This window comes from Polyodon spathula, chromosome 6 (assembly GCF_017654505.1).
Source record: "Polyodon spathula isolate WHYD16114869_AA chromosome 6, ASM1765450v1, whole genome shotgun sequence".
In the NCBI taxonomy this organism is placed as follows: Eukaryota; Metazoa; Chordata; class Actinopteri; order Acipenseriformes; family Polyodontidae; genus Polyodon; species Polyodon spathula.
The window spans coordinates 68,676,802-68,739,771 of record NC_054539.1 but is presented as its reverse complement, the minus strand read 5'-3'; the positions used below and the strand labels follow the sequence as shown (position 1 = coordinate 68,739,771).

Sequence of the window (62,970 nt, the reverse complement as noted above, 5' to 3'; positions counted from 1 at the left end):
ACACCATGCCTACTGTCAAGCATTAAGGTGGTAACATCCTTCTATGGGGCTGTTTTTCCTCCAATTGCACAGGAAATTTAGTTCCAATACATGGTAAAATGGATTCAATAGCATACCAAAAGATATTGGCCAATCATCTGAAACCCTCTGCTACAAAACTTGGTTAAAGCGCAGCTAGACATTCAAACGCAACCACGATCCAAAGCACACATCAAAATCTACTTTAGAATGGTTAAAGAAGAATAAAATCAAGGTTCATCAATGGCAAAGTCAAAGTCCCGATCTAAATCCGATTGAGAGTCTTCGGTATGAGTTGAAGAAGGCTGTGCACAAGAGAAGTCTTCCGGAACTGAATGAACTGGAACAATTTTGCGTTGAAGAATGGTCAAAAATCACTAAAGAATCATACCAAAAGTTCATTGAAAAATATCGTAATCATTAAAAGGTTATTATTGCAATAGGCCTTTGTGTAAAAATGCATTTTAAGTTTATATTTAAATGTAATTAATGAATCAACATTACAAATTTCAAAAGGGAGAGTATTTCACAACGCGGGTGCATAATGACTAAAGACCAAGAGAACTACACTTAACCACTGAGACACCAGAAGTCCAGCACCTGCTGATCTCAACTTAATGTAAGCAGGGCCATTTCCAGAAACCATCCTAAATGTCATTAACAATATTTTGAAGATAACTGTATATTTTACTGGAAGCCAATGTAACTGGGCAAGAACTGGTGTAATGTGTTCAGAGTTTTTTTTTTTTTTTTTTTTTTTTCCTGTCAGAATGCATGCTGCTGCATGCTGTACGTGCTGCAAGCGATTGATAAGCTTACAGGGCAGTCCAGCCAGGAGGGCATACAATAGTCCAAAATGGGATGAAACATTAATTAAAATTTCAGCATCAGATTCAGCAAGATACGAACAGACCTGAGCGATGTTCTGAAGATGGTAATAAACAGACTACAGCTGAGGCATGAGGCTGGAACCTAAGGGTGGAATCCAACAAAAGTCCAAGACTTTTCAGTTTGTGAAGAGCTGACAGGGGTACTGCTTGCTCAGCAGCTGGACTTAACAAGGGGAAGTAGAAAATCCAACCTAGTATGCTTTATCAATGAAAAATGCTGAGAACTTTAATTCAGAAAAACAATGGCAACTGAGGTTTATCAATTGGGTGCAGATAATATAAGTAGTATAATGTAATACAGAAAACATTAAATGTTTATTAAAATATCTTCGGCAGATAAATAAGTGAATTAATTTTTAGATTATTATATCTATATATATATATATATTATATATATAATATAAATATATCTATAGTACTATAAATATATATATCTATATATATATTATATTATATCTATATAGATACATATACACACACACACACACACACACACCAGGAAAACCTTATTAAGATGACACACCCAGCTTGTTTTCAAGAGAGACCCAGGGAACAAAGTAGATTTTCACACACGTTTGTTTTTTCTTTCATCAATGATTAGTTAATTATTAATCAAATATTTAAATGTACCCAGTGAAGCTGCATTTCAAATGCCAAGCGATAACTGATTCCAGAATTCAGGACTGATTAAAACTTCGAGTCATATAATGCATTGAGTTGCCTAACAGGAGTGCATGACACTGTATTTGGGAATAACAAGGTTTTTTTGTTGTTTTTTATGTTTAGTATTTGTTGTTAACCAACCATTTTTTCTAGTTCACAGAGATAAGAGAGCTGTATTCTGTTTTACCACAGCAGCAAGCTTGGGTCTACACCGGAAAAACAATCTGTGATATCTATAGCATTAGATCTCAACGGCTTGCACCTGCTTTGCAGGTCTTGATCTGCAGCAGCTGCTGTCCTGCACAGTGGCTGCATAGTGTTGACACAAAACGTCAGGCTAGGTTATCAGATTTACATGAGGGATATGAGCAATGAAGGAGGGGTAAACTGCACCTTGCTTGGTTTCCATCACAAAAGCACATGAGCCTCTGGATAATTTGATGGACCTCATATATTCAAATCAACTATAGTACTGATTTTAGAATCTCAATCGAATTTCTGTAGCCCAAACATAGACTGTGGCGTGTCTTTTACTTCAGTGTCATTTGCTCAATATTTGTTCTAAAAACAATATACTGTATATTTTATATTCAATATATTGCTTAGCCTTCAATAAACATTGGGACAGCACCCTCAGTAGCTGTGTGATATAATATTTTCCAAATGATTGTTGGAAGGCAGCATATGAGACCTTGAAAAATACAAACAAGTTCATCAAATTACAAGAAACAATTTAGGAGCACCAGCCAAAACAAAAACACGTCTGGGCTACATGAATGTCAAGTTTCTGTTTGAACTCCTTTAAAGGTCTCAAGACAGTAAGTTTCAGTTCTTTCTAAAGTTTATATCCCAAGACCATGGAGATAGAAAACAGTCTGAGATCTAAGATTATAGGTACTACCACAGGTAATTAGCACATTATACTTTGGGGTTTTGCCAAGGATAGACAATGTGTATAAATCACAATGATGAACGGAATAACCCAGGTTGGTTATAAAGCTCAATGCAGACAGTGGTAGTAGAAGATTCTCTATAAATAATGGTATCTCAACATCACCCTGCTTCACAATATACTGCTATGTATCATATCAACAATTAATACATGCAGTCATCACATGGTATTTACTGCTATTTGTTATGCAGTCAAGGATTTACTATGTTCTTACTCCAATAGTCTCTAGGTTTAAATGCACCACAGTTCATTATCCTCCATAGTGCTCCCACACATTTGCAATAAAATGTTGCCTTTTCTTGTGTTGTGGGATGAATTTGAATTATCATAGGGGATTTTTTTTTATACCTATATTGTGTACTGTAAATTAACACAGTCAGCACTCACATATCCAACCCTATAACATTTTGACTTCAGTGCAGGTAAACAAGTGTGATGCATAGCTGATTGTTTCATTTTGGCCTGTTCAAACCCTTGTCCGTTTCTTCAGGGAACACAACAAAGATACAATGCCAAAAATACATAGCTGAAAGGACTGTGTTTTAAGTAGGCTTCCATTTAGATGTACTGTATTGGTTTTGATGGTACAGTACTATATTTTCACGTGGACTGTAATACAGTACATACTTTTAAATCCAACTGTTCTGAACCTTAACTTTGTGTCTGTCCTTGTAATACAGTACAATACAGTAGACTCTCGCTAATGTGAAGAATGCTAGTCTGAATTAACCACCAAACTATCATAATGAAATCTGAACAGGATCTCCCTTGATGAAATGTTCCTATTATAAAAGCATAGCAAAGTGTAGTAAAGCATAGTAAAAGCATTATAAAGCCCAGGGAGGTGTGGTAAAGCATATTTAAAAATATGGCAGACTATGGTAAATTCATAGTATAACCATGGAAAAACTTTAAAATTACCATACTTAACTGTTATAAGGACTGGTCCAACTGGTTCAGATTAGGCAGATTGTACTCTACTGAAGAGCTTTTTTTAAAAAATGTTTTTGCAACTGCTGTAATGAAACTATTTTACAACTTGATATCAGTGAGAAGACCAAGGTGCTGATAATTCTAATGTTTGTTTGCCATTTACATATCTATTAAATAATTACCCTGGATGTCTAGATACAGTTACACCTGTTGTAAACCCAGGTGGTCACAAGAAGAACATTATTGTAATATCATTCTAACATCTTACAAAGTTGTTCTAAACACCCACTTTAATGCAGTGCATGTTTAATTCATAATACGTTTCTTATAATGAGTGGCATCAGAAATATTTGCTTTACCCCTCTTAACTACCATGAAATGACACTGTGGTGTGGCACTTAGATATCTGTTGTAAACCCATGTCATAATAACTCATGTCACCAAGCTACGAATGCGGCGAGGTGCAAACCATCAGGCCCAATACACACAGAATCTGGTAGAACAAGTGGACTCCATGTAGCTACTCTGGATGCAGTGGAATGTCTTACAAAACTCAAATTACAAGAAGACGATAATAAAAAAGGCCAGACTCAAGTGAATTTTGCCAGGAATAGTAGCGCCACAATCACAGTGTTGTATATCTATTTTTGTTGTAAACATAGCCACAGGCGTGCTACCTCTATTCTATTGCAAACATTGAGTTATGATAATGTGTTATTATAATCTTCCTTTACCTCACTTTGGTTTACATTTAGCTTGATGAAAGAATCCCAAATACTTGGGCCTTTGATTATTCCATTCAAACCATGTGACAATTTGACCTTTCAACGTTCTGGCCCCACCTACTGGCAGAGTTGAAATGGGCTGGTAGAGTGGGAAGGTCACATTGTCACATTGTCACATGATCTGAATGGAATGAGGAAAGTAATTCAGTCCCTGCCGATCAGAGTCTGTAGACAAGCTCAATGCAAGACAGCTTTAGAGAAAAATGATCAATTGTCAACAGTGGAACAACATATCCCAGACCCACTCAGAAACATTGTAAGTCGCCTTGGATAGAGGTGTCTGCTGAGTAAACAAATAATAATAACACCTTACTATAAAGTACACAGAGACTGTACTGTCCAAAGCAAGAAGAATGCATGCAGAGACCTCTGCTGGTGACACTGGATACTTAAGGCGTTTATCACCCATTACTATGTTGTATGTTTAAAATTCCAATTTCTTTCTGTATATATTTAGTATTGGTCACTGGAATGCATTTCTTCATGTATAACATTGCCAGGATGAACACAGTCAGCTGTATGAGTATGTTTAAGATGCTGTGTGTATTGTTTTGAAGTGGGAATGTCCCAGGAACATTTGGCTCCGGAGAAATCCATGACATATTGATCCAGGTGAGAGAGAGGACCCCACAAGCATTTTAATAGTTACACCAATATATTGTTTATTTATTCATCCAAAATATTACATGGTGTATACCCTACATGATCAGGAATCAGAATACTATTTTAACATTCCCACAAAGAAGTTATATAGCTATTGGTCCACAAGCTTCCTCAGCCGTTAAACCCACTATGTCGCTCAATGGGACAAATACGCTTACATCAGTAGGAGGTGATAAATAATGCAAGCCTCGGTGTAGCTTCACAGTCAGTAAAACAAGAGATAACTTTTTTTGTTTGCTTTTTTGTTTTATTTATGACATGTTGAGAGCTGATATTTTCAACTTACAAGGTAAGAATTAAAGGGCCCCAGCAATTCCCATACCCATTTAGGAATTAAGGTAAGCAACCAGTTTAGAAATAAATAAAATGCAGTTCAGAAAGTTCAGAAATACCCCCATGTATTAACCTGTGTGCAAGCAGATAAAATGTTCCGAGACTGAGCACCAGTGAGTACCAACATAATTTCAGCCCTGGTATTTATACTAGGAGATATACAGTTTATACAGTTTAATTGATTTTTGTTGATTTTTTTTCCCCCAGCTGTATCTAATGTGCATCACTGGATTCTTTAGGGCTATTTTTAAAGAACATTTGAAAAATCACACAACTTTAAAGTCCTTACTTTATATTTCTTACCTATACATCGCCTTTTCTACTTTTTAAATGTAATGGATGATTTTTTCTGCTGTTTTATTAGGCATTTTCTTTTCAGTGCTGCACACACACACATATGGCTACAGTATATATCATGGGACCTGTTAAAATAATGAATGTAAGCTCTTTCAGTTCAATACCTGCAGTTACTTTTCTCCACCTCAAAACCTTTTTTTTTTTAAAGAGAAAGGTTGGACTCAAGTTCCCATGGTAACTAACGTTGAAATGTTCACAAATTCACAAATTCAGCTGAGTGGCTGTTTTGCTAGAAAACTGTTTCCAGTCAGTGGTTTCGTGGCTATTGGATATATGGTTCAACATGTACACTTGATTTTCAAGCTCTTTCTACTTTCAGATTTGCCTGTGACAGGTAGAAAAAAAGCACTTTGAGTTAAAAAGGTTAATTGAAATACATAATTCAATTTACAAAAGTCTCCTGAAGGTTACTCTATAATAGACATTTCCTAAAATGTTATTATAAAATGGAATTGTATGTGGTGTAACATATGACTTACAAAACTTCCTTAACATGAAATTTGTGAAACTGTGTGCAGTGGTGCCAAGGTTTGACAGATCCTGTGAAGCCAGAACGTGAGAAACTCCTCCACGTGATCCTGCAGTTGATGACAATCATAACAGACTTATTACATATCTATCTATCTATCTATCTATCTATCTATCTATCTATCTATATATATATATATATATATATATATATATAAAACACACAATTGTTTGATTGTACTATGTACTAGGACTTCCTATCCATTTATAACATAACAGGTCTTCAACATGTACAGTATACTATGAAACTTTGCATTTTTAGAATACTTTCTATTAAATTGTTCCTAACATTTACATATACTCTTAACAATGTATGAAAGTCTCTCTCCACATAGTTTTATTTAAAATCTACAACACTAACTTGTTCCTAATTTGTTTATCTGCTATCTACCCACAGTTATCGCACCAGCCTTTCACCTCTGCTATCTACCTACAGTTAGTTTGAGTTTGGAGTTCTCAGCCTAGTGTTAAGTGGACATGGGTCCCCATAACAAAATCACCACATCATTTGCCACAATGTGCAGCCTCTGCTCAGAGACACAGAGGAGGGTAATAGCAGGGGTAACAAAGATTAGTATTGCGGTGCATGGACAGAGCTGTGAGTGGATGAATACTGGATGGGGGAAAAGACTCACATCACCCTCTGCCTTGTACCCCCAATGCACATTTTCAAATACTGTCTCATGAAGTTACAACAAGCAGGGACATTTTTCAGCAGACATGCCTTAACATACTTTTCAATCAGATCCTTTCACTCTCATCAGCTCAAACAGTCCAAACACAGCATGTATGCGTAAACTGAAATTACCTTTTAAAAAAAAAGTTTTAAATAGTTGAAAAAAGTTAATATAAAGGGTAAACAAAGCAAAAAAAAAAAAAAAAACAAACAAAAACAACCATACTTTTATGTGTTTGAGAATGGCTTTTGTTGACCGTGCTTGCAGGCAACCCTCCACTGTGTCAATAAGGCAAACAATGGCGTGCTTTCCAGAGTGAACCTGCTTTTATACGGAGGCAAAGTGGAGCAAACGCCCAGTTAAGCACTGTCATGTTTTGAATATATTGCCGTTTAACTGCACACTTATACATATTTTTAGGTGCACATTTAGACATTTAGGCACACAAATGATTATTTTTGAATACAGGGCCCGCTATCTGTAAACAAGTATATTTAGATTGAAAGTTTGATGCTATTAATTATCGTTGCTGCATAATACACGTTTAAAATGAATTTCTGACTTTTGACATTTCTGTATTCAATAAACTTTCCTTATGTCTAGTGTGTGGGTTTTCATAGTAAGTCCTCAATCTCACGGAACTTAAATAATATTTAGGATTGTAAACTACTCCAACACTGTATAGGATATGGCTCAGTTCATTCGCAGCATTTCCTTATCTCATCTGATGTTTCTACTAAGTTCATAATGGGCACCAGGATGTCACCAGGATGACCAGAAGAGGGCGCCACACGGCTCAGACAGAACATTCTATGTATAGAGCGTGTGCTCAGTGGATGTAGATAGCATGTATTGTTTGTTGTGGGAAATACATCTCGGCACAAGAGAACAAAAAGTCCAGTCCAAGGGGTATCAGCTGATCAATACTTATTATAAATCACATAAACTGTATTTTGTGATATTACTAGTAACTGTTAATATATTGGAACCCTACACTTAACATAATATAATTCAAGAAAACATGTTAAAGACAAACATTTAGTGAACATTAGACACTCATTAATAAGACAAAGACAAAAATACACAATTTCTGATAGTTAAACAACGTTTATACAAAAAAAAAAGCACTTACGCAATTTCAATATTTGTTCAGCCTAGAAGCAGATGGTATCATTGAATTTTATAGAATGTTTTGATGTATGGCTGCATTCATTCAATGTTCAATCACATGAATGTCTCCAGTCCCCAAACTGAGAAAACACCCCCATAGCATGATGGAACCACCTCCCTGTTTAACAGTAGGTACAATGTTTTCTTCATTGAAGGCATTCCCCTTTTTCTCCAAACATACCATGGTCCGTTTTGGGGGAAAAGTTATATTTTAGACTCATTGTAGCAGAGAATTTTGTTGAAGAATTCTTCAGATTATAATACTGTTCTGCAGCCATTTTTTTTTGTTGTTGCATTGTGCTAAGTGTTTTTCTCTAACATGAATCGAACTCCTTTGTTTTGAACAGATATGAACTTGAACAATATATATATATATATATATATATATATATATATATATATATATATATATATATATATATATATATATCGTGAAAAAGTATTTGCCCCTGCCTGATTTTCTGCATTTTTGAATATTTTTGACACTAAATGTTATCAGATCCTCAACCAAGATCTAATATTAGATAAAAGGGACCCTAAGTGAACAACTAACACAAAATTTTGATACTTATTACATGTATTTATTAAATAAAGTTATATATCTTTTTTTTTTTTTTCCTGGCTATTGAGTTCATAATGCAGCTTGTAATGGTTTTCAATCAATTAATATGTTTTAATTTGTTCTGTTACATTTTTACAAACTTTTAATGTAAAGAGCCAAACATTTGTCTTCAACAACTAATTGAAAGTGCATAAGTGCTTTTGTTATATTTATAGAGACTGTTTGTTAAACTACCAGAAATTGTGTATTTTGGTCTTTGTCGTATTAATTAGTGGCTAATGACTAAATGCATGTATTTAAAATGTTTTCTTCCTTTTTTTATATTAAGTGTACTTCCATACTTGCTCTGTCTTTTAGCATGCTTTACCAGGTTTTACTACACGTTACTATGCATTTACATTGTACAGTATATACTGGCCACTGTGAGATTGTTATATATGTGCACTGATGAAATTATATATGTATTTTTTTTATTAAAAAGATACACATTCATGGTAATTTTATGTTGTTACTGTATATTTAACAGCCCCTACCTTCATGACAGTGGTCTGTCATCAGGTTTGATTCATGAGGGTAATACTGTTTCCAGCAAGGGGAGGGGTATCTGCAGGCGAAAGCTGAAGACACTGCTTGCTTACTTCTCTCAGTACACCAGACCGTACAGATAACACCACAGTGGTGCATCTCAAAGACATTTTAAATAATACACGTTCTAAACCACTGGAGATTTCCGTGCAACCAGGTTAGAACCAATTGATGCCGAGGTAAGATGCTATTTTTTACACAGCAGTTCATTCAATCGATTAAATCCCAGTTTGGTATCAAGTAGTGCAAAGTATCCCCCTGGCTCTTGTGCCAGAACGATATACATAGTTAGTAGAAGTAAAGCTAACGAGTAAAAATCAATGTAGACCACAATAATGTATGTATAGTTTTTTTTTTTTTTTCATCTCCTAACGTATTTATTGTTTATGTGCCGTTTGTCAATGATTGTATTTTGCTAGTCTTTAAAGTAATTTCCTTGGCACATAATAGAAAAACGTACGGTGTACCCAACGCTTGTGATGTTCAGCCTAATGTTCATGGAATCAGTATTATTACCAAATAACCTGTAGTGTGTAGTTTTAAATATATTTTGTAGCTGCTAAGAACCAGTGTCTTTAAATAAAATACACACATAGTGTATTTCTAATTTTTGCAATTGTCACTGGAATTTATTAGTATACTAGTGTGTAAGCACAGTTGTTTTTTTTTTAGGGTTACACTGAAACTTTTAGTTATACACAAGCAAATAAATAAATAAATAAACAAACACAAGTAGCCTGTTATGTTAGGTTCGGTTGCTATTGACACTTCATTTTCATTATACAATAGCTAGTGTTGCTTAGTTTAACGAATTCACTGTAGAGCGGCAGGTTTTTTTTTTTTTTAGCAACCCTTTGGAATGTTGCAATTACTGGCGGAAGTGAAGCGTAAACCTTCGATTGTTTCTAAGAACAACCCACGTTAAAGAAGATTAAACGAGTGGTTTACATTCCCCAAGTGGACCTTTTTAATTTCCCGAAATTTCTAGAAAACAAAGAATTTTATAAAATAATCTTTTGTAGCAAAATTTTGCTTTTGTGGATGAGGAAAACAAGTCACAAGAAACAGATGTCTACCCTTATTTATTTCAGCATTGTTTTGTTTTGCAAAACTCAATAAATGGTAATTCAAAAGTATTCATACCCTTTATTGCTATGCTAGTATTGTTTACAAGGGGTTACAAATTTCAATATGATAATGCAGAACCTAATTCTGAAAAAGTCAAGAGCATACATCAGGCTTATGTCTTTGTATGTGATTACCTCACCTACCAGCCCTGCTGCTGCCTTCCCCTGAGCACGCTACACTCTCCACTGCCAGCCTCAAATCCGCCCTGGACTTGCTCACCAGGCTACAGTCCGGCGAGTGCGTGCCGGGGTACCTGCATCCACTTCTGACACCAATGTAGTGATCTCGGTTAACGCAGGCAGACGCCTCACACAGGGTGAGGCAATCCACGCATAGGCGAAGGGTGGGCGCAAACCTGGGACCTCTCGCACTAAAGCATAGCGCCGATACCGCTGTACAAAAGAGCCGGCTTCCTTGCAAGGAGTCTGTATCGGGCTTATGTCTTTGTATGTGATTACGTCACCTACCAGCCCTGCTGCTTTCCCCTCTGTACGCTACAGTATGAAAGGGTTAGGCACAGGATGAACTGGGCCTGTCTGTCCTGTCTGACCCCTGAAGAGCTGGAGAATCAGTGTCTGCTTGCTGCTGTAAGACTGGGGAACGGTGCTTCTTTTTCTTTCTTTTTTTTTCAAACGGGCATCATCACTTATTTTAACTAAAAGCGAGATTGTTGTCTCACATTTTTTTGCGTAAACTCCTTTATTAAGGCTTTCACATCTAATCGCCTTGCTCGTTCACTCTCTGTGCTCAAGGTTGACAGTCCAGTCTCTCCTGGGTCATTGAACGTCTAAGGTAGTTTTTGATCAATTTCAGTTTTGAAAAGGACCTTTCTGCACTCGCCACAGTAACTGGTATAGTATAGTGAAAAAGAGTTTCTGTGCTGTTGCAACATCCAAAAACACTAGGCAATATAGCGTTATGTTTCAAAAATGAAAGCTCAGTTAGATCTTTAATTGTACCACCTGCAATTTGTTATATTTCGTCTTTCAATGCTGTTCTGAATGACAGTAGCTGTGTAGGAAAGTCTGGTGATAAATCCCCTTCCTACTGAGATGCCAGGGACTCGGTTGATTTAAATAGTGCATTGTCATTAGCACTAAGAAGTTCAGAAGGACACATAAAATGAAACTGCTGCACTATAGTGTTCATTCCACAGAAACAGGTTTTCAACTGAGTAACAATAATGTCAATGTTGGTGTATAACACAGCTACCTTAAAATGTTCCTCAGGGTTAGATAATCTTTGGCCTTCATAGAGTTCATAAAAATGTTTTTTTTTTGTACGTCGTAATCGTTTTTCGGTAAACTTTTGTTCAATTCCCCAACTACTTGCAAGTGAAGATGCGAAAGCTTTAGTTTCTCCAAACTGCTTCCTAAAGCTTGTAAAAGTCTTGGCTGCACTATTTAACTATTTAGCTGCTAGAAAAAGGCCCATGTCCTTAGACTGAAGCAGTTTTGATACAGTTGTTTACAGACTCTAGTACTTTGGACTGGAGCATAACCATGAGCACGAACTTGAAGGTCTCCATGCATTTTTTCAGTCCAGTTGCTTTTGAGCGCTCATCTGTCTTTTTAGACTGTAGAATGATTGTACTTAGTGCTTTCATAACATCAACAAAGTGGAAGTGTAGAACAAGGAGAGCATCGTGCCTGGATGCCCAGCGTGTGGGACAGTTTTTTCAGTGTCGGGTTTGCAGAAGATGTTACTTTAGTAAGGAGCTCCCACTGTTTGAGGCTTTGACTAAAAAATCAGTATAGTTGCTGCACAATGTCATGAAATTCCCTAATTTCAGAAATGTTTATGCAAGCATCATTCAGTACTAAATTTTAATTACAAGCAGCACAGTGCACTTAGACAGCATTGACTTTTTTCAAGTATTCCTTTCTGGACACCAGAGTAAATTCCATTCATTGTGCTCACTCCGTCGTACCACTGTCCTGACAAGGCTTTGTCTTCGATCATTTTCACTATTTTGGTCTCTAGCCCCTGAGCACTTTGATCTATAATGTTATAGAAACCCAAAAAGCTGTTATTGATTTTTACTTTGATTGGAATTTCATTAACATCATGGGATACCGTCACATATTGAAAAACTTGGCTAAGTTGGTCTTCCTTTTTTATATCTTGTGTTGTGTCCATAACAGAATACAATTGAGCCTCTTTTATGTCAGGAACTATTTTTTTTTTTTACAGCAAATTAACCAGCTCGTTTTGTATTCACGGGCTAAGATATTTTTCTTTGGTGTCTTTTTCAATTAACTGTTTTAAAACTGGGTCATATTTACTTAAGAGTTCTATGACTGACAAAGTGTCCACTGTTTTTCTCTCCTAACCTTTCTCGGTGTCCTCGGAAAGCTAGATTGGAAGTAGCCAATGTAAGAGTAACGTCAATGACTCTGTAAAATTGTGTCCAACAGTTTACCTGGTCTCTGTATTCAGCTTCTAATTCCAGGTCGATAGTCTCGTTATTTCTCCATGTGTTGTAAATAACACAGGCTGCTAAATGTGAACTTGCCATTTCATGTTCTTTAATTTTTCGTGAAATTCCCTACCAATCTTTTATTCCAGCTGCCCACGCTTGTTGGTGAGAAGCATGTTTGCGATCTCTAAACAGCCAACACAGTTCACAGTATACACTGTCTAGTTTTGAAGAATAACACAGCCTGGGAACCTTATCTCCATTCTTAGTCACACTGTAATAATATTCACTTGAAAAGCATCTGTCTTAGTTATCTTGAGGGAATGGTTCTTTGGGCTTGCAAGACCTGTTTTTAATAATGAACTTTTTTACATTTGCATCATTGATATTTACTGGATAATTTGATCTATCAGTTGGGAACAGGTCATCTGGACAAAAATTGCTAGTTTCAGCTTCCAGTTTGTCTTGTTTGTTTTCAATCAGAGTTTCATTATTTGCAATATTTGCCTCATCGTTAGTCGCTAGTGGCATATCATCAGGGTTGTCTGTGTTTTGACTGGAGCACGACGGTTGGTTGAGGTGTAACTTTGGCTCTGGCTGTGATGATGACGATGCTGATTCCGAATCACAGGTAGCAGGCCTGAATAGAGTTGTTATTTTCGGCAACTTGCTTTTAAGTATCTGCTCTCTTTCTTTATTCTGGCACTTTTGATTGCCCCTCAAATACTTTCTTGCGACACTACAACGCTTCATACCTCAGAATTAATTCACTCACAACCTAAATTGAAAAATGTGAACTGAACAAAACGCCTCATTGGTTCTGCAGAATGAATGCTACGGGGGCAATGACATGCACAAAGCATTGACCTGCCCCCTGATGCTGATTGGTCGCAGGACCAGGAGAATTGCAGGGGGGGGGGTGAATATATACACCACAACATTTTAAACCAATGAAGACTGACAGATTCTGAGACTTCCTGTTAGAGACATGGAGGTGGGGCCCCTTGTAACGCCCCTTGTTGTGGGGCCCCTTGTTAATAGCAATCCGAGATTGGCTGCCAAAGATATTCTGAGTGAATTGTTCGCAAGTGGGACTGTGGTTTCCATTTCAATCATAGATCCAGTATTGCATGGTGAAGGCCTCAATGATTGCAGGCCAAGGATAGCCTTAGGAAAACGTCACAAGGACAATTGCTTGAAGTTTGAAAAACAGCATTTGAATGATGGATATGATGGAGTTCTGGTCAAAGGTTTTGTGGAGTGGTGAAACAAAAATCAAGCTATTTGGTCACGGTGATAGTTGTTACATTTGGAGAAAATCTGGTGATGCATGCAAAGAAAAGAACACCATATTTACTGTCAAACATGGAGGTGGTAATATCCTTCTTTGGGGCTGTTGTTCCTCTAATGGCATGGGCATTTAGTTCCAATACATGAAATGAATGGATTCCATAGCATACCAAAAGATGTTGGCCAATCATCTGAAACCCTCTGCTACAAAATTTGGTTTAAAGTGTATCTGGACGTTCCAACACAACAACGATCCAAAGCACACATCAAAATCTACTTCAGAATGGTTAAAGAGGAATTAAATCAAGGTTGTGGAATGGCCTAGTCAAAGTCCCGATCTAAATCTGAGAATCTTTGGTATGAGTTGAAGAAGGCTGTGCACAAGAGAAGTCCTCGGAATTTGAATGAACTGGAACAATTTTGGGTTAAAGAATGGTCAAAAATCACTAAAGAATCATGCCAAAAACTCATTGACAAATATCCTAATTGTATAAAAGAGGTTATTATTGCTAAAGGTGTCTCAACTAGCTATTAATATAATTTTTATAAAATTGCTGCTATTTTATTTGAAAAAATGTCACACAACTCTCGTTAAGATGACACAAATAATATTTAAATTAGTATATACTCTTTATGAACATACTTTTCTTAGTACATACGACAAAATGTGCATTTTGCGGTATTGTCGTACAGAAAACGCAAATTGCGGTATGTTTGTGCTGAGGCTGGCCCATCTTGGTACACCTACCCCTGTGTTGGAAAGAATATTTTACTGTTTTGTTTTTCTATTTTTTACATTTTTTTTAACATATTTGAAATTCATAATTTGTATGGAATAAACTCTTTGTATGATGCATACACATTACAAAAAAGAAATGTGGGTACTATTGTAGGCAGTTAATATATTCTTAAGAGCAATACATTAAAGGACCTCCAAAAACTGTAGGGGATAAAGAGATACCTTCGATAGTCAAGATCTCGGTGGGACCTCCAATAAAAGCGATGTACAAACCCATTTTTAATATCGCTCTCTGAAAACGATAGCGGATTTACACATTACAACAAGCCGAAAATAAATCACATTCCAGACTGTTCAAAGTTCGTAAATTGTGTTTGTTCAACATGAGCAAATGATTCAATACTGGGAATCTCTTCTTAGAAAGATGGTATTTATTAAGCATGCAACCAAAATAAGTTTGAAAATCACACAAAACAGTTACACAATTAATGTCACATTAAAAGCATTACAATGAGAACTAAGGTTTAAAACAACAATTTACCAAAGAAATACTAGTACATACTGACACAACAAGGGGTCACACAATACCTGAATAGATATTTAAGAGTAATGTTACCTAGCCTGAAAAGCAGTCACTTTCAGCGTTCCATTACCTTGTGTTTCTCCGAGTGTCAGGGCTCCCAACCTTGATGGATAAATACTGGGAGCTGAGGGCTCCAGGTGCAGTCTTGTAGTTTCTTAGAGTCTGAGCGGATAGCAGAGGGGACTATTACAGGTCTGGGGCGGCAAGGAGCTCAAGCTAAAGCAGGAGGTTTTATACTTTGCAAACAAAGAGATTATTTGAATTTCCCGCTGCATGCTCCGATTGGCTATTTTGTAGCGAATGGGCTTGCAATCTTGATTGATTGCTCCCCCCTTCCTCTGTCTGAGTTAGTTTATTATCATAATCTGGAAAGGGGAAACTTTTTAAAACGTGCAGAACTTTTGCTAAATAATTCAGATTTTATTCTGAATTCCCGTTATTTTTACCACAAGAAATTACATTTCTTTAGACACCAAACATGTCTGGTTGCGATTTTGGTTAGACATTGCAAACAGTTTAATTCTCTTAGGGGTTTATTACTTGGGTTATTCTATACTTGTTAGGCAATTTAAGAATAAAAACGCTTGCATCTTGTACTCAGTGGTATTAAATCAATATGATGTGAAATTTGTCTTAAATCTTTTAAGCTATTTTTCTCTCTTTTCAGACTCCTATGCTAAACCACCTCTCTCTCACTAGATGGGTTAATTAAATCACAGAGACAAGTTTGATTAGCCTTTTGTTTCCTGAGTGCCTGGTGCATTCAAGGTGTTAGGTTGATCGTTATCTCTAGACAAAGCTAGACAAATTAGATTAAAGTTCATTCAATGTAGATTCCTGATAATATAATATCATAAGAACATAACATAAGAAAGTCCATGACATTTGCAATATATTTGTGATGACAGTGTCTATAGAACCTACAGAAATGTTGATGTTGGATCCCGCTAAACAGCGAATGGCAAAATAATGCAAAATACATTTTAGTGTTGTTCTCTAACTTAACAGACTGATAATAAAAAATAAAATAAATAAGAAATAAGAAAAAAAAAAGTTTGCACAGTGGACTGGCTCAACGGAAATGGAAATGCCCAAATGGCAATGACCAGTGAGTTTTCATTGTCTGCTCAGGGGTTCAGACTGTACACGGTAAAAATTCCTGGACAGCTGGCAACCCTATCAGAGAGCAAACGTGACGTTTCGACATACAAGCACATCTTCCTCAGAGTGTCGATTGACCGTCGAAACGTCGAAAAACAAAAACAAAAACTAGTCCAAGACCCATCACATCACCGACCACTGTCCACAGTAAAAGATTAAATGCTTCTTTGTTTTTTTTGCCACATTCTGTGTTTTCTTCCAAAGCAGATGGGTGCTTGCATGTTACTCATTGAACTCACTGATTTATGAAATGAAGTACCTGTGCTATAGATATTACACTGCACAGTGGTCTAGTTTAACTTTTCAAAATACTTTCACACTTTGCTTTTTTTTAAGACCCCATTTTCACTGCTCGTGTACTCCCTTAGCCAATAGCAGAGCTAGGTAATGAAGTGCGCCCGCCTCCCTGTCAATGATCAGTGAAGTGACAATTGTAGTGGCTGATCACTTTTAACCTCTCTTAAAAATACTGTGCTGAGTTCACTGACTTTTGAAACATGAATGTGCAAGAATAAAGATACTTTTAACTACAAACTGACTACAGATCTAGATTTATCCAAGGGAGTTGCTGTTTTTTTCCCTCTGTATATGGCTTTCCACAGTCAGGTATTTTGTTTTTATATATGTCCGAAGAAGTATCGTGTGAGGACAGAGAAGGCTGGACCACAGACGTCACAAGAGAATATTTACTAAACAGCAAATCTTAACAAAAACACAACAACCGGGCCCTAACGTTGGGCTTTCAGTCTCAGTAATTCAGGAAAGTAAAAGTTCATCAAATAGTAACAAAACTGTAGCAGGGACTGTACTTCCTGATTTTCTACTGGGAGCTAGACCTGTGGATAACCACAAAGGTAAGTAATGGTCTTTTGTTAATTTAAGTTCAGTGATTGTATCCTTGCTTATATTTAACAGGTTTCCTTTCTTTCCCAAGTTTTGGTGAATTCTCCCCAGCAGAGGGCGTTCGTGTAGCCGGAAAGTAGGCTCCTTTTGTGGAGAGCTGGTGTATGCAGCCTGAGTGCGGTGGCGCCCCTCTGTGGTCGATTATCCGTGCACCAGCTTATATGTCCCAGTGCTGCCCCCTTTTGGTCAGCAGGAAAAGGTCAGGTGGGTACTTGTCCTCCTACCTTCAATTATGCAGCCTGCCCTTTAATTATTTGTAATCCAGTGTTTTCTTGGTTTCGGGTTGCAGCTCCTAACAGGAGTTTTAAAACCTGCAGCCCTGCTGAATTGCTGATTCCTTGCCTTGCAGAGTTGTTTCAATAAACAGTTAAAAAATAAAACATACTTTTTAAGCATTGTCTGTGTGTTTCCTTTGACTTTGTTATTTTCCTTTTTCAGGCTACAAACAATGTTCTTATGTAAGTCTCAGGGTTGCTTCTCCTCTGAGAGTATGTTTTATTTGTGGTTGGTGTTGACAGCAACTTTCTTATTCACCAGTATTCATGCATTATATCTGAGTGAGTGCTACCACTTGTACTGTTTTCCGTCTGCACAAAGCAACACATTCACTCTGTTACTCATCCAGGTACAAGGCAGTCTTTTAACAGTACTAAACATTTGTACATCCACTTGTCTGATATTTGCACATTCATATTCCTCTGCACATTATCTTTGCGTTTGTTATTTCAACACAACACATTCACGTATGTATTAAGCTGTCTTATACTCGACAGCTTACTTTACTGTCCAAACTTTAATATCTGTGGTAAAACTTTTATAAATCTTATCAGATGTACTTGCCAAAATAATAGTAAATTGAAGACAACAATAGTTCTCCTTTGCTTTGGTGTTTCGTTCACACATTCCTGTTTGGTTCTGTATCTACTGCATGCAGTATAGTCTGCACTGACTTTCTGGTTCTCTCCCTCAGACTAGCGCAGCTCCATTTAAATTTACCTCTAGCTATCCCAGCTGCCAGTTCTCCTGTCTGCGCCAGTACTTGTGGGATATGTAGTCTTTTCCCCATACACTTTAAGCCACATTCTTTTTAACCCTTTTTATGCCAAACACAAATGTATACCTTAGTTTGCGTAGAATACTGTTCCTTACAACTGTGGCAAACTATTCTTATACTCTTACAGACAGCAACATGAGAAATACCCCACTTTTTCTGTGTTCTCTGTCTACAAAATATTTGCCTCTATATATATATATATATATATATATATATATATATATATATATATATATATATACACACACACACACACACACACACACACACACACACACACACACACACACACACACACAGTATATATACTGAGAGGCCCTGCACACAGAGAAATGTGTTTTGTGGCTGCTTTTACACAGCCAGTTGTTTAATTATTTTATTGATTTATAGGAAAGTGTGGAATGTGGTCAGGTGAGAATTGAATGATTGATTGTCAGTTGCCCATGGCCACGCCCTATATAGACAGGTCTGAAATGTTTGGTTGCTGTCTGTATGAAGGCTAAGATCTGAAGAGACCTGTGTGGTCAGACTTGAGAAAAGGTACTGTATTGAAATACTTGTGTGCAGCATCGTAACTAGAGCTGCCATTCTATGAGGTCAAACTCAGGTTTCAAGCTGTAGCTGGCTGTATTTATATGACTGCTTGTGATTTACTATTCAAACTCCCACTCATAATAATAGATGAGGGAGTTTTATGTCTGGGTCGGAAAGCCCTGGCTGCAGCAGAAATTCAAATCCAAATTGCACAGGGTAACAGGTATGTGAGCCAGCTGCAGAAATGGCATAAGTGAATATCTTTTTCTAATCGAAACCAGATTTAAGTAAGTTTCTGATTTGTAAATGGTATGAAAGGGAATTGAGTGACAGTAGTAAATCATCATTGTTTATCTTGTCATTATTCTTCAATCGGAAAGGCAAAATCCAGTGCTAGACGATAAAACACTTATCTTTTATCGTGCTGTACAGTGTGTTTTATCATACTGTACAGTATGTTTTATTGTACTACACAGTGTGTGTTTTATTGTACTGTACAGTGTGTGTTTTATTGTACTGTACAGTGTGTGTTTTATTGTACTGTACAGTATGTGTTTTTTCTACTGTACAGTGTGTTTTATCGTACTGTACATTGTGTGTTTTATTGTACTGTACAGTGTGTGTTTTATTGTACTGTACTGTGTGTGTGTTTCAAGAAGCCCCCCAAAATCTGACATGCATCTTGCATAACCTCAGCAAATGCAGAGAAGATATTTCATTAATAAAGTAAAGAAAGACAATTTACAAATGTAAAATTTCTGCGGTTCTTCTGTATTTTCTACAGACTCGGTACTAGATGCCAGACAATAACTGCTCCTCAGTGCTCAGGCTTTCAAACTGTGCCATCGATAAATTAAACACAGGATTCCGATTCCAAAAAGGGAGAAAGCTGCCCTGTAACAGGCTGACTTTTTAAAGGCTTTATAGCCATCAATAAAGTTGTTATTTGCTAGCTGATTATAATATTAGACCCCGCTAGAACCCCAAACAAATAGTATTTATTTGTGAAGAAGTTAAAAAAAATTGAAAAAAAGTCCATGATTTGTTGTTACCAGGAAACATGGAACATTTAGGTTGATACTCATTTGTTACTATGGGGTTGTTAATTCATGGCCTGTGATATCAAAAATAATTTGTTTTTGGAAACCCAGTGCTGGCTTACTTGCTCAAATACTGTCCCTTTACTCAATGTCAAGACCTTGATGAAAACCTACTTGTGCGTGCATTTCTACTGATTTTCTGGGGCTTTTATCACTTTGCAACCTAAATTTCAGACCTGGAATTATACAATAGGCCTCAAAACTGTTTAAAAATGTATCCAAATGTTACATTGCTAACAATAGAACATAAGTCATAATTTGATCCAGCAATGAACAGCAGATAGGTTTAATTGACTCTCCCTTTAGCCTTAATTAGTGTTTTCAGGTAATATTTATTTATACACAACACTAAGCTTATGATTTGGTGTGAGGAGAGTATTCATTATCCACAGGAAAATGTTCTTTAGAATCCTGAGGCAAACCACAGCATAAGCAGTCCATTAAAATGATAAAACACATTTAAATGTATTTTATAATAGTGTTATATCCTACACAAAGGTTATTAATTACCAGATAATTGACCTGGTGACTGTCAACGTGGTCAGTTATTTACAGTAGCCATTGTCCAGATTTGATGGGAAGAAAACTAATAAGCACCAGCATTGTGGAATGTAAGTATCAATACCATTGCCAAAGAATTCATGATTATTTCCATGCGCTACTATTTCCATGTAGCTAATTTATCTCCAGAAATATCAAATTATAAATGTCAGGATGGTGTCTGAATTTATTTTGAAGATAACTATATTTAAATGAGTCATTCAGGTACAATTACATTTAATACAGGGTCATTCTGTGACATTTGCGCAGTGCTCACTGTGATTGCATGATGCTGTGTGTTAACAGTTTCTGCAAAGTAAACTCTGAGAGAACAGTCTGACCTAGCATTGCATGTGCTTGGACATATCAGGCATGTCTTGTTATTGTGTATTGAATAAACAATTGCATAGAGGCACACTGTGTGTAATTTAAATAAACAATGCTTCTGGAACAGATTGTTCGCTTCTCCATTGGACATCTGCTAACAGTGTAGCCGTATTCAGAAAAAGACAATGAGTTACTGCAGTGCTTTGAAATTGTTTGCAAATACTCTTCAGCAACACCTGCCCCTTTCAAACTAGAGGAATAGGAAGGCATAAAGATACCTGTTACAAGGCTGTAAGTATTTGATGGGATATTTACTTTCTAATATGTTGCTTTATACAGTATGTTGCTAGTTATACAGATGTTTAAAATTAAGGAAAGGTTATATATGTTTTACTTTAATAAATTATTACATTCAGGGTTTCATGCTTGACATGTTACTTTATCTGCATGATGTAATTGTGTTTTAGATGTTTGCATGAGGTGTTGAAAAAAAGGGGTTTGTAGCTGATTTGTCTGGCAGACCAGGCTGAATATAAATGGCTTATGGCTGCACTGGGTCAAGACAGTCTGACTAGTCTATCTGTATTCTTTTTTTCACATGGTTCACTGAACCTTTTACAAAGGTGCCTGATTACTTTCTATAATACATTTTTTGGCTTGTCAGTTAATTAAAGAAATGTGGTTGTTGCTGAAGGTTCTATTATCTGGCAGTGAACAACAGGAGGTAATTGACCTTCTTTAAAACTTTCACTTTAATTCAGAACTATATCTGGTTTGCTACATGCCCTCTGTGTGTAAATATAAGAGATGGTATTCTATGTGCCAGTCAATGTGTTTAAGCTGGCAAAATCTTTGAACCACCTTGCTTTGGTACGCACCTCTTCTGTAGTCCCAGATAAGCTTTATGTTGAGTGAACCTTTGTCGCCAGCTTATTTAGTGGTGGGGTGTGTTTGGAGTAATGAAGGTTAACTTGTCTAGACTGATGCATAAAAGTTTTTAATGGTAACTTGAGCTCTAACTGTGGAACATGGGGGCTCCCGGTGGCGCATCCAGTAAAAGCACTCACGTAGAGTGCGGGATGTGCCCTATAGTCTGGACATCGCTGGTTCCGGTTCAGGCGATTCCTTTGCCGACTGAGGATGGGAGCTCCCAGGGATGGCACACAATTGGCAGAGCGCCGCCCAGGGGGAGGGAGAGTTAGGTCAGCTAGGGTGTCCTCAGCTAACCGCGCACCAGTGACCCCTGTGGTCTGGATGGGTGCTTGTGGGCTTGCATGTAAGCTGCCCAGGGCTGCGTTGTCCTCCGACGCTGTAGCTCTGGGTGGCTGCATGGTGAGTCTGCAGTGTGTAAAACAGTGGGCGACTAACGGCACACGCTTCGTAGGACAGCAGGTGTTCATCTTCGCTTCCCGAGTCAGTGCAGGGGTGATAGCGATGAGCTCAGCTAAACAAAATAATTGGACACTACTGAATTGGGGAGAAAATAACAAAAAACTAATTGGCGACTACTAAATGAAGGAAATAGCGTCTAATTTAAAATACCTGGAAACAAAAACTCATCAACGGAATTGGCTTGAAGACAACCATACTCCGTATATACTGTGTGTGCATGTGTGTCTGTATGAGCGTGTAAATCAAAAGAATGTGCTGCAAAGGATTTTGTTTAATGAATACACCATGTAACAATTTTTTTTTTTTGTTCCTGGGTAGTAAATGTTATTTCCTAATTGCTTATGCCTCAAAAGTATAGAAAATTATTCCCCACCGACTTTGCTTTTGTGACCAGGACAGTGATATTTCAAAATATCACTATTTCCAATGGGAAAACGGGCAAATGTGTGTCGTTTCGTTCACATAAAGTCAGAAAAAAACAACATATGAATCCAAATTAACATGTATTTATACTAAAGTAATACAAAAATGACTACAAAAGATTTAGAAGTGAGTAATTTTTCGAGATTTACGATTATACTGCATTTTCTGTACTTTTGAGGCATAAGTAATTAGGAAATAACACTTACTACTCAGGAACAAAAATTGTGTTACATAGTGATATCGCTTTGTGGCATGTAAAACAAAGACATTCACCAGACAGTACAGCCTGCTTTTGTTGATTGTTTTCTTGCATTAAAAAAAAAATGACTGAACTTGTTTATAGAAATAAATTATAAAATTGTGAGGTTTCAAAACAGGTGTCCATGGTCAACCAGTGAATTCAACTGTTGAATTCATCTGCTACTCCAGCTGTAAATACAAAATTAGAACAAGCAGAAAATAGCCCTGTTTTCATATTCAAATATAAATATATGTATTCAGGGAATAATGTCTTGTTTTGCAGGCTCTCTTTAGTGTTGATTGTTTAAAAAAAAACAAAAAACGACAACAACAAAAGTCGTCAGTTAACCCTCCTATCATGTTCATAATTTAGGTACATATGTTATGTTTTGATTCATATTGACCTGATGAAATTTCAAACTAATTTAAGCAGCCTTAAATTAATTAAATGTTTTTAGTTGCAATGGTTTTCCTCTTTTATGCTCTTTTAGTCCAGGAGCTGTGATAAAACTTCTCTGACTGCCAACCTGGGAGCTCCTCATTTTGGAATGTCTTTACCAGTGAGATGCTGTTGCAATACTGATAGAGAAAATTATATATATATATATATATATATATATATATATATATATATATATTGTTTGTTATTTGCTTATTAATATCTCTAGACAGTTGCATGCATTTCCAGAAAATAATAATAATAATAATAATAATAATAATAATAATAATAATATCAAATTAAAGTAGTTTGTTTTATTCCTGCACTCAAGTGTACTGTACATAGATTATTGCCACAGGTCACAGTGACCCGAAACATCTTATTTGTATTGTCACAGAGACGGCCGAAGTGGGCGGCGTCAGAACCAGGAAAGGTAATGAAATATACAAAACACAGGACGGATGAAATGAAGTGATGAAGACGCCTGTTGGCGCCGGTTTATTACAAAATAAAAGGTTTAACAAACACGAAAAACACAGGACACGGCACTCTACGCCAAAATAAATAGACAAACAAAAACAGACTACTACTACTAATTTCCTCCGTCTCCAATCCCGTTCTCCGCTCACCGAACACCCAACCCCCAGTATGTGACAACGTGCATCTATATATACTATTGTGCTGGGATTCAATTACCAATTAATTATTCACTTGAATCCCAGCACGTGAATTAATAAAGTGCAATTCCCCGTGCTCACATATTACTACATTTTACTTGCACGTGAAGTGCTGTGCAATCCTCGTGCCTAAATACACATATACATTTTTAAACACTCGTGTTACACAGACCCGTTTATATCCCGTGTACCAATGTCTATACACCAACATTTAAACACACCACACGCAACACATAACAGATAATATACACAGGGGCGGGCACTTTGTTACATATACCCCCTCCTGTGCAAAGCACACATGGCCTCAATGGCCACCTCCCCCCTTAAAAGCCCAAAAGTCCCGCCCAAAGTCCTTGGCCAGGACCAGAGGCTTCCAGGGGCCCACAGGTCGTAATGCTGTCAGCAGGGTAGCATTCTCCTGCCAGGGTAGTCCTAGCAGCGGAAAGGCTGCTTGGGGTGTGGTCTCCTGACCTTCCCCCTCCTTCGGCGCCGGCAGCTCCCCTTGGTGGGGCTTCAACCACCGTTCTTCCTGCAGGGAAGAAACTGCAGAGGGAGCAGGTCTCCGGACCTCCCCCACGATCTCCGGCGGAGAAACTGCTGCTGGGGTTGGCGGTCTCCAGACCTCCTCCCCCTCCTCCGGCAGCGAAACTGCTGCTGGGGTTGGCGGTCTCCAGACCTCCTCCCCCTCCTCCGGCAGCGAAACTGCTGCTGGGGTTGGCGGTCTCCAGACCTCCTCCCCCTTCTTCGTGGCCGGCAGCTCCCCTTCGTGGGGTTCCGGCCACAGTACTTCCGGCTGTGATGCGGAGCGGCGGGCAACCCCAGGCGATGCAGAGCGGCGGGCAACCCCAGGCGATGCAGAGCGGCGGGCAACCCCAGGCGATGCAGAGCGGCGGGCAACCCCAGGCGATGCAGAGCGGCGGGCAACCCCAGGCGATGCAGAGCGGCGGGCAACCCCAGGCGATGCAGAGCGGCGGGCAACCCCAGGCGATGCAGAGCGGCGGGCAACCCCAGGCGATGCAGAGCGGCGGGCAACCCCAGGCGATGCAGAGGCGGGCATCCTTGGGCGAAGCGAGGCTGGCATCCTTGGGCGAAGCGAGGCTGGCATCCTTGGGCGAAGCGAGGCTGGCATCCTTGGGCGAAGCGAGGCTGGCATCCTTGGGCGAAGCGAGGCTGGCATCCTTGGGCGAAGCGAGGCTGGCATCCTTGGGCGAAGCGAGGCTGGCATCCTTGGGCGAAGCGAGGCTGGCATCCTTGGGCGAAGCGAGGCTGGCATCCTTGGGCGAAGCGAGGCTGGCATCCTTGGGCGAAGCGAGGCTGGCATCCTTGGGCGAAGCGAGGCTGGCAGTCAGGACAAGCTGGGGTGCGGGTGTTGGCCCTCTTTTCGGCCACTGCAGCCGGGAGGTTCTTCCCCGTGCTTCCCTCAGCAGCCTATGCAAGGGCTGCTGAGGACCGCCAGCATCTAGTCCTGGCCCTTGTGGTGCAGGGAGAGGCAGCTCCTGCTCCTCTCCCCCTGATGGAGGTGGAGGCAGAGGAAGCTCCAGCTCCTCTCCTCGTGATGGTGGGGGAAGTGATACCAGCAGGCATTCACCCTCTGCTGGTGGGGGAAGTGATACCAGCAGGCATTCACCCTCTGCTGGTGGGGGAAGTGATACCAGCAGGCATTCACCCTCTGCTGGTGGACAGGGACCCAGCAGGCATTCACCCTCTGCTGGTGGGGGAAGTGATACCAGCAGGCATTCACCCTCTGCTGGTGGACAGGGACCCAGCAGGCATTCACCCTCTGCTGGTGGACAGGGACCCAGCAGGCATTCACCCTCTGCTGGTGGACAGGGACCCAGCAGGCATTCACCCTCTGCTGGTGGGGGAAGTGATACCAGCAGGCATTCACCCTCTGCTGGTGGGGGAAGTGATACCAGCAGGCATTCACCCTCTGCTGGTGGGGGAAGTGATACCAGCAGGCATTCACCCTCTGCTGGTGGACAGGGACCCAGCAGGCATTCACCCTCTGCTGGTGGCGGAGGCAGAGGCAGCTCCTGCTGCTCTCCCCCTGCCGGTGGAGGTGGCGGAGGCAGAGGCAGCTCCTGCTGCTCTCCCCCTGCCGGTGGAGGTGGCGGAGGCAGAGGCAGCTCCTGCTGCTCTCCCCCTGCCGGTGGAGGTGGCGCAGAGGCAGCTCCAGCTCCTGCTGCTCTCCCCCTGCCGGTGGAGGTGGCGGAGGCAGAGGCAGCTCCTGCTGCTCTCCCCCTGCCGGTGGAGGTGGCGGAGGCAGAGGCAGCTCCTGCTGCTCTCCCCCTGCCGGTGGAGGTGGCGGAGGCAGAGGCAGCTCCTGCTGCTCTCCCCCTGCCGGTGGAGGTGGCGGAGGCAGAGGCAGCTCCTGCTGCTCTGCGCCTGCCGGTGGAGGTGGCGGAGGCAGAGGCAGCTCCTGCTGCTCTGCGCCTGCCGGTGGAGGTGGCGGAGGCAGAGGCAGCTCCTGCTGCTCTGCTCCTGCCCATGGAGGTAGGAGCGGCGTGTAGTCTCCTGGTGGTGGAGGTGGGAGCGGTGTGTAGTCTCCCCTTGTTACAGGGGACTGGTGCGGCTCTCCCTCACTTGCAGGGGACTGGTGCGGCTCTTCCTCCCTTGCAGGAGACTGGTGCGGCTGTGGAGACAGCGGTGGGACCTCTGCCTTCCTCTTCCCCTTTCCCCTTCTCTGCCACCTCCTCACCTTCCTCTCCTGCGGCAGTTCCTCCTCTCCCTCCTGGTAGGGGCAGCGGAAGGGACAATTGGCAAAGAGATGGTCCTGGTTGCAGAGGAGGCACCCCGGCAAGGACTGGTTACATCGCCGGGGATGTCTGGCCCTTAGGCGGCACTCCTCCTCCCTGTCCCTCACCTCTTTATCGTCTTCCCTGCTTCTCCCCATTTCTTTCTTTTTTTTTTTTTGTAATCCAAAGACGCCCCCTTTTTTTTTTTTTTTTTTTTTTCTCCCACACAAAAAAACCTCTCCTGGTCTGACGCTTGGAGGCGCTGTTAAATCCCACGCAGGACACCACGTGTCACAGAGACGGCCGAAGTGGGCGGCGTCAGAACCAGGAAAGGTAATGAAATATACAAAACACAGGACGGATGAAATGAAGTGATGAAGACGCCTGTTGGCGCCGGTTTATTACAAAATAAAAGGTTTAACAAACACGAAAAACACAGGACACGGCACTCTACGCCAAAATAAATAGACAAACAAAAACAGACTACTACTACTAATTTCCTCCGTCTCCAATCCCGTTCTCCGCTCACCGAACACCCAACCCCAGTATGTGCCAACGTGCATCTATATATACTATTGTGCTGGGATTCAATTACCAATTAATTATTCACTTGAATCCCAGCACGTGAATTAATAAAGTGCAATTCCCCGTGCTCACATATTACTACATTTTACTTGCACGTGAAGTGCTGTGCAATCCTCGTGCCTAAATACACATATACATTTTTAAACACTCGTGTTACACAGACCCGTTTATATCCCGTGTACCAATGTCTATACACCAACATTTAAACACACCACACGCAACACATAACAGATAATATACACAGGGGCGGGCACTTTGTTACAGTATACATGACCTTTTCTAAAAAAAAATAAACATCTAAAAGGTTCTGTTATCTGTGTATAAGTTCATGACACCAACTTAAGAAAAGTCATAAAATATTATACAGAAAACGAAAAGAAAAATAGCATTTAAGCTAATTGGAAACAAGAGTCTGGTCAAATAGACCCGAAACCTACTAGGAGGGTTATACAGAGTGATTGTTAGAACAGAGTGCTTTCTTAAGCTCCTCAACTCATTTGTAATTGAATAGATGTTCAGCTTGGCTCACGGGGAAGGGCAAGCAGACTGAGTTTCAGACACAGTTTATGACTGTTTCAAATTTATGTTCTGTGCTATGCAATGGCGAATGAATCCCCAACTCTGTGTCAAGCCCCGCCATCTCTCTGTTAAGTGCTGTTACTTCCTATCATTTACTAGCACGGTGCTGCGCTTGCTTACTGTTGATCCATTTCTCTCTCTCCACCTCTCCTGTGCAAGATTGAGGCAAAAGATGTAAAACAGTCTTTTTTGTTTGTTTCTTTTTTGGTCTTGGTTCTTTGATATGTCAAACACGCTTCATTACAAAAATCCTGAATGCGGTTCTTTCTTCTTTTGAAAAGATGGGAAATTCATACGCTGGGCGGCTGAAGACAAAAAGTTTTGAAGAAATCTTACACAATTACATCGAGGCTTCCCTTCGCTCCAGTAACATAGTGCCCAGACCTATCTTCTCTCAGCTTTATCTGGAAGGTGAACAGCAGATCACATCACAGGAAGGTTAGAGTTGCTTTATTATCTATTTTTCTCTTATTAGTCTTATCTTCTCCATCTACCTGGACAAAACCAATTTCACACACTTGGCCATGCTTTTACCATAATGTAACGTGATACTTTACCATACTTTATCCATGTTTTATTACAGTTTAGTATAGCATTATTTACACACTTTTTAAAAGCATAACATAGTTTTAACCCTGTAATATCCATGCACACATATACTACAATATTTTGCCATTTTCTGAAGAATATTGTGCACTCCAGGCTCAATAGCCAAGATGTTCCAGTTCCAAGCTATGAAATCACATAGATATTTTAATACTTGAACTGCATGTACTGTACCTGGCTCCAGGTGTGCTCTCCACCAGGAACAAACGTCCAGGACACATTGCTTTATAACAATACGCCAGGTGACAGGTGAACTAAATCCAATGGTAAAATGTGACATATTGATTAAAAGGCAAACAGAGATAACGATTTTCTAATTAGTTAGAATCAATTTTGCAGTACTTTATAAACTGTTAATTATTTTTTTAGAAAACTCAATCTGTGTATTAACTTCTCTGTGCAACAATTGATGCAATAACCGTTTTTTGATATGTTTTCTGAATTATATGAATTATATGTTTGTTTTATATGGGCAGAGTGGACGTATTAGAAAGGTTACTCAGTTGGTCTTTAATACAGGTTGACTGTGTTTGTCTGTTTATTGTAGCTGGCAGATTAGAAAACAAAGACGATGTTGAAGATGATGGGTCAGAGTCTAGCAGCCCTCCAATTCCTTACCAGATGAAACCTCCCCCAGAAGGAGCCTGTACCATAGATGGTAGGTAACATTTATACCTTGGTGCTGTACACCTGTACATCTCTTTCACTAGAGCTTGTATGTGTTATTAGGCTTACAAGCCAAAGGCTGGGAAGCCTATTGTTATTGTTAAAAAAAAAAAAGCTTTAAGTATTTTTTTTCTTCCCAAAACTTTAAACTGCTGCTGCTTCGAAGCTGTGTGACTGATCAGGTTCTGACTTGGCAGGTAACAAGCTGGATACTTTGGCTGTCAGATGCTCAAAAAATTTTGCTGCTGCATCACTGCAATTGGCGCTGTGATGCATTTTTCAATAAAACCTTTCGAAATCTTCTTCTTGGGAACCGGTGAAGCTATTGATCTGAAACTTGGCATATATCATCAGCATCCAAACCTGCATCAAGTTTGCGAAGCAGAAGTTGCTGTGATAAATTTTAATGTCAAAATGGCTGCCACAGATCTTATTGAAACGAGCCCCTAAAAACAAACTGCTGCTGTTTGAAAACTGTTTGTCCAACAAACTCCAAACTTGGTAGTTATCGTCCCAGTAAGCATGTGATACAAATATGTGAAAATGGTGCTGTTTTATAAAACAAGATGGCCGCCACTTATACGTTTACATTTGAAATTTAAACCTGTGTCTGTTGACAACCGATTTACTTGACTAACTCCAAACTTCACAAGCATCATCCTTGACACTGTAACAATAAAACTGACTTTTAAGAAACTTGCATTAAAAACAAGAGGGCTGCCTGCCGCATTTTTGAAAAAAAAAAAACTTTCAAAATCTTCTTCTGTGGAACAGTTGAAGTTGCTGATTTTAAACTTTGCATATTGAGAACTAAACACGCTTAGACAGGTACTGATACTGGGGCTTGGGAGCCGTAAAACTGCCTGGCAGTTCTAGTTATTATTATTATTATTATTATTATTATTATTAGTGCTCATTTGTGAAATCTGTCATTGGTCTAATAGAGAAAGACTGGCATTCATGCTTAGAGTCTAATAACACTTAAAAGGTTTCATCTGTGAGTGTTAATTCACAGGCCTGAATACATTCATACATTCTTCTCATTCTTGTTCGGTGGGCTCTGGCCGTGTTCATAATTGGTTTCAACACTTGCATTTAGAAGCAATACAGTACTTGGTTATCTCTGATTTCATTGATATCCCCTTGACCAACATGGAGTAATTTTGAACCATTCAGAAAAGTAACACTAATATTAAGAGAATGTTTTCTATGACTGGATCTACTGGTTGCTATAGACACTGTGTGGAATTACTGCTGCATTTGTTTTTTTTAAAGGTTATATAATTGCCAATTGTGCATCTTAAATTATTTGTAAATAAAAGCATCATGCTCTAACTAGAATTTACTGAAGCATGCGTCACGTTGTTTTTCAGCTATATGAAAAATGTGAAAAATAACAACAAATGCAACATAAACACAAAAACATAACAGTACACAATAGTGATGATACTATATAAAAAATAATGTAATTGTTTATGTCAGAGATAACTGTATACAGATGTAGCATCTTTTGAAATGTTGCTTGTTTTCTCCATAAGGATTCTGTCAGTCAGGGAGGGACCTGCGCCTGTCTTTTATATCAAATGAGCAAATGGAGGTCCCCCTAGGATTTCTACTGGTTGGAGTGAAATCCCCCAACCTGCCTGATCACCTTCTGGTGGCTGTGGTGGACCGCAGGTTTCTACCAGACGACAACGGACGCAATGCTCTGTTAGGTGAGCTGGCCTGGTCCTTGCTTCCTCGCAGGCTGTATACAAAGACACATTCAAATATACCATTGCAGGCTGTATACAAAGACACATTCAAATATTCACATGACCTACACATACTTAAAATGCACTCTCATTCATTGGGTTTCCATGGAAGTTTTGTTTTTTAACTCGAGACATTTACATGAGACAATTGTCTTGTGTAAAATGTTTTTTTGGGTTTCCATTCGCTCAGTTTATTTTACATGAGTAAACCAGGCTTTTCACCCGACGTCATGCAAATGAATGGGAAAGGTGGGGGTTGATATGTAAATTAGCTATGCGTAAAGTACTCGTACTGTTTTTGAAGATTTCTAGTGAAATTTTGTGAAACTGTGGTTTCCATGCGCAGGGAACTGGTACACAAGTGAATCTAAGCTGCTGTAATAAAGCAAAATACCTTGTGCCTGGTTGGTTAATAATGTGTTTTACTGCTCTTGCCCAAATTGTTTTTCAAATGCCATTAGTGGGGTGTCATGTGGTTAGTAATGTGGTTAATTAAAAATAACCTCAGAGGTATAAAATGAAACTGATCAACAGGTATTGCAGATCTCCATAGCTTATATATATCCCCTGCTGTATTGCCTTTAATTCCGGCAATACAGCAGGGGATCAGGTGATGCTGTATGTACTACCATGGCTTTGATTTAGAAACCCTATCATCTGGACGGCTGACCGCGCTAAGAAGCATTCAACACCACGCTTGGGCAAATACGGGTAGTAGGTACTTGAAAGGGAGGTGGCGGATACTGATGAAACAGACTGAAGTGCAGCATTACTTTGTTCTCAAAATTGTTTCTGCCTGCTGAATCCTGCACAAACTCTTGTCAACAGCAAAATAAGGTGTTTTTAGGAACCAGTGGCTGCCTGTGAGACAGACAGGGAAGGTTACCAGTGTTACCAAGTCTCACTAGAAAAAAAAAAGTGACACTGCCTTTCAAAACAAGCCCAGGAAACAAGCAAACCCATGTTAGAGTGTGGGTGTTTATGCAAGTTCCAACCAGCGACTCTCAAAAACAAGCCCAAATCCAAATGACAAATGTGAAGTTTACCTCAGCCACCTGTTTCAGTTGGACTGCAGCGATCTGAGGAGATTCTCTCCTTTCATTTAAGTTATGTTGGATTTACTGTTGTGCTAAATATTAATGATGCAAACAAATAAAACACAATCAATACTTTAATTTGCATTTTTATTTGGTCAATTCTGAGAGGGCATCAACAACTTGTTGGATGTTGTTGCACTGTTGTGGGCGATCAAGCTGGCTCCTGACATCCAGTTCACAAACTATATTTACTACCGTGGAGGGCAGACACGCGTTGTCTCAGAATCCACAGTAACAACTGACCTGCTCCCTTGCAATATTTATAGTTAAGCATAAACATGCTCACTAACATTTACACGTGAAAGACGGAACTGGGCGTGGATTTTCCTGTGTGTTTCATCATTTACACAAACCTGATTTACCTGAGTAATTCTCCCAAATGTACATGAGCACCGCCATTTCACATGTAAATTGACCTATACCCCATAATTGCTGGATCAGTGGAGATTAAATAGAAAAGCCTGAACCAAGACAAAGCTTATCGATTTCTATCTGCTATTTATTCCAATGGTTCTCAGTATATCCTCTCTATACTGTATCACATTTACCTAGTTAACCATCACACTATACTCTAGTGTTGTACAGCACAGGAACATCAGCTTATCAAAACACTCAAGTTAAATTTATTTGTAAAAATACATATTTCTTGTTTTTATACACCTTACTTGATTCAACCTGTGCTGATACTGTAGACACCATTGGCTTTCATGTATGTTTTCATGTATTTATTAACAGTAATAATTATTTCTGCTATAGAGAAGGTGATTTTATTTTATTTATTTATTTTTTTTAGTATCACGTTTGGCATGCTTTAGTTTGAAACAAAAATATTTGGCTTTTTTATTTGTTGAATCCATTTCTACATTTCAGAGTTTGCCTCCCTAAGTGTCATGGAGTTTCAGATACATTAATCAAAATATATATTTTTTTGTTTATAATTCTAAATGAGATATTAATGATCCCAGTAGTCAAGCAGCTGCTTATTAGAAAATAACATTTCTTAAGAACAAAGCAGCCTGGTATTGGGATAATGAAATGGCAGGGGTAGCATGTGTCAGAGTGACCTGAAACGAGTCAGTGTGACGCATCTACAACACTAGCATGTTTTCATAGCCTATTATTTGACAGAGCGCTCTGATGGTGTCTATGGAAACCATCCATCCAATCTACAGGGTGCAGTCTCAAGTAGAATGTGCTGTGCACAAATATTGGTCAAGAGATGGATTTAGGCTTTTGCACATAATACTGCAGTATTGTGTGTGTAGTGTTTGTACTGTTGCAACTTCTTAACACTTCACCACATGGCTTGGAATGCTTTATTCTGATTCTCATTTATTTTATTAATGTATCTCTATGCCCACCAAAATCGATCGTGTTTATTGTAAATGGAAATTAAGAAAAGCTGAAGCATTCTTCCACTACGAGCTTGCACAGCCTCTTAAAATCTCAATATGTTTGTAGCGGCTGTCTTGTCCAATGCCTGTTGGCTATTTTCACTGACCAGCTGCAATTATTCAAATGTTATTCAGATATAGCTAAGCTGTTTAAAAAACAAATCACCTGAAAAATCTATTCAAGCTTTGTTTATTTATCAGTGTTTCAATAATAAATGATTAAATTCCTAAGAAAAAGGTGAACATTCTAAAAGAGACAATAAGCTGTCAAAAACCAGCACCACAAAGTAAATAATAAGAACGTATGATGGTATAAAATAGTTCTACCATACTGTTTTCCTGTTTTCATTTAAATGTCCAGCTCGATAATGTTCAGAGTTCTTTGTCTAAATAAACCAAGGCTCCAGAAAATTATGCAAAAATAAATAAATTGATCGCCAAATCCAATTTGGCTGCTACCATGTTCAATTGCTTAAAATACAACAACAACTTGCTAAGACACTGGAGCCCTGCAAACTGTATTTTAAGCTAGTGTCAGATGATGAAAGGTTGATGGTAGGTGCTCGCTGAAAGATGCTTTTTTAACCACAATTACTTATGTTTTACAAGGATCAGTCACAGTTGACTCTGAGACATTTTGGAGAACAGCCTTCACTGCATGCTTCTAGTCCAACCTTCCCTGGAATTGGAGGTGGTAATCATAAAGAAATGGTCATACATCCTTTAATATGACACCCTTTAGACTTGCATGTAATATGCTATAGATTCTGCTCTGCAGTCGGCATCAGGGAAGAAAGCTGCAGTACAGAATATCCTTCTCTAGAGCTTGTCCGCGTGCCTGTGAACAGTTTCCTCCGTCCTACAGGGTTTTCAGGTGACTGTGTTGGATGTGGAGAGAAGGGGTTTCGCTATTTCACAGAATTCTCCAATCACATCAATCTGAATGTAACAACCCAACCGAAGAAACAGAAGCACTTAAGGTGTTACCTCATCAGGAATGCACATGGGGGTCTCACACAAGGACCCCTCATCTGCTGGCGAGGCACAGGTAACACATGACTCTGTGCTACATTCTTTAAGAGTGTTCCAATGCAGGTAGCTGAGCTTCTACTGCGGATGGCCAATCAAACAAGCCCACTGAGACGTAACACATAGTTGGGAGTGAAAGGGTATCAGTAGAGAACTGGTTTAATTATTTTTTTATAAACAGGTTGTAAACATCAACTGTTATTTAAGATGTTTTTTTGTTGTTGTTTTTAAAGACCACAGTGTTTTATGAATGGTATTTCTCCTATCTTTTTGAGAGGTATACTGCAAAAACTTAATATCCAACAATTTCAGAAGTCATGTTGCTTCATATTACTATCAAGCATTTCAGTTTTCCTGAGAAACAATTTATCCATTTGGTAATGCGGAGTAAGGATAGGCAAATGTGGGTGTATCAAGTTTTTCCAGGACACCTGTCATTTGCTAAATTTCCCCAAAAGAACAGCAGACCACAGAAATATAATTTGAAGATTTACAACATTCACTTTTTTTTTTTTTTTTAGAGTAAACTACTGTCTTTCCTAGCTGTACTTTTAGTTTAACATCAAAATCTGACACCAACATGATCAAAACGGCTGTCACATTGTTCAAGTACAGTACTCAGTTGTTCAGAGTTTTAAAATCCTTGGAGTTCAACTACTGTATATATTGAATGCATATTCCAGTATAATCTGCTGTACACTACCATTTTGTTTTATTTTTAAGAAATGAGAGGAAGTCAGACTAGCTCCAGCCCCAACACAAGCCTTCCTCCCTGGTCTCTACAAGGCCCAGGACAACTGCCAGCCATCGTCTCAGCAGAAGCTGTTTTATCAGGAAGGCAGATTATTGTAACTGGTGTTCAGCTTACAGGTAAAACCATGCTCTGGAATGACTATTGGAACCGGTTATTTCAAAATAATTCACTAAACAGCACACTACTGTAGAACTACACATTTTACCAACCAAAACCCTACACATTTTTTCTTGCGCAGAAGATACTGATGTTTAGAAGGTGTGCTACCTTGAAGGGTAATATTTGGTACAAGTCTTTCTATACTAGCAAACAGCAAACAGTACAATAACATTTCATTTTTTTGTGGAAAGTATTCTGTTTACAAAACATCTAAATGGTTTATTTAAATATGTTAATTTGTACAATACAGGGCTTCATTTCTCAAAATAAGTACATTTTGTACCAAAAATACATTGAAAGAAATTAGTATAAAATAAAAAGTTGAGCAGTGATTCCAGGACAGTTGCTGTGCCGTTTGGTCCGTCAGCAGTGTTGAATGTCAGGGGATGTTAAGTGTTTGTTCAATAAAGCATTTTCTTTGTAACCACAGGTATACTTGCTGACCAGGCACTGCCCCCGCTGGTGTCAGGGGCTCCCATTGCACATTACAGTGGCAAAGATTGTCACAGACCCCAGCTCTCGTTAAGCAGCAGCAGCAGCAGCAGCCAGCCAACCAGACCTTCAGTGATAGGTGGGCCTGGCTCTCCTACCGAGTTTCATGGTTTACAGCTTCACTGCTTTAGGAAGGGGCTGTCTTGTTACATTTTATTGCAGTTCATTTAACAGTGGAGGATGTACTAAAAAGTCTTCTTTGCCTTTGCCCTTGTACTATCAATAAATGCCAGCTCCGGGACTTTATGGAACTAAATGTTTCCTTCCTGAGGTTTGGGGTTTTTTGACTTTTATCTCTATAAAAGGGTTAGCTTTATAACCCCTGACCTTCAAGCGCTTCAAGTGTAGTTCATGGTTACTGATGACTGGTTGTGCGCTACAGTATCTGATGCAGCGCACTTCTCATACAACAGTTTTAAACCTATAATGCTCAAGTTTTTCTTTTTTGTATGGATCTGTTTTATTGCTGAAACAAAACACCGTTCCTGTTATGAAAAACGAAATATTAGATCTGTTCAGCAATGCATTACAATGTTGGCAAGTGCAATACGCTACAGAATGGGCTATCAAATGGGCACAATAAAAACCAGTGCCTGCGGGTGGTGAATGTTGGAGGCTGTGTGGTCCAGTGGTTAAAGAAAAGGATTTGTAACTAGAAGGTCCCGGGTTCAAATCCCAGCTCTCTCACTGTCTGACCTTGTGCAAGTCACTTAACCTCCTTGCACACTGTTTCTCGGTTGAGATGTTGTTGTAAGGGACTCTGCCGCTGATGCATAGTTCACATGCCTAAATAAACAAATATTAATTAATTCTTTCTGCTTAAAGTTTATTTAGGGAATATGTTCTGGAAGTGTACTGAATAGACTAATGCTTTATGAACATGTATTACCATGAGCTACAGGTAAGAACATGTTCTCCGTAGCTTGGCAATGTATTTCTATGAACATATTTACAACGTAATGTGTGAATACCCTGAAGTGCACCTTAATAAGAATTTTGACGATTCCTTAGGCACCTTAGCTAATTCGGGTCCACCTAAAAAACGATACAAAGGCTGGTCTCCAGAGTCTCCTTCAGCTACTGATGCAAAGAACAACCCCACGCCAGTCAACAATGGAAGTAAGGCTGGTAAGTTACAATGTAAAGTAACATTTTTGTCATACATTAAATGCCAAACTGCTAAAGAAAATACGGACTGTGACTCTTTCTTCTTGTATCAGGCACTGTTAAGTGACTAATTTTATTTTTTAGTTATCAGTTGTATACACGGTAAAGCAGTAGATTGCCTTTATACTTCCTTTCCACAACATGGTGCTGTTTAAAATAGATAATATGTTTTGTTAATATTCTGCACATCTTTGGTATTATACACACACTGATCCCTCTTAACTCAGCCATCTGACTTGCACGTGTTTGTGTTTTGTTTCTGTAGACAGTGGGAGTTTGTCATGCTTATCTCAGCCCACTCCTGCAGGACCGCTTCTTTCTCCTTTAGTGACCTCTGAGGAGCCTGTGGCTGTGCCTGGCAACCTGCTGAAAATCTGCAGGACTCAGCCAGTGATTTTCAAAGGTAATGAGTTTAAATTCCCACAAGGCTACACCCTAGCGTACCGGTATATTTTAATGTAAACTAATAGCTAACTGAGGTAGCATTGTGTGAAAGGCACTGGAAAGAACCACATGCATGAACTACATTGTGTCCCCTTAATCCCTTAGGTTAAACTTCTCTTATACGAGGGAGGGGGTCCTTGTTCGATTTAGAACCAATCACCAAATGAAATACAGTATATACAGTCATGGAGATGCATTAAACTAACCTTAAGGAATTGATAGTAATTTAAAACACAATGCACAGTTACAGTCTATATTTCCCTTTGTAAAACAGGTACAGCATAAAAAACTCATGCCTTTGTTAAATAAACCCCCACAGGTCTATCCTGGTCAGTCAAATGTAACCAATAAATACAAAAGAATACAAGGCTTACAGCTGATATGTGGCATATTCTTCACCCACAGGTCATGGAAGCTTGCCCTATTTCTGTGGAAATGTAAATGATGTAATAATCAGCCCACTGTTGCACTCCTGCTACCAGAATTCCCAGGCTCTCCCCAGAGTTTATGAGCAAGATGAGGCTCCCCCCATCCAGCCTCTTTCTGTGGAGAGGATGATATTACTCACGGTCTACTACCTGGTTCAGCTTGGTAAGTGCTATTTAGTGATACAAACTCAAAACCTTGATGGTTACAGACACAGTTTTTCATCATAACTAAAAAGTCATTATTTTTGTTGCCATTGGAGTCAGAGATTGGTCACTGTTATATTGTGGGTTTTGAATTTTAAATAATTTGACCAGTGAAGTGGTTAACACAACATAGGCTACATGTACTAGCTTATAGCTGTTTGAAATTGTATGGGTTGCCTTTTTCGTTTCTGTCTAGCACCAGACCAGGTTCCCCTGATTGAAGACTTGGAGCAGGTCTTCATGTACCCAAGGCGGGAATCTCACCTGACTGAAATCAGGCAGTATCAGCAGACAGACCCCCAAGTGTCTCCCCAGGGCTCAAGCCAGAAACAACCTGTCACCCCAGCCCAGCTTCCCTGGCTGGCCAGGCTAGCCGCCAGCTCCAGCAACAACAGCGTTCAGGTTATTGTGTCCACCAACACCCTGGCTGAAGGGCTATCGGAAACTTTCAAGTGCCTAGTTCAAGGCAAACTGGCACAAACCAACTTTGTAGTGATCTTATGCACTTCAGCATCTCGGGGCACAGAGTCATGTGTGGTGGTGACAGGTGAGCACAGATTGGTATTTAATACCGTTTTGTTTGCATGTGTTACACGTTATTTAAAATATGTACTTTGATCTCATTAAAGGAAATAATTAGTTGAATTTTTCCTGTGATTTTTATTTACATTTCTATATGCCAAGAAAATGTGGGTAAGATAGAACGATGCCACCTAATGGATTTATGTTGTAATACCAATTATAGTTTAATCAAATTTTATGCTGACCCTTTTTCACTAATCAGATTATACATTTGTGTAGTTAAAAAAATCTTACTAGAGAGCCTTTATAATCGTTTTTGGTACTTGTGATGGAAATATAATGAGTTCTGGTTGGAAATCTTCCTCCTGACCTGTGAGGGTGCTAAGTAGCGAAAGGGGAAGTCTTTGGACGGGCTGGCCTGACAGTCCTTTTCTCTTTTCCCTGACAGTCCGTTGTCAGCCTGGAAGAAGGCGAGACTCCGTTGTAGGAACGTGTTGACCTGGAAGGTAAACGAGGTAGCAGCTGCAAGCAATAGAGGCAGCTGCAATCGTTTACCAAGGGGTCATGCGTGATAGCATAAAGAGGCTGGAGAATTGTTAATCTTTTCCTTTCGCTTGGGTTTATGTACTGACCTGAAAGGACTGTGAGAGATGCAGTAGTTACATCCTGTGAAATATTGCTGAAAAGAATATTCGTGTTTGTTTGTTATTTGTGTTGTTAGTAATTGTCTTGTTTGTTAAATCACCAGACAGCTAAACACGTATCGGGAGCTGTTGCTTTTGGGCCAGCACAAGCCTGAACAGCACTTCACAAAAATATACCTGTTATCACCCACCACAAGCACTAATACACACACCCCAGACTGGTGACCGTGTACAGTATTATTGTGGGGCGGATAAGTATTATTATTTGGTACTGTAAAACCCATTGTTATTTAGCTCCGCCCATACACATTGTTGTGTATTGTGTGGGCGTATTCTTTTGGTCACCAGACCCGGATTAGCAATGAAGCTTTCCAAACTAGATTACAGTTATCTGTGATTACTCCTGCACTGCATCATCTCTGCACCTGTTAACAATCACCAGCCACTTTGCAACATACTACATGTTGTGTGTGATATTTACACACATCTTCAGTATTGTGCATAAGTGGAAATGTGACAATGGTAATATAAAACGCCTTCATTTTTCAGGAAAACACCAGGCCCGGGCACTTGCAGAGAGCATGTCCACTCCAATCGAATCTCTCAAGGAGATTAACTATGAGCTGGCCACAGGGAAAGCAGAAGCACTAAGAGCTTTCTTTAGTAGTATCTGCCCAGGTAAGAATGTATGTTATGTATAGATTTGACATTTCATTAACTAATCTTTGACTAACTAGTGGTACCTTAGGTAAGGCAGTCCATGATTAGTACTAAATAGGATCTGTGAAACCAGATTCAAATGTGGTTAATAGCAGCATACAACTATCTGTACATACCTGTTAATCACATGTAACTGGAATGGGATTTTCTGAAGCCTGAATGAAAACTTTAATTTTGGGGCCTGTTACTGTATGTAACAAACATTTAACACTTTCCAAAAAAGTGATAATGTGTGCTTCTGTTGCCCAAAGCAGATGTGGATACTTTACTGGAAAAGTTTTCTCGGGAGAAAAATGGCTCTGTTTCCTTGTCAAGTAATCCTGAACTGTCAGAGGAAATGGCAAAACAAGAAGGGCAATGTTCTAGTAAGCATATGTTGAGTGTTTCTAGTGTTGTTTATGTCTTGGTTTAAAGTAGTATTTCTGAAATGCAGACCCCTACTGTACATCCAACAGTGGCTCATCTTATGTCTGTTTTGATCAGTCTACAAAAGAGACATTTTCTGTCAGTTTCTATCATTTCCATTAACCCTTAGTATTTGTACCTTGCAGAGTTCATAGCTGAATGGCATCAAATTCATCCAGTCCAGTTGGTTGTGGCTCGGAAACTACTTTCCCATGTCTGTGCCATTGCTGACTCCAGCACACAAAACCTAGACCTTGGCTCCTTTGAAAAAGTGGAATTCCTGATTTCTGTTCCTCCTTCAGAAGTGACTTTTCAACAGATTGTGCTACACCTTTGGAGCTCAGGTAAACAAATACCACCCCTTGCAGTTGTTATGCTGTGTCACCATGTCTAAGGATTAAGGTTAGTTTTAGAAATAAAAGCAGTACTGTCCAAATGCTTCAAGTGGCAATACTCTTTTCTTACTACAAGTTTTAACCACCCTTAAAACTATATATAGCTCAAAGAATTGTTACTACCTTACATTAGAAAACGATTCAGTACTGTCAGCCAATCAGCTTCCAGCTCTAGCGGGCTCTAACGGACAGTAGACGACCTCTGGAATGTCTCAGCACTAACTGTGAATCAAATTTAAAATCAACCTGCATGTATACCGACTTTTTAAAAATTACATTCATGCTTACAGCTAAACTGAAGTACCTAAATTCTGCTTGTATACCTACAAACTAATGAGAGAAAAACACACTGGGCAATTTAATGGCTATCATCAGTGATCAGTGATGGCTCTAGTGTGCGATAGTTGATCACGACAGTTATGCGCCCCGAGCCGAAAGTCATGGTCAAATATCAGATAGGCGTTCGCAACTATCACATGGTAGAGCCATCATCGACAGTTGCTGTTGCTTACGTAATGTTTTCAGACGTATTGTATACCATTGTAATATCATAAGATGTACTATAAAGCAATGTAAAAAAAAAAACAGCATGGTTAACCAGGTTGTGTCATGGCAAAGGCATAGTACAGTATAAGAATGTGGAAAGACAGAGAAACTTGGTTTTTGGTACGGCAGGAATTTTGTTGGAGTTGGGACTGGAGAAGTACTGCATGTCTAAGAAAGGAGCAGAGCAGTATGTGGTGAAGCTTGACTCAGAGGCCCAGGGAAAGATTGACGCGTTCATTCAAAAATCCAGAGTGAACCCCTACACACTCTTTATACTGGTTCATGACCATGCCCATTGGGATCTAAGCAGGTACTACTTTTACTACTTTTGCATTTTTGCAAGCTAGGTTTTTATATATATATATATATATATATATATATATATATATATATCCCGGCGGATAATATATATATATATGCTTTTTATGTGAAAAATAATTACTTTCCCATTAATATATATATATATATATATTATATATATATAGATATATATATATATATATATATAATATATATATTATCTATTATGCCATCTTGCTTGCGGTTAGAGATGTCCAGCTGTAACTATGAAACTGAGTGACCAATTACCTGCAAAAAATCCCAAAGTAGGAAGCAGACATGCCGATTTGGATGAAGAACAATTAAATGAACTGGAAGACAGCAAAGCAGAAAAAAATACCAAAAAAAAAGTCTTTATACTCACTCACCCCAATTTTGTCACTTAAATAATGTATTTTTAGCTGTTTGTAAATGCTAAAGAAAAACTAAGATCTTATCTTTAATGTATTTTGTAAGATATTTGTGAAGTGCATAATGTATGGGTCAAACAACTAGAACAATCATCACTGACAGATTATTAATTACCTCCCCCAGCTCCCCCTTGTGTTGAACCCTTCATTAAACAGGCTTACATTATGCTTCACAGGTGAGCTATAAGAAGGGATAGTCATTCTCTCTTGTCTTTCTTCACGTGCAGTGAAGCTAGTAGTCCAAGCGATTCCCCTGCAGGCCTGGTGGACAGACTGCTGAACTGCAGAGAAATCAAGGAGGCTCCGAACATTCTGACGCTTCAGGTCACGTCCTTCCCCTACGCCCTGCAGACACAGCACACACGCATCAGCCCCTACAACGAGATCCACTGGCCTCCCACCTGCAGCAATGTAGGTACTTGCAACTTTCTAGCTACATCAGGGGAATGTTTTTTTTAAACAACAAACCTTTTAAGTTTCAAAGGACTTTTAAGTACTGTTTATTGTTTCAGGCCTAACTGAAGAAAAAAGCTTTCTATCACCATGGTGCAATTTACACAATGGTGCAATATGCTAACTTTTGTGGCCTTCACAAGTATTAGAGCCTTGCTAGTCAATTTTTTAATTTTTTTTTATTTTCTGAAGTAATATTTCTTTTTGTATCCTGCCAGGATGCTGACTTGTACCATGAGAACACAAAACACTTTGGCCTCTCGGAGTTGATTGAATCAACACGCTCAGGACACAGCCTTCCTGTACTGAGATATGACAGCTCATTCCAGGCAATGGTGATGGCTCTCAGAGAAAGGTAAGGGTTGAAGCATCTCAGGCTGCTTCAATAAGTGTTAACAATAAGTGTTATGCATTTAGCCAGTGATATTCCCAATGTAATATCACAGAGTAAATGATTTAGTGCTGTACAAACTACACATTTTTGTCTTCATCTCTTAAGTTGTTTTCTGTACAAATTGAATTAATAAAACACATAATTGAGGACTAACATCATATATCACATGCAATATTTTACAAGAAAACTCCAGACCAACTTCAAAATAAAGTTGTTCAAATGGAAAAAAGTTGATAAAAAAACTAACACAATAAACATGACTTGTGAAACAAATACAAATTAAGCAAAATATGTGTAGTTTTAATTGAAAAATATACTGTAGCTCCCTTTTAAAGTGTTAATTGAATTCAGAAGTGCTTCATGTGTAAATAAGTGAAGCACATACAAGGATAGCGCTACTTTTTTATTTGCGACACTGCTTCAAATATGTTACACATTCCAACCCTTAATATACACACTCAGTAGTAATCCATCCCACTCAAACAAATATTTTCAAAACTAAACAAAGTTATCTATTAACAAATGTTATGCTTTAGTCTGCGCTGTTATGGAATATCTTTTCTTAGAAGCATTGTGCTTCTAAAATAACTAGTCCAGTTATATGCATGTGGAAGGGGTGTGGGTAATTCACTGACTAGGAGACAGACAGGTGTACTTGAAAACACCACACAGGTGCCCAGTTTTATTTTCAAACAGTTCTTGCTTTTTCCGGCAGAGGGCACTGTTGACCATGGGCTGCCTATCAACGATGATAGACAGCACCACGGAAATACCACAGCTGGTACGTGAACAGCAAGTGCACTCGCAGGTGCTCAAAGAAATAATAATGAAAACAGAAGGCGAAAAGAACAATGGAAAATAAAACAGTAATAAAACTACAAATAAAAGGTGCTGCACTCGGCAGCGTTATCCCGGTCGTCGCTACCCGCACGACCCGGATCACCGTCCTACTCTGTAGGCTAACTAGCCTGTTCTGTCACAATACGCCGGGGTCTGCCCAAGGGTTCCCCGCTCTCTCTGTCTCGCTGTGAAACTCTCTTTGTTTCGCCTGATTCCCGGTCCTGGATCAGAGCTTCCGCACTCTCGGTGCGTCTAAGTGGGCAGACCTGAGGAAACAACGGAGCGTTAATTTATAGGGCTAACAATCTCCCAAGACGCGCCTCTCAGCCATTCAGAGAGGGGGAAAGTCTACACACCCACTTTCCCACCTCCCCGTGTCACTGCCATGACTCACAGGCGGTTGTTGGACGACTGCCGCCCTCTTCCTGCAGCCCGTGAACACGCCAGCAGAGTCAGCACAGATCTCTCCCTGTTACAATGCAGTATTAAATAGTTTTGCATGATTTGTAGCATTGACAGTTCAAACTTACATAACTTTCACTATGTGCCATCTGATCTTGCAATTTGAACCGTGCTTTATACACCGCCAGGCTTTGCACTTCATGCACTGCATTCCTGGATCGGGTGTCCTCCACACCACTGCATATGTTTTTCATGGTACACTGCACACCTGTTGTCTCCCGAAGGATCAACTGTTTCAAAAGCATGGTGTGAGCCCACGTCAATCAACCGGTCTTATAGCAAGAAACCACCTGTAAAAAAATGCAATGACAGATATACACACACCCTTTTTTATATGGCTGTTAACCAATGAAAGCTTTACAGAAAGCTTCTATCGTCCTGGCAACACATGAGGCTTGCTAGCCTCTTTATCGGCTAGTGGTGTATTTGTGCTCATTCCAGCAAGCGGTAGCGGTTCTGGTGTATAGGGGTGTTTATAGAGAGAAGAGTCTAAATCAGTATTTTGATGTTCTTTCCATCTGATACAAGCTGTGTGATGTAATTCATGAAATACCAAGAAATGTATGATGGTTGTAAAACCACTACTATTCATAATAAAAACTATAAATAAATCCAATCAGTCATTTACTGCTTCTACCAGCAACAGTGTTGCTTCTCTCTAGTTTATTAGTCATGTTATTTTTTGCATTAAGAAACATTCTTTTTCAATGTGGTTGTAGGTTTCCTAAGCTTCACAGCGTTGTGATAAGAACTTACGTCCTAATTCAGCACTATGCTGTGGCCATGATGGCAGTAGTGGGTCTCTCCCAGATGAAGAAATATACCTCGGTGGAAACGCTGGAGATTATCCAAAACCTCATCAACGCCCCAGAACAGTGTCCGAGTCGCCACGGCAGCATGGTGCTGCTGAGGATCCCCTCAGTCCAGCTGGCTGCTGTAGCTTATGAGCGCCTGTGCCAAGTCAGGGAAAAGCTTGGCTTACAACAGCAGTTCGAAATCATCTTGGGAAGTCCTAATACTGCACTCAGTGTTGGAAAGCACTTTTTGGAAATGCTGAAAGTAAGTAACATTTTCATTTATCATCTTTTCTTGTTGTCCTGAATGCTATGGTTTACAACACATATCCTTGATCTACCAGGTCTTGTTTAATATAGTGATTAAATGACTTAATTAAGAACCAGGTTGTAAGAAGGAACATGAGTGCTGCTGCTCTGTACACTGATGCCCCATAGCTGCGTACAATATATTACACATTGTCACTAAATAAACTGTCAACAAAAAGTAATGATTGGTTGATTTACCATGATTATCCCCATTGAGACAATGGCCTCCTCTAAAGGCTGGGTTTATCACCTATGAATAAAAAGTGTCATTTTGTTCCTTATTTCATCTCTGCTAGACGTGGCTGAAAATACAAGATGCTGGCTGGGTTCCTCGTACATATTTGGAATTGGAAGCCCTGCCATGCATACTCATATTCACTGGAATGAACCCACAAGGAGAGTCGTTGCCAAGGTTTCTAAATGTACATTCTTGGTGAAAACCAAAGCCCACACAATCCTTTTGATAGTCCTCGAATCTCACGCAATATACATCCCAGTGTTCTTTATTGCTATAAATATATAGGGATGTGAAGCAGACTGATTCTTGTAAATTTGGTATGAATCTGGGGATTCGTAGATTTAGGGTTACCATTTGGACTGCTTCAAGTTAATGTCTTTTTGTTGTAAAAGATCCATTATAAAAAGGTCTCACTATTTCTGGGATTTGAAATTCAGGTTTTAGCACACCCCAAATATCTGGGTCTAGGGGGAAAGATTTTTTGTTTAATTGTAATTTGTTTTCTATTTGTACCAAGGTCTTTAAAGTACTGCGACCTTCGTTTAATAAATTCCACTTACCTGACGAGGACAGCCCTGGAGCAGGAGCTGGGACTAACGGCACACCTGGTCAAGTCACACGGGCCCAGTGAGAAGGTTCCAGCTAGTGACCTCACCGAAAGTGACCCGGAGACACTGAGCAGCACAGACAACGAGGAGGAGGCGATAGTGATGGAAGGTGAGTGGACACGGCACCAGGGATCTCTTTCTGTGACTGAGGACACAATGGCATTATTGATGGGTTTATGAGCCTACATTGTAAACAATAGCAGGTGAATGGGGGTAGGGGAGTTTGTATTTCTCTTGCATGTTTCTTCTATCCCTATAAAAGAATGAAAGGGGGTGGGTTGATTCAGAGATGGTTCACCAATGCTGGATCTCAGCTTACCTTATTACATTTTACGGTGTACTTCTTTTGGTGGTGGTTCTGGGATCTGTCTCTCCAATATTGTTATCATTTTCCTCTAAAACGGAAATAATTGCAAACACCATAAACGAAAGGGGAATGTTGAAAAGCAACTGAAGTGTCATTTAAAACTATTTGCTCGCTAATGAAACTGATTTAATTAAGACCCCGGTGCTTTATTGGAGCTACTAGCTACTCCAAGTGGTATAATTTTAGATTTTTTTTATTTAAAAATACTACGGAATAGACAGTTTATAAAACTACTGAGTCATCCTTTCTGTATTTGTGTATTTTCACACAGCACCTAACTCTCAAAAGAGAAGCCCTGTACTAACAGTGGTCTTATTCTCACGACTCTGCAGCCTCATCTATATGCAGCCTTTTTTTTATCTAGTGCATATTCCAAGATAGTTACGAAGTGAGAATACTGCTGTGGAGTGTGATTTATATATGTCTTCTAAGAAATGAGATCAGAAGGATTTACTGCAGTTTTTTACATTCAGCATTCAGCAGTGAGTCAACAACTCATGCTCCGGCAATTGACACTTCTGGGAAACATCTTCAGTCTTCAGGGCTTTCTAACCCGGACAAGAGTGCTAAAGACTTAGACAAGATCCAACTGGACAGCAGTTTAAAAGTAACAATCAATGAAAGCAGCACTTCCTGTGACCCGCAAACAAGGAAAACCACAAGGATTCTTTTCAAATTGAACTGCTCGGCTTCTTCTACTGACAATGTGGTGATATCCCAGTCAGTGCCACAATGTCCCAGGGCAAAGAGTTTAAACCAACCGCCTATCGTGTTCCTGCCCAAAGCTGTATATGATGTCATCACCTCGGTTGACAGCAGTGGCCTCCCTAAGTCCACGTCCTTCCTTCCCCATCATTTAGTGACCTGGGCAAGCTCCTTTCGACCTTTGTTGAGCAAGATAATGACCTGCACTGAGCAGTCTCTGTATTACCGTCAATGGACCATACCCAAACACAATCATATGGACAGTAAAAATATAGCAGAGGAAAAAACAGACAACTTTCACCCCAGAAGCCTTTTATTTAGTGGACCACCACAGGTGAGATTCATTTAAATGAGTAGTTCACTGATGATTGCTAATTAACATTTTACCACAAAGCCACTTCATTTATATTACTTTACACCACTTACTGTATACATTTGTCATTCTCTATTTTGTTAAAAGTATAACAAACAATAAAGTGGCTGAGGGATATTTAGTTCACCAAAAAGGTATTTAAAACTGCAACCATCTAACTAACAATATAAAGCCTTCAAATATTGAGAACATGGCTGACTCTTTAAATATCTGTTATTTTTTATGAAATATAATGCAGTTTATTTTATTTTGCCTTTTCTTTTAGGTGGGAAAAACTGGTGCCTATCTGCAGTTTCTGGGTATTTTGTCCACGGAAGTAGATATATACGATGAAGAAGAAATTAACTCAAGTGAGTAACAATGTATGTCCAATATAATGTGCCGTTTAGGTCACTGTGCATAATGCTGCATCACTATTTAATATAGGTTTGAAACTATACTGTGTAATCAGCACCATTACCAGTTGTATGTCTTGATTCACCTGTATGGGAGGCAATCCTGGTTCATTCTGATGTAAAGGTGATATCTTTTTTTTCAGATGTAATGGAAGATTCTGTTCAGTATCACAAGACTGGTGCTGTGTGGCCAGATGTCACTGTTTTCAATGTGATGCCTTTTGACTGCACTGTCCATAATCCCAAGTATGAAGGTGCCAGTCCAGTTTACTCCAGAGAGCTTACTTTCAGAAACACAGGTTAGTCATTCATTAGTCACTCTAGTATTCAAAATGATATATAAGGTCTTTTGGAGAAGCAGATGGTGAGTTGATCTCCTTAGACTGCCGTTCAGTCTTTACAACTAGAGTGAGTTCAAAGCAGCTGATATCTGTTATGTGAATGTTTTTCAGGAAGCTCAAGAAAACAGGAAGATGTCTACATGAGGCGTCGCACAACAAGGATGAGGTTGTCCAAATACGCAGCCTATAACACATACCACCACTGTGAGCAGTGCCATCAGTACATGGGCCTCACCCCTAGACACCAGGTACGCAGCCTATAACACATATCTCTATTGTGAACAGTGCCATCAGTACAGAGATACCACGTTTGCAGCCTATAACACTTATCACTACTGTGAACAGTGCCATCAGTACATAGATACCAAGTACATGGCCTATAACACATCTCACTACTGTGAACAGTGCCATCAATACATAGATACCAGGTATGCAGCCTATAACACATCTTACAACTGTGAACAGTGCCATCAGTACACAGATACCAGGTACACAGCCTATAGAACTTATCACTACTGTGAACAGTGCCATCAGTAAGTACATGGATACCAGGTATGCTTCTGCCACCAGAGGAAAATGTAAACGATGCCCAAGCAATGCAATATTACTTGCACATAGTAACTTGTATATTTTTCAAACAAATTGACTTTCTTAAAAAAAAATATATATATCTATATATATATATATATAGATATATATTTCCCATAATATTTTGAATGTCTTGCAGCTCTGCGAGTCCGCATTGCACGCCTTCTCCTTTTCCTACTCAATGCTAGGGGAGGAGATCCAGCTTTACTTCATCATCCCCAAATCCAAAGAGCATCACTTCTCCTTCAGCCAGCCTGGAGGGCAGCTAGAGAGCGTGAAGCTTCCACTCACCTCTGACAAGGTGCAGTACAGACTACCTGCGATGTATTAAAGTCATTTTCACTCTCATACCTTAGTGTCATCCCTGCTGCAGTAGTTTCATTACGACTGTTTGTTTCAAAGTACTGTCCTTTCGTATGCAAATGTACGAATCTCATTATAATGTCGAAGTCTAGCACTTATGCTTGATATATCATCATTTTTTGATGATTTACGACTTTGGTTTTTTTACGCATGCTTCTCATTGGTGTAGATTCAACTGTCTGTTCATATGTGAAACTTCCAGTTTAAATGTTTGCGTGCATTTATTAATAGTCTTGTAGCAGGGTGGTAGGAAAGAACCTGCTGTTAAATGTGTTTATTTATTTTTAGAACGGGGTCTCCCCTTCCGCCCCTTTGTTTTGTTTATTATGATTTATTGCATTTATATATGATGGCGAAGTGTTTATTTTTGTTAAAATATTTTATTTATTTTTGTGTTTAAGTAAACAGCGCGCACCGTGTCTTTTTGCCCAGCTTTAAAGAACTGATAAATATATTTTTTAAATAATAGCTTTATTTTGCTTTAGAATCCGGATTTCATAAAGAGTCCAATCTTCACACCAACAACTGGGCGACATGAGTACGGCCATTTCAATCTGTACCATGCAATGGAGGGTGTCAGCCACTTGAACATTCTGGTCATTAAGGAATATGAGATGGCAGCCTACAAGAAATACTGGCCTAACCACATCCTGCTGGTCCTTCCTAGCATTTTCAATGGAGCTGGTATGCACTCCAAACCTAACAAATATTATTGTGTAAAAAAATAGTTTAGTGTACAAATATATATATATATATATATGGTAGGTAGAACACTGACATGACAGGGTCATTTGAGGCTTCTTAACTAACCTCATACACAGAGTTCTTTTTTGTCAACATTTGTCAACTTTCTTAATAGTTTTACATCAATCCATAGCATACAGCTTCCATTATAGTACTTCTAAAGGAATAAGGTTTCATGTGATAAAATACAAACAACGTATGGCTAAACGCCCAGTTAACTAAACATGCAATGCTGCTATGATTCTTAACGTAAAACTTTTTTTTAAGTGATGTCTAAACTTCACACTGAACTTTTTGCAGGGGCTGTTCATTTTCTGATTAAAGAGCTGTCTTACCACAACTTAGAACTGGAGCGTAACAGGCAAGAAGAGCTGGGGATTAAACCTCAGGATATCTGGCCATTCATCATTGTGGGAGATGACTCCTGTGTCATGTGGAACATGGTAGATGTTGTACCTGCTGGAGACAGTATGAGGTACATGTTGTTATCTTCATTTATCTTAAAATATCTACAGTTATTCCTTCCTGTGATGTCAGGAGCAGAATATACGATGGAAGTAGCATTTCCTTATAAAGTTGCACACACTACTTGATCGTATAACCACCGACCCCTACTAACCTGCCCTGATGGGTCACAGTAATTTCCCTTATTGAACTTTGAGAAACATGACTGCTGTAATTAATTATATTTAAGACATAGGCAGAGACCATTATAGCAATAGAGGGCATCGGCTCATAGATATTTTAATAGAAGATGTGTGCGCTGCATCTTTGACATGGTTTCTGTTGAATACTAAATCAATTCAAGCACTAGTAACCTCAATACCCTTTTGTTCTTTGTAGTAAATCATCATTTTCAGAGAGGAATGTCTCTTTGAGACATGTCCTGCAGCACATTGAGGCAACCCCTGCGATCACACAGTACGGCCTGTGTGGGATGAGGCAGTGGTCCAGCAGACAGAGCACTGGGCAGATCAGAGAACCCTTCTCCCACTGTCACCTCCACGACTTTGTGCTGCTCAACGTGGACCTCACACAGAACGTGCAGTTCAACCAGAACAGGTCAGGCCAGTACAAGAGGGACAGTGCATATGATTTTGAATCCGTATTTGATGACAGTGACTACGGTTGTTGTGACAGGGTAGCCAAGGGTGGTGATGTCAGACCAGGAACAGAAACCACAAACAGGCAGGTACTTGGGTGAAAGCATGGCTGTGCCGTTTTTATTATTAAACAAAAATAAATAAAATATTTAAATAGAAAACCCTGTTGACAAAACAAATCACAAACACCTAAAAACAAAACAATACCTCGGTAAAGCTGGGCAACCGTCTTCATTGCTCTTGTACAGTACTCTAGTTTTATTTTTAGTTTAGTGTGGGATATAATTTCGATATTCTCCCGTTTCACTCTTGCGCACGTTCCTCCTCCAAACAGTCCACCATGAACGTGGAAAGCTGCTGGCTTTTCTACCGGTGACCATCTTCGGACCAGCAATACTTTAAGGAATTGATTTATCTGGAGATGGTCACCTTCTGTGCGGGGTTTCTGATATTTGCGTGGTCGACAGCAGCTCAACTTTATAATTAAGCTGCCGCTGACCACACATTTTCACGAGATGTCTGTCAGGAACAAACTGCTAGTAGTCTCTGCTAACGGGCTTTGCCCTGCCCCCTCATGTGCAGGGCTTTTCTTCTGACCTGCCACAGTAGTATTTATCCAAAGGAAGAAAAACATTACCAAAGCGCATTTACACTACTCAGCTAAAAGTTTCCATTTTTGTTCACAACTTGAGAATTGAAAATATGAATCAGTTTATGGTTCATAAAAACTTTTGAATAAACAGGAACATAACGGAAGGCAGACGACCACCTGTTAAGGAGTGACATTTTGACAGCCCCACCTCTTGAAGTTTAAAAAACCAGCATGTAAAAATCCCAGCAACGAGTCAGTTATAGTGAACACACTCTAGAGCTTCATCCAGCCCCAAGAATAGTGAAATCCTACGGCATCGTAGGGTAATATTCTGTTATGTATTGTGCCTCAGATTTACCTGTGTTGATGTGGATTTCAACCTCCGTGCCCACAGTGCTGGCTTGCTCATCTGCAGGTTTAACAACTTCAGCGTTATGAAGAAACAAATTGCCATCGGAGGACAAAGGGCATTTATCATCAAATCAAAGGTGAGTGTACAGTGCTACGGAGCCACTGTGTGAAGCAAAATACTATGTCACAAACAGCACCGCGTTGATACAGTAAAAAGAATATTAACCAAAAGCTGTGTACAGTTTACACAAATTAGAGGAGTGAAAAATCTTCCTTTTAATCAATCCCTGTTCTAGCATTTCCTTCTGGTGAATTATAAATGGCATTTTTATCATCTTCCAACGGACTCGGTCTGGTTTGTTTAGTTTGAAACAATGTGCTTGTTGTTCACACTTTATCTTTCAGCAAAGAGACCGAGTTCGCATGTGAATAAACAAAGTGCAATTCCCAGTGCTCGCATATTATTACCTGCACGTGAAGTGCTGTGCAATCCTCGTGCCTAAATACAAACATACATTTTAAACAACTCAACACAACATTAACACACTACACGTAACATACAACACAAATAAAAAGCCCAGGAGCGGGGCAGTTTGGCACATCCTGCAATATGCTTTTTAAATAATGACACACATTAATAATAATAAAAAAATATCCTGAACTACACATTTTCCTGCAAGGGAGCCGGGCTCTCTTGTACAGCGGTGTTGGTGCTTCAAAGCGGGAGGTCCCGAGGTTGGCGTCTGACCGCCGCCTGTGAGAAGCCCCTGCCTGCGGTGATCGAAGTTCACAATATCAGAAAAACAAGATTTTCACAGTTTCTTCTTAAAATTAATTAAACCCAAAAAGCAACGATTTTGTAAGAACGACTGCCACATGACGGGTTACTGCAAGGTCTGTTGCTAGGAGACGGTTGTTACAGTCAGCATTCACATATCCAATGTCTTGACTTCGGTAACGGTTAAAGTGTGTGACGCATATCTGATTATTTCATTTTGGACCATTGCAACCCTTGTCCGTTTTTTAGAGAACACAAAAATGATACAATCTCAAAAATACATAGCTGAAAGGACTGTGTTTTAAAATAAGTAGGCTTCTGTTTAGATGTACTGTAGTTGGTTTTGTTGGTATAGTACTACATTTTCAACAGAAGTATTTTAATTCAGAACGATATAATTTTGAAAACATCACTTGCCAAAAGAGACAACACGTGGATTGTAATAAAGTACATACTTTTAAATCTGGTATGCACTGTAGCAGTATGTACAATTCCTTATTAACGATTGACGAGAAAAATTAAATAAAAATGTTACCCATGCACAGAATTGCGTACTAAAGATCTAAAGAGCAACTCTAAGCAACTAAAGATCACAGATAAAAATACATCACAGTATCTAAAACTGTTTAATGATTAACTTTTACATTACCGTAGTTGGTCTTGTTCGGTTTGTTTTGGCTGCATTTTCGTCAGGTATAACTGGAGGAAGCGCTGCACAATAAAAACAGACTGATTTGACATGCGAGAATAAATAAATAAATTGCATGAAGGGTAACACACACACACACACACACACACACACACACACACACACACATATATATATATATATATATATATATATATATATATATATATATATATATATATATATATATATAATGGGAATTGATTTGTTTTTTATTGCAAGGACAGTAAAATGCGACTGACCTGTGTCTCAGTGTTGTGCTGACTGTAGTAAGTTTCATTTGTGTGACACTTGCTGCAGCCAAATTGGGAAGAGAAAGTTTGAGTTAGGGTTAAAAAAGACATTTTAAAATAATTACATTTACAGTGGCTCTCAAAAGTATTCATCCCCCTTGGACTTTTCCACATTTTATTGTGTTACAACATGGAATCAGAATGGCATTAATTAGGAGTTTTTGCCACTGATCAACACAAAGTCCATAATGTCAAAGTGAAAAATAAAATCTGTAAATTGTTCTAAATTAATTACAAATATAAAACAGAAAATAATCGATTGCATAAGTATTCACCCCCTTTGCTATGACACACCTAAATAAGCTCTGGTGCAACCAATTGTTTTTAGAAGTCACATAATTAGTTGAATGGAGTCCACCTGTGTGCAATTAAGGTGTTTCACATGATTTCAGGTTAAATACACCTGTCTTTGGGAGCTCCCACAGTTGGTTAGTACATTTCCTAATAACTACATCCTGAAGACGAAAGAACATTCAAAGCAAATCCGGAATAAGGTTCTTCAAATGCACCAATCGGGGGTAGGATATAAGAACACTTCCTGGAGCATAGTAAAGTCCATTAAGACAAGGAGAGAATATGGCACAACTGTGAATCTGTCTAGAACAAGCTATCCTCAAAAACTGGGTATCCGAGCGAGAAGGGCACTAGTCAGGATGGCCACCAAGAGGCCTATGGCAACTCTAAAGGAGTTACAGTCTTCCACGACTTAGCTGGCATACGGCAACAATAGCCCAGCCTTTATGGGAGAATGGCAAAAAGAAAGCCATTGTTGAAAAAAACTCACATCAAATCTCGGCTAGAGTTTGCCAGAAGGCATGTGGGAGACTCTGATACCAAGTGGAAGAAGATTCTGAAACCAAAATAGAGCTTTTTGGCCTCAACGCTAAGCGCTATGTTTGGCGCAAGCCTAACACTGAACATCATCCTGAGAACACCATCCCTACTGTGAAGCATGGTGGTGGCAGCATCATGCTATGGGGATGCTTCTCTTCGTCAGGGCCTGGAAAGCTCATGAAGACAGAGGGCAAAATGGATGCAGCAAAATAGAGAAATCCTGGAGGAAAACCTGCTGAAGTCTACAAGAGACCTGGGACTTGGGAGAAGATTCATCTTCCATTAAGACAATGACCCCAAACATACAGCCAAAGCCACACTGGAGTGGCTTAAAAACAAAAAGGTCAATGTCAATGTCAAGGTCAGTGTGGCCTAGTCAAAGCCCAGACCTCAATCCAATTTGAAAGAGTTGAAAATTGCTGTTCACCAAAGGTCTCCATTCAACTTGACGGAGCTTGAGCAATTTTGCAAAGAATGGGCAAAATTTGCAGTGTCCAGATGTGCAAAGCTGGTAGAGACTTATCCAAATAGACTTATGGCTGTAATTGCCGCCAAAGGTGCCTCTACCAAATATTGACTCAAGGGGGTGAATACTTATGCAATCAATTATTTTCTGTTTTATATTTGTAATTTAGAACAATTTGTAGATTTTATTTTTCACTTTAACATTATGGACTTTTTTTGTGCTGATCAGTGGCAAAAACTCCTAATTAAATCCATTTTGTAACACTATAAAATGTGGAAAGGGGGGTGAATACTTTTGAGAGCCACTGTATGACAAGAGTAGGTGGAAAGGGCATCAGAGTCAAACAAGCCAGCTGCTTCAAAAAAGTGTTGAGGGTAGTGTAATAGTTGCAAAACATTTGCAACAGCCTGACTGATGGAAATCTCTCGAAATATACGATGAGCTTGCACCAGCCTTGACACCTGACTTCCAAAAGCTGGTGGAAACTATGGTCTCCCAAATGTCACCTTAATGGTATGAAGTGCACATTTAATTCTGTGTGTTATTCAATTGAAATGGTAATGCTTATATTTTAGTCAGTTTGTGTGTTTTTGGTTATTTCTTTGTGTAGGTATTGTGGCAGATCCAAGGGTAGGGGTATTGAGGGCAAATATAGGAGGATGGAGATTTTAAGGGGATTGTGTCCAGAATTGAATACAATCCACAAACTGTCACTCAGGGAGTGCACTACCCAGAAGTCTTACTGGGGTAGCAGGGTGTGGTCCCCGCACATGTTAGGAGCACATGGATGTGATTCACCAATTTAAAAAGAGGCTGACTCTCAGGTTGGTGAGTGTGGAGTTGGCGTGGGGTGAGGTAGGAGAGCCGTGTGAATATATTGAGAAAACTATTGATTTGCTGTGTATGACCTTGGACTGTTTTGAGAACACTATTGCCTGTATTGACCCACCTTTGTATGAGAACCTGAACTGTGTTCTGGTTTTACTTTGTCCCAATGACCCTGTGTATTGAACATAAGGAAATAAACAAACATACAGGTACTGTCCTGTTTTACCTCCATTACTGTCTCCAAACAAGTGTCTTGTCCCTAAACTGATTTGTGTACAAGTTTTACTCAGGCGGTCTCTACTTTGTCACAGTATTTTAAATGCCGGCTTATGGCATTTGGATGAGTTGTTGGGTCTGGTGGTACTCCAGGCTGTTTAGGGCCACACATGCAGCCCTTTCATTCATTCATTTCAGTTGCCCACCACTGCTCTAAACTGACCCAGTGTGAACACAGCCTTGGGGTACGTCAATAAAAACTAACAGTTTTGTTACCAAACAGTGAAAAGATTCCATTGTTAAATTCTGATAAGGACAGCTGATGATGTTTTAAAACCAGGTGTCTGATGTGCCAACAAACATTCCGCCTTCTCAGTACATCTGCGCTCCTGACTGCAAGCACACTTTCCTGGCGGCTCCTGCTCCGCTGCTGCTTGAGAAGTACTTACAGCACACAAGCCACAGATTCTTTCCCATGTCTCTGAAAAACTACGCCCACCCAGTGCTTTCTGTGGACTGTTACCTCAACCTGGGATCTGAGGTACTGTTACAGCAACAACCACACTGTTTTACTGTATAGTGATGTACAGTACAGCTATGGCCAGAAGTTTTGTTGCAGCCTGTATAATTAACACATTTTGCTGCATAAAGTCGAATGAAACCTGCTGAATAATTTTATGTTAACATATTGAATTACATACTGCTTTGTAGTTTTCCCTGTACTTAATGAAAAACTGCCAAAAATTGAAAAATGTGACATTTCAAAATCTAACGTGAAATACTATACTGTTATTACGGCTTCCGGTAGACTTTTGCGATATCATTTTGTAGTTTCTTTGATTACATGATAAATAAAATATCTAAATTATGTTAATTTATTTTTTGCTTTTGTTTTTAATCTCAATCCTAAAATTCTAGGTGACGCTAAACTTTTGGCCATAACTGTATAAACCCTTACAACACAATATATGTTATTCATCTTAGGAAGATAACTAAGAAAGTTATACATAGAAGCACATGAAAAGATGAGTGTAATATTTACCAGGGAGTAAAGCTTTATTTTATAAAGGGCATTTACAGTAAATGATACCGCCGTAACTGTTCCCTTTTTAATGAGCATGGGCTGACTTTGTTTCAGATTGCTGTGTGTTACGTGAGCTCCCATCCTCACTCTATTAACATCATCTCTTCTGGCCTGCACTTCGGTGGTCTTCTTCTGTATATCTGCGACTCCTTTGTTACAGCAAGCTTTTTGAAAAAGTTCCAGTTCTTAAAAGGTAAATGAGCTTGTGATGTTGCTTCTTCAGGGGGCTTGGTGTAGAATTAATTCAGCTATTTGACAGGAGTGCGATGACCAAATAGATTTCCCTGCAGATATTGTCAATGGGTTTTGAGGCCATAATAGGCAGCTATATAAAATATATAAAATCGCAGAGCCGTCCCTTTTGAGACTGTTTCCTTGGATGTAAAATACCCTGTCAATCAAGCATGTAGTATCAGTAAGCTATCAAAAACTGTTAGATCAGATTTCTTTCCCATTATAAGTGACTTGCAAAAAGGGAAATGCAGCTTTTATGCATTATATAACAGGTAAGTGTAGTATAATGAATTCCAGTAGGATATTCAGAAATACTAAAATGAACTTAATAAAGCCATTGACAAACATAGTATTTCTAAATGTAGCTCTATTGAATGTCATAGTTATGGGTGAATTCCAATATTATACAAAATTAATCAGTCATGTTTGGAACAGGCCACCAATATCCCTTTTCAGATATGTTTAAGCGTTATAACTGCAATGCTTTAATATGTATTAAGCTGCTGTAAATAAGCAATTCACACACTAGCAGGAGCTGCTCTCATTAATGCCTTTTTTTGGTTCCCCATAGGTGCCACACTGTGCGTCGTCTGCCCGGATCGAAACTCTCTGCGGCAGACAGTGGTCAGGCTGGAGCTGGAGGAAGAGTGGCGGTTTTGGCTGAGAGACGAATTTCAAACAGCCAACCCCAAGGAAGACAAGCCCCTCTTCTTTCTTACAGGGGAACGTATATGAGCCACTGTGGCAGCTGTCATTAGGTTTGTAAAGGATTATAACAGGGGGCGTGGGCTATCTGCTACACAAATTAACCAGACCTTAACCCCGGATATACACACGGTCATTGGTGGTTTGGCTTCCTCTTCACAGATTAAACAGACCCCGAACCCATTACACACACTGCCATCAACGGTTTTGACTTCTTTTCTCTGGAGCTGTGGTCCCGGTTAGACACATAGTAATCAGAGGAGCTGACTTCTTAATCCCTAAAACCTTATCCCTGTTAAAACACAAGGTGATCAGAGGAGCTAATTTCTTAATCCCTAAACTCTGATCCCTGTTAAAACATACGGTAATCAGAGGTGCTGATTTCTTAATCCCTAAACTCTGATCCCTGTTAAAACACACAGTGATCAGAGGTGCTGACTTCTTAATCCCTAAGATTTTATCCCTGTTAAAACACACAGTGATCAGAGGAGCTGACTTCTTAATCCCTAAACTCTGATCCCTGTTAAAATGCACTGTGATCAGAGGAGCTGATTTCTTAATCCCTAAACTCTGATCCCTGTTAAAACGCACTGTGATCAGAGGAGCTGACTTCTTAATCCCTAAACTCTGATCCCTGTTAAAACGTACTGTGATCAGAGGAGCTGACTTCTTAATCCCTAAACTCTGATCCCTGTTAAAACGCACTGTGATCAGAGGAGCTGACTTCTTAATCCCTAAGATCTATCCCTGTTAAAACACATGGTGATCAGAGTATAGCTTTCACAAAGTAGCGTGGGCTGTCTTGAGTCCGATGGCCTTACAGCAGCCCTCAGGTGTGTCAACTGGACTCTTCTATAGTGCAAAATGCTCAGCTGGGACAAACCCGCCTGCTGGTTACAGCTTGTACGTGTGTGTGTGTGCCTATATATATGTATATGTAGTTAAATATTGTGGAATCACATTACTTTGTATTGTGTTTTAGGTTTACTCCTGCTTGTTTTTTTGTCTTGTAAGTAAATGAGAACTGAATCGTGAAACTGGAAGCTTGTTTGTTTAGACATTGGACATTGGAACAGTACATATAACGCAGATTCACATACAACTGGGTCTTTTGCAGAAGTGGATTATTTTTATAGACAAAGTATTCTTTTTGATGAAGTGTTTACATACAGTTAAAAATAGGGAACCTATTGTGGCATGTTTTTACTGCAGTGTGATGCATATCATTTGGCATGTTGCTGCAGTGTGATGTGTGGTGCATATCAGTTGGCATGTTATTGCTGCAGTGTGATGCATATCATTTGGCATGTTGCTGCAGTGTGATGCATGTTATTGCTGCAGTGTAATGCATATCATTTGTCATGTTATTGCTGCAGTGTGCTGTATGTTATATCTGCAGTGTGGTGCATATCAGTTGCACAGGGTTTCCAACAAGACAAGGAGCAACTCTCCTTTATCAGTGAAATTTCATGAACAAAGCCTTGCAAACTAAATACATTTTATTTTAAACTGCAATAAATTTGAAGCACGCCCAATTTGTTAAATGAACAATACTGTAATATTACAGTAGTAGAGAACTGAAAACAAACATGGTGTATCTTACGATTGAACGTTTAAAGTCGGATAATCAAGTTGGATAATTTAGCAGTTACATTCTTAGAAATACATTCCACACCTATCACCTATTTTAAGTGCATTCATCAAATGTTAAGTATACTTAATATATATTAATATTTAGTATATTTGTAATATGTGTATTTTTAAGCATTCACACCCTTTGAAATGCGTGAGTGTTCTTAGTAATTGTATTTTGAGGCAAAGTTAAATCCGTTCCTGAAAAAGCAAATGAATCGTGCATGAAGCAAAGGGTATAGCAATTTACTGAGACAGTATTCTTTCATACATTGTGTGCTCCAGAAACCCATTAAATAATAAAATGCATTATTACTGTAGTGTGGTTTGCTAACCTGAAACTTGTCAAATATAAAATCTTTTTGTAGAATATGTTTTTGTGTAAAAAGTACTTATTTCTGTGTGTCTAAACTTTCTTTAATTTATTTTTTGAGTATTCATGGCTTCTTACATGAAATAATAAAAAAAAAAAAATACAAATTACTTTTGTCAGATGATCAATTGTGTTGAAAATCACAAGGTCCTGCCTTTGTAAAGCTATATTGTGTAAGATTTGTTTGATTTAGTTATATGTTAGATAGATAATTTAGTTACATTTAAGGTATATGCTTGAATTTCTTAGATTTCTAACATGAATTAATTAATGTCATCAATTATAATTAATAAAATATAATTAAGACAAGAATGACTCGTGACTGAAGTTAAACAGTGTTACATTTCTTGATTCCAAGTCGCAAAGCACACAAGTGTAAGAAATTAACTCTAGACATGTTAAAATGGTTTTAAACCTAGTGACAATAGTTAGGTAATCGGCATTATAACTTTCCCACTGGGAGTCACTTTTGGCATACCTTTGCATGATGTCCAGGGAGGAAAATGGAAGCTCTTAGATCTGTGTCTCAAAGTGTTTATCGCTTTTCCTATGAAGACAACTTATGTCTGGTAAATTCAGTTTTCATCAATAATATGAAAGATAGTATAATAGTATTAGTTCATTTCTAACCCTCCAATAGTAAATATGCACAGAAATGTTTTGGTGTACCATGATAATAATATTTACCATACTAATCATACCTAACATTGCTTGAACATACTGAGTGTTGTTTGGCTTCTGCTTTGAGGGTCATCTTGGTGGTTTTACTCTTGCTAATGATGGCTGTTTACCGTACTTAGACCACATGATCAGCATCAGGTGACTTGACAGGTTCAGGAAGGAAAGCAATGTTGTCCGTCTTCCACGTTTAAAAAGGGTATGTTAATGTACCAAGTATTGTCCAATTAAAATTATGAACAGTACATTTTTAATTTCATGCAGGAAAGATTCTGGTATCAATAAAAAAAAATAAAATAAAATAAAATAATTCTATAGTGTTTGTCCATTAGAGGGCCCCAGCACATCAACATTAAGTTTGCAAATGAAAACAAAATGAACGACGTCTATAAAAAATACCCAGACTTGTTATTTCAAGTTGTGTATACTAGAATAGGGGTAGCAGTAGTAGTACAGGTATTAGTTTTTATTGTGGTTGACTGTTATATAAGACAGAGAGGATTTGCTGTCAGCTGGACATACTGTAAAATGTTAGAAGCAAAGATCTATCAGAAAGATAGTGGTTGTGATCCCAAGACTGCTGGCTGAAATTTAGGAAAACAGTGTGACACTTACAGTGGAGAAAACTTGATAAGACAGACACACTGGACTTGTTAATGTAGTCCACTGTACATAGGTACAGTTATATGAATATCCTATTTGAAGATTAACCATGTAGGTGGTCCAGAAACCACCCAAACAGTGAATACTAATATGCAGTCTCTTCAGTATTCTGCAGCTCTCCTCCTGCCAGATATTGAATGTGAAACCTGACATTTAAAACGGGGAACTGGGCCACAGCAGGTGGTACCAAGAGTGCCATCTGGGACAAAGGTAATCTTTCACCATGTGACACAAGGCATACTTGCAGGGAAATACGCTACCACCAGCAAAGTACTTTATGTACCTGATTTAGGGGAAAACGACTGTCATTCTAAGCAAGAATGCACTGCCGTCAGAAACCATTTAGGAGATTAAAAGATTTAAATGTTTTTTTTATGAACATCGTCCATCTCCCCCCTACTGCAGCCTGCATGTAAATGTGTATTCATCTAATCCGGTTACATACTTAATGTGATAGTTCACAAGCTTCTTGTGAGGAGTATATCAGCAGATGAATATAATTAATTGCCTGTATACAAATCTAACATGTATTCACAACATAATTCTATCTGTAATATGTAATGCTTTCACATATGCTGCATTTTTTTTAAGGCAAAGCTTATGCTTATAGTCTGATTTATTCAAACTGTGATCTCAAATCTTTAACTAGGAGCTTTTGTGCACAGAAACAAAGCATCTCTGGTAGCATAATCTAACGGGTATGCCCTGTCAGATCAAATGGTTTGGAAACATGAAGATAAATGTAAAAAAGACTGCTTGATAAATCCAGAGGTTAAAAACAATGGAGCACTGAAAAGGTTCATTGAAGACCATTTACACTGGAACTATTTTTTTGCATAGAATGCAACAGTGTAACTGTTGTCTGTGTGGTCTATTTTATTGATAAGGTCAGAGTTTTGAAAATGCAGCGATGAAAAAGTTTCTTTTTAATGGACAACACTGGCAATGGAACTTGAGTGAAAAAAAATCACAGAATACAGCTATGTACCAAACATTAAAACAATAACTCAAAGTGTTCTGTCTCTCTGCAGATGTAACTTTAAAAGTCACATAAGTCTGCCATATTAGGTCAGAAGTCAATGTGATGCTCAGTAACACATTCAGCATGGAGGGTTAATATAACTTTGAAAATATGAAGTCACTACTTCAAATGGCTTCAGAGATTAAAGCTGTGCCACTTGTCACTGTGGTAGCAGTAGCTTTGAAAAACAACCTGCCAGGAAAGATTTACTTTTTCTTGTCCGACACTCATAATGGAATATAGAGGTGTGCAGATTATGAAGCTAGGATCATAACACTGAAAATGGGAATTTGCCAGTTAAATGTTTATGAGATGCTA

General features: G+C 39.1%; 1 protein-coding gene and 1 long non-coding RNA gene across 3 annotated transcripts; one reads left to right on the top strand and one right to left on the bottom strand.

Moving 5' to 3' along the window:
- Window positions 1-21,075: 21,075 nt before the first annotated feature.
- LOC121317517 (protein GREB1-like) lies at window positions 21,076-60,330 on the top strand. 2 transcript variants are annotated; one of them, XM_041253538.1, is made up of 32 exons: window positions 21,076-21,185; window positions 28,246-28,402; window positions 29,118-29,228; window positions 30,775-30,951; window positions 34,347-34,529; window positions 35,234-35,380; window positions 35,854-35,994; window positions 36,927-37,043; window positions 37,348-37,485; window positions 37,932-38,117; window positions 38,355-38,705; window positions 39,874-40,002; window positions 40,299-40,409; window positions 40,596-40,793; window positions 41,520-41,700; window positions 42,367-42,550; window positions 42,811-42,947; window positions 45,008-45,347; window positions 45,688-45,803; window positions 46,147-46,346; window positions 47,078-47,643; window positions 47,948-48,032; window positions 48,221-48,376; window positions 48,530-48,666; window positions 49,146-49,307; window positions 49,855-50,053; window positions 50,414-50,588; window positions 50,957-51,175; window positions 52,161-52,296; window positions 56,639-56,803; window positions 57,401-57,539; window positions 58,152-60,330. In XM_041253538.1, the coding sequence occupies exons 2-32, from the start codon at window positions 28,246-28,248 to the stop codon at window positions 58,313-58,315; spliced, it is 5,607 nt and encodes a 1,868-aa protein (XP_041109472.1). In that variant the 5' UTR covers window positions 21,076-21,185; the 3' UTR covers window positions 58,316-60,330. The 2 variants fall into 2 exon arrangements, with proteins under 2 accessions (XP_041109472.1, XP_041109471.1); XM_041253537.1 differs by having other exon boundaries at window positions 56,603-56,803.
- Window positions 46,296-50,530, bottom strand: LOC121317518. Its single transcript, XR_005950506.1, has 3 exons — window positions 50,449-50,530; window positions 46,557-46,632; window positions 46,296-46,382 (listed from the first exon to the last, which is right to left on the bottom strand). It is a non-coding gene; the product is annotated as an uncharacterized LOC121317518 (long non-coding RNA).
- Window positions 60,331-62,970: the final 2,640 nt, after the last annotated feature.

Bases quoted from the DNA above. Each gene is read 5' to 3' on its own strand.
- LOC121317517 (XM_041253537.1), top strand. From the start codon at position 28,246: ATGGGAAATTCATACGCTGGGCGGCTGAAGACAAAAAGTTTTGAAGAA. The intron at 34,530-35,233 runs GTAACACATGAC...TTTATTTTTAAG, and splicing joins CATCTGCTGGCGAGGCACAG to AAATGAGAGGAAGTCAGACT. The intron at 56,804-57,400 runs GTACTGTTACAG...ACTTTGTTTCAG, and splicing joins ACCTCAACCTGGGATCTGAG to ATTGCTGTGTGTTACGTGAG.